Source organism: Hyposmocoma kahamanoa, unplaced genomic scaffold (assembly GCF_003589595.1).
Source record: "Hyposmocoma kahamanoa isolate Upper Pololo Valley unplaced genomic scaffold, ASM358959v1 94, whole genome shotgun sequence".
Taxonomy (NCBI): Eukaryota; Metazoa; Arthropoda; class Insecta; order Lepidoptera; family Cosmopterigidae; genus Hyposmocoma; species Hyposmocoma kahamanoa.
The window spans coordinates 1033302-1099449 of record NW_020654878.1 but is presented as its reverse complement, the minus strand read 5'-3'; the positions used below and the strand labels follow the sequence as shown (position 1 = coordinate 1099449).

General features: G+C 36.2%; 2 protein-coding genes across 2 annotated transcripts; one reads left to right on the top strand and one right to left on the bottom strand.

Annotated features, from left to right (window-relative positions):
• Window positions 1-6449: 6449 nt before the first annotated feature.
• LOC113237937 (peptidyl-prolyl cis-trans isomerase G) lies at window positions 6450-32809 on the bottom strand. Its single transcript, XM_026474654.1, has 17 exons — window positions 32522-32809; window positions 32186-32291; window positions 30148-30235; window positions 28347-28376; window positions 25952-26091; window positions 23040-23160; window positions 22250-22420; window positions 20981-21053; window positions 19983-20084; window positions 18324-18450; window positions 18173-18238; window positions 15409-15517; window positions 13531-13746; window positions 11945-12583; window positions 10403-10493; window positions 8765-8855; window positions 6450-6930 (listed from the first exon to the last, which is right to left on the bottom strand). Exons 1-17 carry the CDS (start codon window positions 32714-32716, stop codon window positions 6815-6817), a joined length of 2481 nt encoding a protein of 826 aa, XP_026330439.1. The 5' UTR covers window positions 32717-32809; the 3' UTR covers window positions 6450-6814.
• Window positions 32810-34250: 1441 nt separating this feature from the next.
• LOC113237902 (heterogeneous nuclear ribonucleoprotein H3-like) lies at window positions 34251-54113 on the top strand. Its single transcript, XM_026474616.1, has 8 exons — window positions 34251-34519; window positions 36450-36578; window positions 38049-38213; window positions 42829-42967; window positions 45667-45827; window positions 50056-50192; window positions 51207-51314; window positions 52807-54113. The coding sequence occupies exons 1-8, from the start codon at window positions 34402-34404 to the stop codon at window positions 52918-52920; spliced, it is 1071 nt and encodes a 356-aa protein (XP_026330401.1). The 5' UTR covers window positions 34251-34401; the 3' UTR covers window positions 52921-54113.
• The last annotated feature ends 12035 nt before the right edge of the window (window positions 54114-66148 follow it).

The following is a 66148-nucleotide window of genomic DNA, read 5'->3' as shown; positions in this document are numbered from 1 at the left end:
AGCAAAGCTTAAGTTAAACTGGTCGATTTTATTTTTACTACATACATACATAAAAGCTCACGCCCTTGTTCCACAGGAGGGGTAGGCGGAGACCACGGAACGCCACCTCACTCCTGACGCAACTTTCGAGCTTCACATACGTCAACTACCCTTTTCATGCAACTTCTTTTATTCTTGTCACTTCGGCTCCCAGCCTTTTTGAGGACTTCACTGATCTGGTCAATGTAACTCCTTCTGAGATGTAAAATCCTCAAATATCTCATCTCCACTACATTAATTCTACTTTAAGGCTTCTTCTGCCATACACAATTTATACTACTAAACGTCTTTTTTATATTTTTACTTTCATAATAATATTTAAATAGTTCGCTCTAAACGGTGAAAACTCTGTGCGGTACCAAAAGGAGAGGGTGGTCGTGCAGGACACTTGTACGTTTGAACTTACTACCAGATACAGACCTAAAAAGTGTCAGATAATACAACTAAAACCTTAAAGTTTATTTTTGGATTTATTATTATATTCTGTTAAAAGTCATGGAACAAAAGTTGTTGGTTTATTATGTTTATCTACACACATATCATAAACGCTCTACGATGTGTTCAAAAACCGCAAATTACGACCAGCACAAAGATAAACTGCTTTGTTAGAACAAATTTCTATCTGTGAAAATGTTATAATAACATCAAATTCCATTACATTATTACATTAAAATTTCGAACATAAACAAAAACAAAACAATTTGATTCGGCCTCAATTTTAATATCAGTCAAGAGTAAGTTTTATTCGAAATGAAATGTCAATAGCAAACAATTTTGACAAACGCACGTTACTTGATATCGAACGATATGATAGTTGAGGCCGACTCTAGTTTGTCTATGAATTAATAAAAACTACGGTTGTGACATGCGTGAGAAAAGATTCTATTTGCCGCCATTTTGCACATCACAGAGAGCTTATAATATGTGTATAGATAAAGCAGTGTATGTAACAGTACCATAATTTTAGGCATTAAAACAATCGTGTGACGTTTTTATCCCACACTCTTATTTTAATGCCTTCGTTATGTAACAGTCACATAAACTACTACAGTAACATGGTCCTAGGAGGTTGTTAGTATTTTACAAATAAATAACCCTATAAATATTTCGAGGAAGAAAGGGCGTAAATGTCAAATTTTTATCAAAAAAGAGTTGTTAATGTAATTGGGTTCTATTTTCATGCTCCTTCTGCCTGTTTACTCAAAGAACAATGCCCATTTTGGACAGTACCCGGTTGAAACTTTATGTCCATCTTAAAATAAGTTATAAAATAATATTAATTTCATTCACGAAACTTGAAATAAGTTGGAGAAAAAGAGATTGGACTTTTTTTAAATACGTAAATAAACGCTTTTCCTGCGAGTTATAATTACTTCCATCCAAAGGTTGTCTAGCAGAAATCGCTTAAAGCGATAAGACCGCCCATTGTACCACCGCTTACTTATTTTAATTTTAATTGTAGTATTGCATTTGTGTCCATTTTGGTGTACAAAAAGAATTTTTGTATTGTAAAAACGCATCTCGAGGATATATATTGTAAATATTTGTTATTGAACGCATTGGAACTCACACTTTGACATTTTAGTTTCGTTTACACTTGCGATAATTTCTCCGACGTTGTTGAGACTATTATGGATTAAAATTACAATAGTCTTCAACACATTTTTCTCATTGACTCAAAAAGTTCAAAAACAAACTTCAACAACTTGTCATTTAAAAAAAATCTTTTTTGCACCATTTATATCTCATTCGTATGTATGTCGTAGTGAATCTAAACGTTACTTATAATATGTAGGCACCCAACTATACCCCATAGTACGTCACAACAATATTTAACATGACCTAGACAAAAAATGTTGTTTAAATCAACTTTCCCTAGTAAAAAAATCTATATATCCAGTATTAATTAGATTTCCATATGGAAAAACAATCGAAGCTCTGTATCTGGAGATTGATAATCGTCAACATTTTTTAGCTGGTCCAGAACTATATAGAACTTGGGCATTGTTCTTTAGTTGCTTGCCATAAAATATTTTTTTAAGTAAAAAAGCTTTATACAAATAAAAATGATGTCAACGTTTATAAAATGTTTGTCACTCGTCTTCTAAACTTTCCATTTTAATATTTACGCCCTTTCTTCCCTAAAGTAACGGTATGTTTATGTCAATGTGGTTTTAGATTTGGGTGGTTTTGTACTGATCTTGTATATTGTATTATGTGTCAAATCATATAATGTGTGTAATGTGCTGTAAATTATTAACGCAATAAACAATTTTCTTTCTTACTGTGGATTTGTAAATTTTGTAAAAAAAGTCATTATAAAGTTACCGCATTGGTGAAATAACGAATAGACGTCTTTGTAATATGAAATAAGAACCAAGCAGTGGCTGAAGATCAGTTGGTAGCAGAAGTTGGTAATCCATAATATTTTAATCAAAATAGAAGGTGGTCGTCATTAGACGAGGTTTGTAGTTTTTGTTAACGTGGATAATAGTCATGAATATAGCAATCCTGGATGAAACTATACTTCGTTTTTTTAGAATTAGGAAAAACATAAACAAAGAAGCAGTGGTCGTAAACCTTTTTCTTCAAACTCAAATCATCCTTATTTCATAAGTAAGCTAATTACACTTGAAACCTTTATATTGATTAAACTCTACAGTTTGTTTGTAAGGCATATTTCCCTGAGAAGAATTAGCAAGAAAGACTAGGGGTTGCTATTTGTAAACATACCTTTGAATGCATTTATCATTTAAAATATTTATTTCAAATCTTTATTGATAATACCTGCAAGAATTAAATGGGTCACTACCACGGATTATTGTCATCTCGGTACGCAGAAGCTGAATAAATAATGACCAGGGATCGCAGAAGGTAGAGTTTTTTTACCTAAACTTTGAGGAGCATAGACAGAAAATGGAGACTGCCTTATGATAATATTTTTTAGGTCCTGGGCGTATTCGGGATTCGGGAAATCACTTAAGTACATTAAAAATTGACGTAATTGAGGACAGGCTGCTTTGCGACACAGTGGGTCGGATCAGCGATATTGCGGACAATGGATTTTTTTCACAATACCTCTCTAAAAAAATGCCAATCGAGATCCTATTGTCCTAATTAAATATTGTCTTTTCACATTTTGCCATAAATGTAATAATTTAGTAGGAAATAAAAATGTGTGTTTTTTGTATGGGACAATACCTTGAGTGCCCCATCATTACAAAGTCTTAGTCGATCCAGTCTTGGAATCACTACAGACGTATTATTAGACCTATCTTCTATGGATTTCCATACTAAACGCGCGCCAAAACCGGCCTATTCACTACTTATAATGCACATTTTCTGACGCGTGAGTGGTTTCCCGAATCGCGAAAAGGTGCAGGACCTAAAAAATATTGTCGTAAGGCAGTCTCCATTTTCTGTCTATGTTCCCCGAAGTTTAGGTAAAAAAACTGTAGCTATTGCGATCCCTGATAATGACTCCTTAGTATAAAGTTTTTGTATCACTATAGGTTTAAACTTTGTGAGTGGCAAATTTTTAATATCACCAAGAATTTTATTATAAAATGTCAACAAATTACAGTAAAAGATAACATCATGAGAATTAATGATAAATGATATTTACAAATAAAACAAATAATATTCATTATTTTATTTTAAAAAACCATTTAATGTGTGAAAGCTTTGTTTCTTTATTTTTTTTACAGAGGTAGTGTTTGGAATAGATTAAGTATGTTAAAATCGAATTTTTTCAATTCATTTACAATACTGAATACTGCGAGTTGAAAAACGTAATAATTGCTTAAAAATAGGAAACACGTTTGAGAATTTTGTTTCGAGGTGTTTATTAAAATGCATTACTCACAAAATAACTGAACGGAATGGCGCCCGGTAAAAGAACCAAAATTTCCTTCCGTCCAATGCTAAAAAAACGAAGTACAGAAGAGTGAAAATTGTGCATTCCGCCAACACGGCGCATAAACGAGCGAAGTATCGCTGGAGGGTGCCAAGTGAAAGTCGAGTCCCGCCTGCGCCTGCGCCTGCGCCTGCGCTAGCGCGACGAGGAGCGGCGCGGGCGGCGCGCGCGCGGGCCCGGCCCCGAGCCGCTGCGCGAGCGCCGGCGCCGCGAGCTGGAGCGCCGGCGGCTGCGGGCAAGACGCGGCGAACGCATTTAGTGCCGTTCTACTGCACGTTGCTCGCGACAAACACTCGCACGATACGGCTCCATTCGCCTAAAAGACTGCGCGCTGCTGCAGCAGCAGGATTGCAATCCGAATACGGCAAAGTTCATTCTGTTCGCTCGACGAGTCTTGTGACTGTTCAATAATAGTACTTCGTGCAATCGTTACATGACGAAGGTTTTTAAAGTCGAGTGCCGTGTTTACCGACTTAAAGAACATGTACGAGATTCTAAGACCTACTTATGTAACGATTGCATACTACACTTTTTTGTACGAGTAAATAAAACAATTAAACGCAACCAATATTTAATTATTTTGTTAACAATACACGATAACAAATTCAAGCAAAAGCCAAACCACTACACAAAAAAACACCAAAGAAACAGAATAAAATTAACCAAGTACCGCTTATATTTTAACTTTTTTTAATACAGGTACAATAGAGCGTTTTAGTAGGATCATATTTGATATTTTAGTTAGCAAAAATTAGATGTTATTTTTCTTGAAACTCAGTCCTGTGTACGAAACTATTATGAAATTTTTGAATTCAGGAGCAAATAGACAGACAATAGAATTTTAATTCACAACTCCTTTGTAACATGGTTTATGAAATTATTTAAACTACAGAAATAGATTTTTTTTATAATATCAAGTGGCGGGACGGACAAGTCATGCCTGATAGTAAGCTACACGCCTGTCCATAACAGTTGCAGTGCCACTCAGAGCTTTAAATCGCAAAGATCTGAGAGGCACTGCCACTGCGCCCGTCACCCTGAGACATAAGTTAATAAGTCTCATGTGCCTGTAATTTCACCAGAAAAATGTATTTATCGTTTTTTTTGCAGTACAAACTACGTGTTAAAGGTATTATACAATATAACGTATGTGCTACTGTTTATTCGATTCTTTAACTTGCAAAAAAAACGTGCAGTAAAATTCCATGTGACCGAAGCCCTTCGTTCCCTAGTTCTATCGAGTAGTTCAGCTTATATTCATAAATCCGTCACGTGTGCATATTAAGAGCAATTCCACACGGCAACATTTATACATATGCGCGACTTTAAGCAGCGATACAAACGCGAGACAAACGCGATGCAAACGCGATACACGTTTTAAATTAATTAACTTTTTTTATTATTATTAAAATTTTTGCAAAAAGAAAACTTATAAATTAAAACATAGCGGTACAACAAAACCCTGAGTAGGTTTATCCGTACACCGCGAACTACTTACTTTCTCAAGCTCGTATCTTATAAAGAGTAATTCTTCAGGAGATGGCAAAATTTTCTATTTATTTTAAATATCTTATCAAGGGTGATCATTTGGATGCACTGGTTTTTACCTTAAGAACAGGTAAAAGCCAGTGGGTGAATATGAAGGAAATATGTTGTGAAACCAGCGTGCAAAATTTGTATATACAATCCATTTTTTGCTTTTGAGTAACTTTGTTCTTTAAGATAGGAGTTTGAGAAATTAAGGCGACGATAAGCGACTTTGTACCGATGCAAATGTAGCGATGCAATCGCACGTTTGTATCGCCGCTAAAAGTGTAACCACTTTTATTAGTTAATGTCACTTGAGGGCATCAACGGTCTCTCTCATTGCATATAAAGCCGATTCTGTGCGTTAAGAAGTGTTACTACTGTTAACTAAGTGTTACTTTAAAGAATATCTCGATTTGAAAGATTCCCTTTTTGGCAGAACTAAAAAATAAGACGTTACACCGTGATCTAGAATATAGTTCACCTTTTTTTAAGACGGAGTAAATTGATAGTTCATTGCGTAAAAGCGTTGCCCGCTTGCGAGCAGCTAGTGATTGCAGTCGATAAATATTCTATCGACTATCGACTGAATATTGATCAGGCTTATGGAATAAATAGCCAAACTTGTTTCATTTGAATGATCTTCGACCCATTATTAATCAAATTACTGAGAACATGTTAATTTGAGTTTTCAAATAAGCTGTTCAAATTAGACTATGTTTATGAAAAATATAAAGGGGATATATTTCAAAAAAAATCCATTTTAATTCAATATAGATAAAAAAATCCGGCTATTCTTATTAAAATGTATATGAATAAAACTTTATCTCGATGCTTGTAGGGCAACTGCCAAAATAAGAATAAAGAAGGCAGCAACGCAATTAGTAATCATTAGAACGTCGTAACATTCAAAGTTCAATCATTTTTGGCAAAATTTTATCTTTCACAATCTATCGATAAAACTATCGACAACAACTACATATACATTTAAAATTTTATGAAAACTGGCAACCCTACAAATGTCATTGCTCTCTGTCTTCAAAAAAGACAGACTATAATTTGTTACAGTTGCTTACTTTGCCACGTTCCTTATAGATCAGTAAATTGGGTATTTAACATAAAATTAAAAGTTAAGTGTTTAAAATGTCAAAAGCGATTGTCTTAAGAAGTATTTCAGGTTTTTTAAATTATCGCGTATTAAGATTATAATTATGAATAAAAAAGCATACAAACTATGAAACGCATTATATGCTGGGTTTGAACACAGAAATAGATTGAGTTTTCAGTCTAAACTTAACCTGTCAAGTCAAGGTTTTAAAACCTTGATTTATCTCACCGTGGGCTGTCGCTGCGCTTCCTGCGGTCGCGGTCGCTAGAGCGGCGGCGTCTGCGCCGGTCGTCGTCAGACTCGGAGTTGCTGTCCGACGAATCCTGCTTCTTCTTAGCCTCTGCACAAACACAATCTTTTATATTATTGATCCAGGCGAAAAAATAGGGGAGTTATAAGGTTGATGTCGCTGTCTCTTTGCATAAGTAGGCGTATTTGTCTATGGCATAATAGCTAGCATTTTATTTGAAAGACACATTATTCCAGACCATTCATAACTGCGTTTGTATAGCATTGGTGGAACAGTTATCAACATTTTCAGCTCTATTTAAGCATTTTAGTTGGACAGAAACAGAATTAAAAAACGGCATTTACCACCGCAACAGTAACGAAGCCTGCCGAGAGCTGCCGAAGCACACGGAGTATTTTATACTAGCCGACGACGCGCACGCACAAATGCGGCGCTCAAACAGCAAATTGTTGCGTTTGAATTAACACAAACGCGAGTAAAACGCGATACAGACGCGCACGAGAAACTCTTTTAAAACTTGTCTGTATCGAATATCGCGTTGCAAGCAAGAAGCTTCTATAGTCCACTGGAGTTTACACTTAGAATATCATGTTGAAGGAAGCTTTTACTATTATGTTATCCTTTTCACACTTCGTGTTTAATACCATGCATGCAAAATAAACTCTTCCAAAACCGAATACAAATAATTTAGTACAGTTACTAAGTGATTTCTCTATTTTAGTATATGTTTATAAAGACACAGTGTGCGTGTTTTTATATTTTTTTTTAATTGGAGCATTTCCAAAACTAACTGAAATTAACAAGCAAAATTAAAATTAAAAGTATCTATGGAAAATGAAACTATTTTTCCAGACTTAATCGCGGATATTTGTTTTTTCAAACATACGACGTTTCGGACCCTTTACAGGTCCCATGGTCACGGTTGACTGAGGTGGTACGTGGTGGTGGCACGGTTGACTCATCAACCAGTTATATTTCACTATAATTTACGCTACATATGTTTTACAATTATTTTATTTTAACAATATGAATTTTTAAAACGCGCGACCACAACGTCTCTGCGGCGCGTATAGACGCTGGTGACGCGCGTTTAAGGCGCCACAGAATGGCTGTCTCAATCAGATCTAATTTAGATGGTCAATAGGGCGCGCTTATTTCAATTTCATCGCGCGTGCCGCGACTATCATGCATAGCCATGCTACGGGGGCAAAATACACTTTTGAGATAGCATTAGGTTAAGTTACGATATATCGGACACGATAACTAACTTTTAATACAGTTGCTCAAAACGTGGTATTTTTCGTGCTACAAATCGTGCCGAAACTTGGATTTTTCGCGCTAGTGCTTATGCTTTTCCATTTTTTTTTAATTCGCTGTTGTTTCAAGTCTTAAACATAGAACTGAAGAAGTTCGTCATTAAAACTTATATTTACTTAGAAACATCTTATTTGTTTAAATTGCATAGGTGTTTTATAAAACAACAATAATAAAGATGGCTGATTGAGTATTAACAATGACCGGAGGTGAGTATTACGCGAGACCGCTGCGCACCGCGCCATTAAAATATACTGTTTTATTTTACTTTCAATGTAGTTTTTTTTGCTAATGTATTAAAAAACGTGGTTTGATACACGTGCGGACTTGTCATTTTCGCTTATCTCGAAGAAGCCTCGAGACTCGTGAATAATGACTAACATTCCGCACTTGTAACAAAAATAACTATTAACCGTTTTTGAATAGAACTCATATCTCTGTATCATGCTATTTTAATGGATATTTAACCACTTGCCACTTACTGCGTTTTAGTGAGTGGACGGCAGAATTCGTCATTAAAAAATTCCCTGCCTCGCTTTGTATGTGAAATATAGCAGTATTGCTTTCCACGTACAGAACTCTACTACCAGAAAAGCAGTTTTGTAATCACCTGCAGCTTTGTTCTCGCGGTCGCGCTGCCTGGACTTGATGAGGCGTACGATCTCCATCAGTTCCTTGCGGGCATCGCTTTGGGCTTCTTCCTACGACCAAACATTCATAATTATAAAAAAAACCTTATTGTCCACTTTTAATATACTAACTTCATAACAGTGGGGTACCAAAGGGCATTGTTAATTTTTTTTCGAACTCTCTAATTAAAAATCCATTTCGAGCAATAAAAGTGCTGATTAATATGTGCTGTGTTTTTAAAAAATTGTAATGACCTCTATTTGACATTCAATGACGTGATCAGTGGCTTTATTATGGTTTTGTCCGTGCGTAATGCAAAAATGTAAAAAATTTTGTTTATATAGTTTTGATACATATCTAATAAATTATAATAAATTTGAAATAATTACAATAAATTGTAATGGATCACTGATCCGCCGAGGTCGTTTCATAATATCTAATATTTTGTTGTGTTAAATCGATGAAATTTTTTTTTATACTTTATAAACTATCGTTGTTCAACGAATGCAAATTACGATTCAAACTTCCTCATAAATAAAATCGATTGTTATAAGAAATCGAATCGGTAACGCATTAGGACACCACTAATTGATTAGTAGTCGAGCTGCCAAAAGCAAAACACAGTGCTTCTATTTTCTCAATGTCCCTCGACAAACTTCTTGTTTCGGCTGTCGTCGGGTTTTCTTCAGTTGCCCTTTGCCTTTGGTACAGACCGAACGCTTTTCAGTCGACTTGGAAGTATATATAGTTGTATGTATAGTTGTTACTATATTTTTTGTTCATTATACAATATTAGGAATGCCGCTAATGAACAATTTTATAATAAACACCATTCCATCGAAGATGAAGAAATGCGTCAGATACGGACTGAATTGAAATAACCGGAAAAATATTAATTTTTAGTTATATAAAAGAAGCACGCTTTATTTACCTTATATTTTTGTTAACTTGCTTATTGACATGGTGCAATGTTTTTAAAAATAGGGCGAAAAACAAAGCAACAATAAAGTACGTACGTTATAGATTTTAAATCTAATAATTAATGGGCACGGAAATTAATATTCGTGTGCATTCGAAAATCCGGTGATTCCCGAGGGACACTGAGAAAATAGAAGCGCTGTAAATGGTTCGACGGACTATAGTAATGCAATCCTGCAAGTTTATTAGTATTGTCATGATTCCCTTAATCGAATATTTGCATATTATTTTTGGCGCCATAAGCATTATTGTTATGTACTTGTGGCGCCACTGATGCTCGATTTTGATTGGTCGTTATACTGACCAATCAAAAGCGAGTATCCATTGGAGGGAAAAGAAGTAGGGGTAGAAGGGAGGAAAAAAGAAAAATGCAGTGGCGAACAGTCTTGTGTGCTGCTCGTCCGAAAGAAGTAGAATATAAAAGTAGATTATTAAATTAAGTAATTAGGAAAAATAATTAGTGAACAGAAATTGTAAATTTGATATTGTAGACTTTTCTACGAAGTGATTTTTTATTTTATTTATTTATTTATGTGATAACGAATAAATAAGTTTAAATTACTACATTGGAGTTTTTATTCTTAAAAGTATTTTGCAAATAAAACTGTATATGCAAATAAATAAGTACAACATTCGTTACCTTCTTTTTATCAGTATCATGCACCCCTTTGTCAGTGCTCTTCTGTGGACTTCCTGAACGTTTCCTCTCGCGAGGCTTCGGCGATCTCGACCTAAAATTCACACCGACACGTGAAAATTCATTGAATTATTTTTTGTGTAATTAGTTTGTTATACATAGGAAATGAAACTATTTTTCCCGATTTAAATCGCGTATATTTGTTTTTTCAAACAAACCGACGTTTCGGGCCCTTTACAGGTCCCATGGTCACGGTTGACTGAGGTGGTACAGTCTTCAACCAGTTATGTCTAATATTAATGCAAACCACCCTATTTTTTCACTATAGCTACAATAGTTATTAATTAAATACCTTATTTTTAATTTTACAAAGAAAACATTCCAATTTACTCTACATTAAGTTTTACAAATTATTTTATTGAATGAATTTTTATTAAGTTTAATTTATTATTAATTATTAATAGAAATTAGAATAAACTAAAACATATTAATAGTTTGTTATAATTAAAATTACAAAGATCGAACACTAAAAAATTCCTACGATCCAGCTGGATTCGAACCAACGTCTTCAAACAAGACCGAGTCACCTAACCTTACTAATTTATCTATGCGCTTGTGGCAGATCTCTGTTTTTGGTTTTTATCAACTTTTTTGCCGTAGCGGCATCTATGAGAAATCTATTAATCTATCTATTCTTTTCTTTACTTAGCGAGGTGGGTACCTTTATAGCTACCAGCAGTTGACTAGAGATGTCGTTTTAGTAATTGTAATTTTTGACTGAATGTCATGATGTTTTATGTATGTTTTGTAAGTAATGATTATTAATAATCGTAATACAATTTAAACTACGTATATATTTACTTTACTAACTTATCTGTAATGATAAAAAATGGAGCTAAAGCCTATATTAATATTAGGTCCTTACCAATGAAATTGCCGATTGTAAATACTGGCAAGTCTGAAGTTCGATGTTTTTCATTTTACTTAAAAGTTACAAATTAAAATTATAGTTATACTGTCTACTATCTCTTTAAAAATTACTTATTCATTTGTTTTTCTGCCGTTAGATTTTACTTTGATTTTAGCTGTGCTGTGACCATGAAAAAAAATTCTAACCCGATGAGACGGAGAAAAAGGCCTTTATAAATCAATTCAACAATTCCTGTTCCTAGGATTTTGATAGTAGAGGCATCAAAATGGCAAAACTGCATCGACAATAATATATAACGGTCAACACTTGGATTAATTAAATATATACTTTTCATTAAAAAAATCTATATAAAACGGCAATTTGATAGGACTTAATATAAAGTAATAATGTGCCAGACAACCATACCAGTTTTTAAGTCTCAAATAAACGCTGTATCCTGACACATTACGTTACGTTTTAATGTCGATCCAGAACTTGAGGTAGACTTATTAATATCTACCGGAAGATATAGTTACTAGGAACTCTAAATCGATATTGGCCATACTATTTTGTAGATTTTAAAAAGTCTCTGCAAAATAACTTCATTTTTTATTTAGACTCAAATATTAACTTACCTTGAATTAGACCTGGAACGCCTCCTTTTTCGATCCCTATCTTCGTCCCTGTTCACGCTTTTATCATCCCTACGTTTTTCATCCCTATCTCTAGAATTTTCACCCCTGTCATCGGACCTTTCACGCCTATCTCTAGATTTGTCACGTCTATCTCTGGATCTATCGCGTTTATCTCGTGACTTTTCACGATCCTTAGATCTATCCCTCCTCTCGCGCCTATCTCCGGACTTGTCACGTCTATCTCTCTTACCATATCTGTCTTCAGATTTATCACGCTTATCTTTATCAGTTTTACCTAAAGACTTTTCACGTCTATCTCGTGACTTATCGCCCTTATCTCCAGATTTTTCACGGCCTTCTCCGGACTTTTCACGGCGTTCCGGAGTTTTATCGAGTTTCCTATCGAATTTAGACTCGTCGCGACGGTCGGCCTTATCGTCAGGTTTTCCAAATCGTTCTTTCTCTCTCTCGTTGTCATCTTTTCTTTCAGACTTGGAATCTTTCTCGTCTCTTTTAGGGTCATGTTTGTCGTCCCGCCCGTCGTTTCTGTATCGATCACGCTTATCATCTCTTTCTTTATCGCGGTTTCTATTGTCTCTATTCCAGCGGCTTTCGACATGATCTGGACGCTCATCTTTCCTGTGGAAAAAAATATATATATCGTCTCTTTCCTACCGCAACTATTAAATAATTAGGCAATTTTTTACGGCAACATTTTTTCGGTTTATCATTTCCATCTGGAGTTGTAGCTCCATCACTTGTTTTATGCGTTATATTCATATACAAAACAGGTGGACATACATAGTGAAGAAAGTTCATTTTGAGCAAGGTCGTTCGTCTTGTCCAGAAAAATTTCAAATAGAGCCCTATTAGTTAGTAAGGAAATGGCCGATATCACTTACAATTACACTTAACTATGTAAAGCATATTATGCTACAAAAAAATATATTGTTGTCTTTACCTCGCTAAACCATTGAATTTGAATGTAGCCCAATGACATCTAAAAAGATTACTCCGACCCCGCGTAAGTTTCACGATTTTTGCAATAGGTATACAAGAAATAAAAACAGTTTTCCATATTTTTGCGAGCTTTCATGTTTCCCGTCTTCTTTTCTTGAGATTTATTTAATGTGGCCAGTGTGAGCCGTTCAGATATAGGTTTTAAGTTAAATATTCACGTATCATGATATCCAAATATATGCACCTGACGGTAAGCGACACGCCTGTCCATAACAGTTACAATAATTAATTAAGTTCCTATAGTATTTCTCAATGTATTCTATTGGTATCTACTTTAAATTATTTAAGTATGTTAATGTGTCAAAAATATTAATTTAATTTGTAATTGTTGTTGTCAAATACGATAAAAACGTGTTGCGAACATAATCTTAGCGTTGATAATAAATAAATAAATGAACAGTGATACTCAGAGCCTTAAATCGCAAAGATCTAAGGGACACTGCCACTGCGCCTGTGACCTTGAGACATAAGTTGACAAGCCTCGTGCGCCTGCAATTTCACCAGCACCCTTATTCTTCAAAATCGGAACGCAGCAGCGCTAGGAACGCTAGCTATGGTATACGTACTTGTAGTCCTTGTCCTTCCTGAACGTGCTGCGCAGCATCGTGAAGGGGTCGTACCCGTCGGGCTTGTCGTCGGGCGCGGGCCGCGGCGGCCGGGCGTTGCCGCCCAGCCCCTCGCCCGCCACGGCCGAGGCCAGCCGCGGCGCCGCGAACACGGCCGACTGCACGCCGTCGCGGCGCCGCGCCGCGGCCGCGCGCAGCTCGCGGGTGTCGCGGTCCCTGCGGAGGGCCACGGACCGGCCGTAAGTAGCGGGAGAAGGAATCGACGGGAGTGCCTTAAGCCCCGATTACTATCTGAACCCACACTATCATAATGTTAAACACTGTAGTCTGTCTTTTTGAGTAAAATGACAATTCATATATAAATAACACTGCCCGCTTTTTTTTTTCGGCGTCGAGAACCGAACATGCCTCACAGCCCGCCACCAATGAGGAGATATGATAGTGGACTCAGACAGTCCACGGCTTCGCTAATAGTTAATGATTATAGTCGATAATTCTGTTAAAATACAAATCAAAAATCCAACTTAACAAGGAGACGCGAAAAACAGTCAAAGCTTAATATGATAATAAGCGTCAAGTGCTTTTCGCGTTTCCTTGTAAAGTTGTCTCTTTTGACATAGACCCCCTTTCACGGGAGCCACAGAAATATTCTATCAACTATCGACTGAATGTTGGTTACGCTTATGCAATAAAAAGCCGATTTTGTATCATTTGAATCATTATCGAGCAATTATTCGTTTAACTGCTGGGCACAAGTTTATTTGAATTGTCCCTGTAAACTCGTACATGCACACACTACATTTAGAATTATGTCTATTAAAAATACAAAATGGAGACATATTAACTTTTTCATTTTAATCCAATATTTGTCTTTATTAAAATGCATGTGAATAAAAATTGTTTGTTTCGGGACTAGTAGGCCAAAGGTGAAAATAGGAATAAAGAAGGCAATAACGCAATACTAATTTTTAGATCGTAGTAGGTAACATTTTCAATTCAAACATTTTTGGCAAAATTAACCTTCTTTCACGATCTACCGATAAAACCGCCGAAAACAACTACACGACGATTTAAAATTTTATAAAAACTGGGAACCTTGCAAATGTCATTTTACTCCGTCTTCAAAACACCTTGATAATGATGGGTCAGTGTTTCGCCTCAGTGGCCGAACGGTTACCATGCCGGGCTCCCACGCAGAAGTCCCAGGTTCGATTCCCGGGTCGGGAGGAATATTTGTATGGCCTACATTTATTTATCTCGTGAGTTTGGGTGTAATTTGTGGTTGTCTATATGTGTGTTCATGGCACCCGCGACACAGGGTTTCCCTACTGCGGGACTATGTTGAGTGTGTGCGTGGTTACATTGTTGTTACATTAAAGTTTCAAATTTAAATAGATATAATAAATGATTTAAACATCACCTTGTTGGCACATCGTTACGACGTTTTAGTTTCACGTTGAAATTTCAATCAATGTGCTGCCACCTGGCGGTTAATAGCTAAATGACGATGAATTCACAATGTTTATTTAGCTCTCCAGAATAGTATCCAGTTCCCCGCGAAAACCAACTATTAAGGAAATTTCAGACAATTTCACCGGTAACCCGTCGTGTACGTGTAACGCGTGAGCCGCTGGCACCCTGGAATTGCCACCCCTATGTTGTGGATACTCCGAGGATTAGCACAAAGCGTTTTGTTCCCACATTTACATGGCAAAAGGCTATGAAGTGGAATTCCTCGCCTGCGAACTTACTCCCTGAACGGTACAACTTGGGCCTTTTCAAGACGAGAGTGAATAGGCATTATATAGGTGTGCATGCTCGCAGTTTCCATCAGGTGAGATGGCGGTGAAATGCGCAATTTTTGAAAAGTAAACTCACCGGTCGTTGGTCTTGGGCTCGACGCCCAGCGCGCGCGCCAGCAGCTGCGCGCGCGACTCGGGCTCGGGCCTGCGCGCGCGCCGCCGCGCTCCGGCCCCGCGCTCCTCGTCTGCGCGATAACGAGACGATCATTCCCACATTACACTAGATACTATGGCCCCGAGTCATTTCATTATTTACTGACTTTTTAGAAATATGTGGTGTCAATTTTTAAAATGCTAAACCCACTTTACTGTCCCAGTTATTTATTTTTCCTTAACTCTGAATGGACAGTACGCCACCGATACTGGCATCATCGAGTATATAACCAGACATAAGGCCCATCGATCCCTGGCAACTCATCAGGTAAATGGGCCTTATATATCACTAGTAAATATCAACTCTCGTTTGCGCTGAAATCACAAATTAGAAAACTGAAATAATATAGCGCCAACAACTGACCTGTGTGTACGTCTCCGTATAATCCAAAAATATTCTGTATTGATTGTAATAAAGATAATCTGTAACAATGGGGGCTGTTCCAGTCGGTGGTGTGGCAAAAACAGCAAAACGTCTTATTACAAACAAACACATTTCATTGGTAATTAAATATGTAATTTTGCAATTTTCGTCCATTGTAGCAAAGCTCAGGTTAAACTGGTCGATTTGAAATGAAACGACACCCGTCAATTGTTTCGAATTCGGGCTGGCCAATCGGAGCGCAGGTGTCACAGTAATGATTTGGCAGAACAGTTTTCAAATAAATTAAATAACATTTCATCTCTATTTTTGGTTATATACTCGAATAGTGGCATCCTTATCAGAACAAAGAGAGAGAGATATTGGTACCTACATTTTTTGCTAATAAAAACTGTTAGTTAATCGGTTTTGCTTAACAATACCACTGAAACTGAATGAGACAAAAGAGGATTAGAAAGGGTTAGATATCATTTCACTAATCCCAGATAAGTGAATAACTCAATTTCGCTATAGTCCTTTGTTCAGCTACTTAACTAAATGTAAACAATCTTGATACATCTCTTTATTGAAACATATGCTTTACAAATCAATAGGTATAAAAATAGGCATGCAATTTCGTATGAAGTAAATAAGTAAAAATCATTTTATAAATGTATATTTAATTAAATAGACATGCCAAGATTGTTTACATTTAGTTAAGTACCTAAACATACGGACTATAAACATGTCGATTACGTTAGTTGTGATAGTCAAAGTTAAATAATCATTTATTCCATACATTGACTTACAAATAAATGGACGACGGGTCTAATACAAAAACCACGAAAAAAATGTCCCAAGTCAACCTATTTAAACGTAGTGACATGTAAAGGAATATGAAAAAGCTAAAACGTTGAATTTAAATTGTAATGTCATCGCAGTACTGTCTAATTTTGCTTGCTTCGCTGTCAGTCGAACAAACGAAGACTAAAGCGTGAATGACGCTCTGTATACGATTTTAACGCCCTATAAGTTCGGACACTTTTTAGCGCGGACCCGACGTCCATATAATTGTAAGTCAATGATTCCATAGGTAAAATTGTTACACTTGAAAACGTCATTTTTTAAGCTACTGCTCGTTCACTACGCTGACATCCCGTAGAAGAACGAGCAGGAAACTCCCCTAGAATACACTTTGTATCATAATTGTGACTCTTGTTGTCTTTCCATATTTCTTTACCTAAAACCTACTCTTCAATTTTGTAATACGACGTTTCAATTAAAATACTTTTAATGTAAGTTTTAAACTTAGGATATGATGATAATCTTAATATATTCTCCGCTATCGTATTGTAAAAAATTATAAGGACAGCAGAATATGTTTGCATGTCTAATGTTTGACCAGGCATAAAATAGTATGTTGAATATTAGGGCTGCCTTTCCACCAGAGATGTGCGAGGTAGCGAGGCAGAAAAGAAACCTTAGGACGGTAAATAAGAAATTACTTACGAGGGTCTTTTAGAGCCTTAAAACTCAAGTTTTGTATTTTTGTACCGTCTGTGATACATACAATGTTTTTCGTCACATTTGCAATAAATATATGAATAAATATGTATGAATAAATATGTTTGACAACACAACAATTATAAATTTTGCAAATGGCGGGTTGTTTTTATTAACAGATGGCCAGCTAACTATCCTTCCACAGATAATACAACTCGAACTAAAATGTTGTAAAAAGCAAAGACGCATACGGCCTTGACGGATTGCAATAAAGAATTGAATTTTGCAAAATTTTTATACACAACATAATTAAAATCTTATAAGAAATTCTTATAATTGATTTTAATGGCTGTCGTGGCGAAGAATAGGTGGGCGTGAGCGGGGCACATTGCCAGAATGGACTTGAGTGGAGACTGGAGGTTGGGACTGGATGAATTGGGCACAAAATCGTCAAGAGTGGAAGAAGAGGGAAGAAGCCTACATCCAAGATTGGATAACAAAATGGCCGCCATGATGATGATGATGATGGTGATAAGAAATTTTTAATATTAAGTGTTTAAGTAGTATGTGGCTGAATTGCAATAAAATTTCTGTTTGGATAACATTTTAAGCGAAATTTTTAATACTGAACTTAAGTAACCTCCTTGCTTGGACATGCATCTGAACTATGTAAGGAAGTGCGTCGGGCTCCAAATTAAAAAAACTTTTTACCGACCATGGATGTGATGGGAAAACCTGACGCTGTGTTACAACATCTATAGAACTTGTGTTTCAGCAAATAAATGAATTAAGGACTATTTGTAATCAAGCAAAGTTCACTTACCCTCATGTTCGATATCTTCTTCGAAGTCCAAAGCGTTGTAATCAACTTTCTCGTGGCGGGAAGTCTCTATAAAAGTTTTGTCACATTAAAATTCACACTGTTATCGATTACAGTTTACATTTATAAAAGTATACACTATATTCGGACTCACCGAGAGTTGTATCACACTCGCCTTCCTCTTTCTCAATAGGCTCCGGAGTGCCACCCTCATCCTCCCGTGATACTTCAATATGTCTAGACCGACCGCGATCCTGCTGCACTCTCTCCGGCTCAGCACGCTAAAACACAAATCTTATTATTCTTAAGTTTCACCATGAATACGGAAGTCACACACACTAACACACACGGGCCATAACAGGCGTAATGTCCATGTAATAAAACCGAAAAAAACATAGCACCAGGTATTTTTGCTCTAATTATATGGACATATTATAGCTTTTTCCCCATAAATAAATGCAGTGGTACATACATACCATTACGCTTCAGACACGCACAGACACACACAAACACGCACACGCATTATAATACTTCCTCTGCATCAGGGTTTCTTAACTTCTGGTTCATGGACGCCTAAGGGGGTGTAATGAACGCTGGGCGTCCATGGCGAGCTACCTAACATAACAAATGCTTTATATAAAAATTGGTATAAAATATGTGGTTAAATAGATACTGTACGCGTGACTTTTTGAATTTTCGCACCCGAGAGAGCCTTTCTTCAACTTCATTTTAACTGACTTCAAAAAAGAAGGAGGTTCAAATTCACTGCATTTTTTTTTGTATGTATGTTACGTGACAAATTTGTGAACCGCCTCTGATTCTTTTTTTGTTGGAAAGAGGGTACCTCAAGAGTGGTCTCATTTAAATTTAAAGAAAATATTCCACCTCTAAGATGGCAAACAAGCGGACGAATGACTTTTGAGGTCGGTTTTTCTAGTACACTGTACTGAGATTATTTAGGAAAGCGTCTATGGGCTGTCTGAAACTTTTGACAAAGATCAATGACTAGAAAAACGTTAAGAAACCTTGCTCTACATAGACATCACGAATGTCTCCCACTGCAGTAGGCAGAGACTATGAACCTTCATCCCTCCAAATATACCTACTTTGTTTCGTCTACTCGCAGTCTTTTGGCCTGGCTATTAAACATATCCTCGATCTAATTGAGAAAAGTACTATAACGTCATCTTCTCGGCAAGCTTATTCCCTAGTAGACCCCATCTTTGCTTCAAAGTCAAATAATGGTCAATAGTCTATTTAATGTTTTTTTAAGAGTCTATACTAACTCACCTCGAATTAAAATTTTCCCGTACTAATACGGTTAATTTTGCTTAGGTCGAACAACTGGGACACTGGCTTTATATCAGAAAGTATTTTATTACAAACGAAAATAAAGCTATTCGAAAAATTTATAACGTATACGTATTCTATTTGGTTTAGTTGATATAAGAAAAAAATCATTGGTATATGCGAAGTACCTGTTGCAGCGGTTTTCTTCTAAAATTCGAGGTAAGTTTGTGTTTTTTTTTTCAATCGTAAAATTTTTACGAATCGGTTTTTCACACCGTACACTAATCAGTGTAAATCCTCAAATTTACTATAGTGATTGATTCAACATTTTCACTGTTATGGGGAACCAACCAAAGCCATTTGAGGTTGTATCTAATGTACGCCAAGGTCGAGCTTCCCCCCTTACAGTCTGAGTTCATTCTATAATGTCATTATTCTATCTCCATCCATCCTTTCTACTAAGCATGTTCCAACGAGAGTCGATGAACTGTTCATGAAGCTAAATGGAATGACGGGTACTGACCTCGAGCTCTGAGAGCTTGATAATGCGTCGTTGGGCCTGCCGCCAGTGGGGTGGTGTTACAGAGCGGGACCGCGACCGTGACCGCGACGGCGTGCGGTAACGCTGCCGAAGGAGATTGGAATTTCAATTCACAACATTAAATCCCACTGCATAAATTGAGCGACAACATCTTCGAAATAGTACATTATGTATTAAATAAGAAATTAACAACGAGGGTCTATTAGAAGCCCGAAGCCGAAGGCTGAGGGCTTTAAAACTGGAGTTTACTAAATTTTTTTACCGTCAGTGATACATACAATGTTTTTTGTCACATTTGCGTGGAAATAAATACAATGTTTGTTTCTTCTATGAATAAATTTTAATATCGTTCGCAACACAACAATTATGGATTTTGCAAATAGCGGGTTTTTTTTTTTTTAACTGGTGGTCAGCTAGCTATTCTTCCAGAGATAACAAATACCACTCGAACTAAAATGTTTTAAAAAGCAAAGACACATACAGCCTTGATGGATTGTAAAAAAAATTAATTAAAATATTAAATTTAAGTTTATTGTAACGGCGCTGGTGAATTTACAGGAACATGGGACTTGTCAACTTACATATCAGGGTGACGGGCCCTAAGATCTTTGGAAGTTAAAGCTGCACTGCACTGCACTACTAAGTGGCACTGCAACTGTTATGGAAAGGCGTGTCGCTTACCACCAGGCGCACGACTTTTTCGTCTTGACTTGGTACTTTAAATGAAAAAAAAATGGTTTTCAACAACAAATCGATAGTGTATGATTATATCGTTCGCGATTAATTTGAACGCCAAGAGAGTAGCGGATGATCGATACAATTATTATGACAATTGATCGAAACGAAGAATCGTCTGTATCATTTAGCATTAGGCAAGATTGTAAACAAGCGTGTGGCCTATTTTGTCAATATAAAATAAATATAATTCTTAGACGAAAATGAGACCAAATTCTTTCGTTCTAAATATGTTTGGTACTTACAAAAACGCCGCGTCCTTTGATGATTCTGCCGCTACGCGTGTAGGCATGACGGTCTCTCTCGCGATACCTCATCCTGTCAATGTCCACACTCAATACAATAAGTTAGAGAAACTTAATAACTTCTTAAAACTGTGTGTCAAAGAACAATGCCCAAGTCCTATACAGTCTAGGACCAGCTAAAAAAAGTTGAGGATCATCCATCGCAGATACAGGGCTTCATTTGTATTTCCATATAGTTTCTAATTAAATTTTTTTTTAGTTTTTTAGGTTGTGTTAAGAATGAATATTAATGTTAATTCGTAATACTGAGTTAAAAACTTAAATTCAGATACGATTTTGAAAAATATTTAAAAAAATTTTAATGCGTTTTTATGATTATTATTTTTGAATGAAGCATAACTTAAATTTTGACATTTAATTTGAAGAAATCATGGCAAGTGTGAACGAGGCTTACAATAAAATGTCAAAATTTAAATCGTGTTACGTTCAAAAACAAATATTCACAATGTGTTCCTATGTGCTTTCTAACGTATTTTTAAAAATTCATATCTTTTTTTCTCCAAGTTATTTCAAAGCTTATATTATTTTATAACGTATATTTAGATGGATATAAATTTTCAACCCGTGACGACTAAAATAATTGCGAGTCCAAAATGGGCATTGTTCTTTTTATTTAATATACTTGGGAATAGAGTAGAGGCGTAGTGAAGGAATTATGTTTTATTCGTCATTAACACATTATACATCCCACTCCTGGGTCTCCCATAAAGCGAAAGTTTAGGCCATAATCCGCCAAGCAGGTCCAATGTGGGTTGTAAATTTTCTTTGATTTCTCATGATATTTTCCTTCAGTGTTAGCAAGAAGTATCGCTACTGAAGATTCTCAAATGTACCAAAGTTAAAGTTAAAGGATTCAAATAGTCTACTTCTCGAATTCAGAAGCAACCAATGGGCTAACACCGCTCTTTACTCATCGCTTTCAATTAAATTACAACTTACATCAAGTATTGGGAGAAACTGTAAAATAAATAGCAGTGGTTTAGATACGAAGAAGGACAAAAAGCTACATTGTACAGGACACACAATACCTGAACAAATCCGCAAACTCTAAGGCCCTGATTTCACGACTCTACTCCAACCTAGATTTGATAAAACCTTGTCTTTTTAAAGTCGTTTGCTTGTTTAACCGAGAGGGAGCCAGGCTGAAACCGGCTTCGTGAAATCCGGGCCTAAAACTGCCTCAGGATAACAAGTCCATAGTCACATTACCTCTCTCTATCCCTCCTAGGATCCGCCCTATCCTTCTCAGGGTCCCGCCCGCCCCGCATGAGGAACCTGTTCGAGGGCACTTCAGGGATCTCACGAGGATCTATCTTGGATACCATCACTAAGGGGTGAGCAGCGGCTTCTTCATCGTCCTCGCCCGATGTGGATTGGTCACTGAGAGATTAAAAAATATAACAACGTGAAGAAGCTCATGACACGAAATTAAAAAAAAAGGCTAATGGCTATCTCTTCATTTGACATCTGATTCAAGAAGCAGTAATGTGAGCATTACTACGTTCCGGTTTTGAAGAGTAAAGGTCCTGGTAAAATTACAGACACATTGTCAACTTGTCTCAGGGTGATGGGCGCAGTGGCAGTGCCCCTCAGATATTTGCGATTTCAAGCTTTGAGAACCAACCACGCACACCACCCTTCGTCCCGTCATTTTGTATCATATAAAAAGTTAACTACGATGGAACACTTTTGATTCTTTCAATTTTATTGTAAATATTTTAATAAAAATATCATTTGATTTTATTGAATATCACATGTTTTCATACCATGATATTCATTTATTTTTGTGAAGTTACTTCACTAGTTTGTTATAATAATTATTAATATAAATGTCGAACACAAGGCAATGTATGCCAATCCAAGGCAACTGCTCCATCAACTGAACAACAGATCGAGTCGACAGACTTTTAGCTTCCCCTAACGCCGTGAGATTTTAGTACATGGGGAAAATTAATGTTTTTGGCGACAGTTATGTTTTAACGTAAACGTGCTAAATTACCGTTTCTTCTTCTTGTCTTTTTTGTCCTTCTTCCGTTTCTTTTCTTTCTTCTCCGAATGGTCGGATTCATCGCTGTCATCCTTCTCCGACTTGGATTTCTTGTCCTGCTTCCGTTTTTTACCTGCAACAAAAACAAGTTTAAAAAATAAATAAATAACGCACACACTCAACATAGCCCCGCACTAGGGAAACCCTGTGTCGCGGGTGCCATGGACACACATATAGACAACCACAAATTACACCCAAACTCACGAGAGAAATAAATGTAGGCCATACAAACATTTCTCCCGGCCCGGGAATCGAACCTGGGACCTCTGCGTGGCAGTCCAGCATGGTAACCGTTCGGCCACGGAGGCAGTGTTGCAGTGAGGCAAATTAGTTTTAATAACTAAACCACGTAATATAAAATTGATATAAAATCAAAATGCGTTTAAAAACTATGACCGTTTTCAACGCGTTGTGTAAATCAAAGGAGTTTTTACATTTCACAATAGACACTGGTTCACCTTCTCTCGGCCATTTTGAAAAAAAAAAAAAATTTAAATGACGAATCGATAACTGACATAACATAACAACATAATACAAACATAACAGACAAAAAAAATCTGAGAAAATCTCCTAAACGACCGGGTTACCAAAATAGTAGCTACTCAAGTGTACAGGTGGCGCCACGAACAAATGGGTTTATTTAAAAGTGAAACTAAATACTAAATATTTAATTTTCGTTTTTATATATACTTTTAAGGTCAACCATGTAAAGATAAAGCGTCAAGGCCCACACTCAACAAAAAAAAATGGCGGACAGTCGGCAAGTCGAAATCCTTAAAACCTTCCAATAAAAAAAGGAAAATCCTAATCGGGAATTCTGGAATAATAAATTTCATTCATCAAAAACGTTTGTGATCCTAATCGTAATCGTTAGGCTAACGACACCATCTAGTTGTTCCGACAACCTGAACGGTTCCAGGAAACAGTTCTTGCCAAGATCTTGTTCAGAAAGCACGACTGTTGTCCATGTGATGACAAACAGGAATCTTCAACAATTTGATATCGCTTGACACTGGCAGCAACAATTATTGATAGGGTATCTGAATTCTCGTCTTCGCAGCGTTGAGGAATGTCCCCTGGGTAGTGGAGAGGGGAACAGTCAGTAAGTTAGCCTAGATACGTTACTCGCTCCCAGACCAATAATTTTGTAAAAAAAAGAAAAAAGCCTGCTGAGTCAGTCTCTGGACGACGACAAGTCAAAATTTAAAAAAAATATATTATTGAGATATTTTATTGTGAAATAACTCCACTAGTTTCTATTATGATTATTCATGCAAAGATCGAACACAGAAAAAAGAAGAAAGTTCCAAAATCTCTCACTAGATGTCACTAGCGGTTCAAATGCCGAATGATCCAGTACAAAGATCTGTAATAAAAACACATAGGAGAATTTCGACAACTCAATAACTTGATCCGTAGCTCAGTTGGTAACAGCAATACTATTGTGCAGTACGGTCGTGGGTTCAAGGCCCATTGCATCGAAAAAGTTTTTCTATTTGTTCTGTCTTTATATTATAAACTGGTAATAAAAAAAAATTTAAAAGAATTCGGGCCCTAAGCCTGCTAATTTTAAATCAACTCAGTTGAGTGTCGGTTAGAGTGTCAATGACGGGATTTTGTACGTCACAGAGTGTCAATAGCGGGATTTCGTACGTCACAGGGACTAGCCATCGAACTGCTATTTAACTGCCATTGCAATTTTTGGTATTCAGCTCTTCAATGGCGAGTCGATGACGCGTGGACGGCGGTGTAGTCGACTAATTATTTGACATAGGTAAGTACAATTAATTTGTAATTAAAATGCTGTTTCAACGAGACAAAAATTAAGACCTGCAAAGCAATTTGCATGGTGTTTCAGTCAAAGTCAAAGAATCATTCATTCCATATTCACACATGAAACATTTAAGCTACTGCTCGTTCACTGCGCTGACCTCCCTGAGAAGAACAAGCAGGAAACTCCAGGGAATGCTCTTTTCAAATAAACTTAAATGCTTTGGAATTTGCACTTTGAGTCAAACTTGTGGGGAATCTAGACTCATGTCGTCTTTCCGTACATCGTTATCTAACACGTAGTCTTTCAATCAAAATATTTTTAATGTAGTTTTTAAACTTACAAAATGATCATCTTAATATATGGTCCGGAAAATTATTGTAAAAACGTATACAGTTCCCCATAAAACAGTTATTTACCATGGATAACCGACATCGTGGTACCATGAATTTGGACTTAGCTCTTAGCTTAAGTTACATTTTTTTTATAATATCGAACCCACCTACGTAAAGTGTCGTATGTCGAAATTGCCAAGTTTACAGAGGAGCGTTTTAAAGCTTTGAATTCACTAAAATGAGCATAACACGTGACTTTAGCAATTTATTCTATAATTTTACACTGTCTCTCACCGGACCCGACCTAATAAATTGTGGTTGTATCGTCTAACCGATATCTGGGATTTTAAAATACTTTATGTGAGTAACGAGCTTTGCCGAATAAAACTGAGAAATCCTAAAGTCACGTGTTATGCACATTTCAGAAAACGCTCCCCTGTAAACTGGGCAATTTTGACATACGATACTTTATGTAGGATGGGTCGATATATTGGTTTAAAAAAGGAAATTTATTATAAAAAAATTTTTTATCGAGTTCTTAGGTTTTCGCGATACAGTTCCCCATAAAAGTCTTTTATCTTGGTTAAACGAAATCGTGGTACTATCAGTAGGCAACATCGATTGTTAGTGATTGAATAAATGAATGCCATCACTGCCATTCCGCTGACACTCTATTAAGACTCAATTGCCATTGCAACTAGATTTTAGCAGATTAGCAAATATTATCACAAGTAGGGTATTCAATTGAAGTGACCTACCGGGTTTGAGCCGCACGAGCTGGCCGCAGTTGGCGACGGTGACGTCCTGCAGCGGGCGCGCGTTGCGGTCCACCGGCAGCGCCTCCAGCTGCCGCACCAGCGCCGCGCCGCTTACAACTTGACCGAATACTACGTGCACACTGAGGACAATGCAAAACATTTACGTAAAAATTTGCAAATTTCGTATAAGACGGTTTGTTTACATTTAGTAGCCTACTCCTTCATAGTATAGTATTTACGCTTGCGCTTTCTATTGTTACCGCACAGAATTATCTTCGTTTAGAGCGATCTATTTAAATATTTTTATTTTTTGCGAAATTAAAATCTTATAATGTTAGGAATATAGTACTCAGAGGTTAGTAAGTCAGGTTTTACAAATAACCCTTTATAAAAGATTGCTATACTTAAATTTTAAAAACAGATAAAAAACCTTTTTAATATAGAATATGTTCTATAAAGTTAAGGAGAGTTGCGATTGCGTTGTAAAAAAGGCTCGTTATTTTATGAATTATTTATTATTGAATTCACTAACAATACTATTATTAATGTTAATAAATATTTTCATTGTAAATCCATGAATCTGCAATAAAATTGTTTATAATGAATTATTAGGGCCAATAAGATATTATATTACATACAAATTTCGTACTAGGCTTGCTAATGATACGATCTTTGATGTGCACTCAAAAAATGTAATATCGTTGAATTTGAATGAGCTTTAAATCGATTGATATTATAATAAATAAATAATTGTGTGATTCAAACTTAACCGCCATTTACTACCACCTTAGCGCTCCAAATTAAATGTTTGTAGAAGCACTGCAGCGCCACAGTCACGCCATTTTTGCAGATTACATATTATATGAAAATAGTAAGTAATATTGGATGAAAATAGTAAGTACTATTGAATGTAGATAGTAAGTAATATTGTATGAAAATATTAGTGTCGCTGCGCTTCTGCAAGCGTCTTATTTGCAAACTTATCCAACAAGGCTTGAATATTAACTACCTCTGTGGCCGAACGGTTACCATGCCGGACTGCCACGCAGAGGTCCCAGGTTCGATTCCCGGGCCGGGAGAAATGTTTGTATCGCGTACATTTATTTCTCTCGTGAGTTTGGGTGTAGTTTGTGGTTGTCTATGTGTGTGTCCATGGCACCCGCGACACAGGGTTTCCCTAGTGCGAGGCTATGTTGAGTGTGTGCGTTATTATTATTATTTTATATTTATATTGAAAATATAAACAACTTCGTCATAACTAGAACAACACTCTTCACTGAACATTCTTAAAATTTGTAAACATTTTCATAACGAAGCGGCCAGCATCGCCTTGAACCGTTCGATGTTTGTAATAACATCGTAACACGTAACGTACCACTGGTTTAATATAGACCATACCGCCTACACAGGGTTATTTGTAAAACACTTAAGAACCTCGTACGACTGTTTTAGTAACACCATAAACCACTTAAACTTAATAACTTAATAAGTTTACCAAAAATTAACGTTTAAGTTCTTGTTTACTATCTGACACTTTTTAGATTTGGTAGTTAGTTCAAACATGCAAGCGTCTTCTCCGATTACCACCCCACCAGCGTTTTGCATCCGCCTGGCATTTACGCTTGCGCTTTCTATTGTTACCGATAATTTTGTGAAAAATCTAAAAAATGGGACAAATTTGTTTTTTATGATTTTAATAAATTTTTATTGAATTCATTAATATTATCATTATTAATATTAATAATTTTCATTGTAAATCCTTGAATGCGTTTATGGAATAAAATTTATTAGGGCTAGCTAATAAGATATTTTACATTTTTGACGTTACGGACATGGCCATGCCACAACGTGGCTACTGAAACTTTTTGAATCTTTTAAGCTTATAACTGTTAGTTAATTCATCTTTCATACTTATGATTTTGACAATTTCAAGTTAATTTTATTAACTATGAAGTAAGGAATATTTTCAATCATCTTGTGCTAAATAAGTACAATTTAGCTAAATGTTGATGTCTCTTAAACGGTACATAAATTACAGTGAACTATTTCTCTCGGCAATCTTCGTATTTCCGAATGCAAACGATTACTAATTTCTAGTAATTATTACATTTATTGTGGATAATAATTTGAATTCAGACCTACGTATTTTATTGTTGTTTGACTTCCATGTGAACTATACAGAGCTGGAAAACTATTTTCCTTTTTACAACATTTACTCAACAATATACCAACCAAGTTAACCAAAATATAAACTAGAGTAGTAATGTAGCCACTCTACTCACTAGTTATAAATGTAAAACAGGAATTTATTGTCACATTTACTGTCACGCAGTGTCAAAAATGCATCTGAAACGTTTACGGTGCGTACTGAGTTTTAAACATTGAGAATACTTACTTGTCGAGATGTGGCGCCGGCTGTGTTGTTCTACAACACACAGAACAGAACAAATGATAGCGGACTCAGCAGCGGGGACGTCAGCCGCGCCCGCCCGCGCCCCCTCTACACAACCATACAACGATGGGTTAAATGCATACAGGCTATCACAGTAAGTCAACAATATATAGGGACTTCTAGTTCAATGGTTCATATGGAACATTGGATATTGTCAAATGGGATATATTTTCCTTCATTTGGATTCCTTGAAAACATTGTAAGACTGCCTATGGTATCGTCGATATCACTTTGAAGACCTCCATTACAATCTTGCTTCCAATACGAAACAATTACATCTCGTACAGGACACGTAATCTGCCTCTGTTTGAACTCATTTTTTCTATCTAATGGATACAAAGAATCAATTGTTTAAACACCCTGACATGATTAACCATCGTTCCGTTCAGAAATTTACAAATAAAAAAATTAAATATAGTAAACCGTAATAACCATGTTTTAGAGTGGTTCAAATATTATAAACAAGAACACCATAAAGCTGAAATCTAAAATTTGTTATTATTAAACAATCATCATTAGTTACATGTTGCTGGAACTTTTCACTTTTTCGCTTCTATAGTTATTTCAGAGCGGTTACACATTCCATGTTCACGGGGCAAACTGTAGCAGCAGTAGAGCTCCTTGTGAAAGAGTTCGTCCAGGGTAGTACTGCCACTTTACCTATTTCTGGCGCCAAGCAGTAATGTCAGCATTACTGTGTTCGGGTTTTAAAGGGTAAGGGTGCCGGTGAAATTACACGCATATGGGACATGTCAACTTATGTCTCAGGGTGACGGGCGCAGTGGTAGTGCCCCTCAGATCTTTGCAATTTAAAGCTCTGAGTGGCACTGTAACTGTTAAGGACAGGCGTGTAGCTTACCATTAGGCGCACGACTTGTTCGTCCCGTCACTTGATGTTATAAAAAAATTAAAAACTGGCAAGCCTAAAACAGACATATCTGCCTACCCTCTTTCGTTGTCTACAAACTTGTCTCGACTTCTTGCAGCATTATTTTTGTTACTCATACAAATATCAAGAGAATAATTTAAAACCATTCCAAGAAGTTAATAACGATTTTTTATTTATAATGATTAACACTGATATTATTGAATAGTAGTGATAAATATAAATAGCATAGTGAATAAATTTTGGTGTTTTCTCTACGGTACGGTATTAGAAATTCTATTCTAAAATGCCAATGCCATGACACAAAAATACACAAAAAGAATGAATAAACAAGAGTAAAACAACGAGGCAAACATTTCAAATCATAAAGAGACAATTTGAAATACTGTCATATATGCTGTTGTGGCATAACGCAAAAGGGACAGGTAAAACCATTGGAGACTGGGCTGCGACACTGATTTTCAATGGCTTCTAAAGGTGAATCATGAAATAAATTAAACTACGTAAATACTTACGACTCGTATGATACATTGTGTTATTTAATAATAAAGCCATTTAAAAAAGAATCCATAAACCGACATATTATTAAAAAAGTACAGCAATCATTGATTTCATCATTGCAGCATCTTCCATTGTAATATTAAATATTCTCTACTAAAAAGCCAGTATAAAATGGTCAGGAACATCCAAAAATCACAAATAAAACATACTTTGTGCACAATTCCCTTCACATGAAGTAGTGAAGCTCTTTGCTGAACACCCCATAAGTAAAAAGCTTCAGAAATTGCTCTGGAAACTGACTTTTTTCTTTAAGAACCTTAATTCTTATTCTAATCTTACCCATGTCCTGGGACTTACATAAAGAACTGAGATCCGTTAGTGTCCTTGCCACGATTCGCCATTGATAGTAGGTATGGCATGTCATGCTGTAGCTCAAAAGTTTCATCTGTAATTTAAGTAAGAATAATATGTAACCAAACAGTTTGCTAAAAGTTACTTAGATGTTGATGTGATATGTAACAATAAAATTTATTTATCAAAAAATTAGAACAAATAGTAATAGGTATTGTTAACACAAAATACGTGTTGCTACGAGTTGTAGAAAACTGCATATTACACCACAATAGGTATTATTGGGTGTTTTATTCAGAACCTGCAAAGACATCATTGTTACCCGATGGTTAGCCAAATATTACAAAATTGTAGAAACTGACTTTAGGGAGTTTTTCACCCTTTTGCAGTCAAATCCAGGTAGGAGTTGTGATAAAAGTGATATTCAAAGAGATTTTTTTTTCTTAATTATTAAATAAATTTGTCAATTTAATTAGTTCTTGTTTCAGACACTAATTTTATTAAAAAAACGCTTTTTTGTTATAAATTTTCCACTACGGCACATAGCCACAGAGACAGTTACTCCAAATGAACTTAGGGAACGTTCTAGTCTAAAGCATCTTCAGAAATGCCCTAAATTCAGTTCTTGCACTACCTTGCTACTGACACAACTCACTAGCTCCATTTGCTAGGTTTGTATGGGCTCTGTTATCATTGTGCCTCTTTCAGTACGATCTGACAGATGTTAACATAGTTAGGGAAATACAATGTGTTGATTTTCATTCTCGCCATATTTACAGCGGGTCATTCTATGTATATCCGAAACTGAACCCAAATCACTAAAAAAATTAATCGAAAAAATCATTCCCTAAATTCTTAAAATACAATGTGTTAATTTTCATTCTCGCCATATTTACAGCGGTCATTCCATATCCAAAACTGAACCCAAATATAAAATTGTGTACGGCGGGAGTTTTGGAAGATGCACGAACTAGTTTCAGATGATGGCCACGTGACAGATTAAAGTTTTCTTTTCTCTTAAAGATGTTTTGTATTGCTAGTAGATTGTACCGACTAATCAGAATTTTATAAGTCGCGATGAGGTCACCATGAAGGCGTCTTTCTTCCAGAGTACTGAAGCGTAATATGTGTAGTCTCTCCTAATAGAATTTGCATCGAAGAGCCTGTGGCATTTTAGTTGCCTTCCACTGAATGTTTTCAAGAAGGTTTATTTCTGTTTGGAAATAAGGGCTCCACACTTGATATCCATATTCCAGCAGTGGCCGTATATGTATAGGTCTTATAGATTTTGAGGAACACATCTACTGCCATTGTTTGGAACGGTCTGCGTATGACATAGACATAGGAATTAGCTTTCTTGACTATTGTAGTCATATGCTCATATCACTTTCAACTGAATGCAATATTGACTCCAAGATCTTTTTGAATGTTGACTGTGGCCAAGGTATTTCCACGCAAGTTGTATGTGACTTTGGGGTTATTGTTACCAAACTGCAAAATGCTACATTTTGATGCATTGAATTTGATAATCCAATCTTTGGTCCAGTCTTGTATACGATTTGATCTTTTTGAGGTTGTCCAGAGTTTATAAGTGGATTTGCAAAAAACTTTCCATCATCAAGCAAAAAAGGCACAATTGGAATCTACGAGCTCAACTTGATTTTCGTCAACTTAATCATTATTAAAAAACTAGGTAAATAGCAATAGAGAAAGATTACGTATCCTTGGTGAAGCGGGTGATTTCCCTTACATGCTTGCTTGGTGCATACAATTTAGGGAAAATTCTGCAAAACTTTAATAAATACAATTAGCCAGAATGCTGAAAAGAATTTTTTTTTTGATGTTGAAGCATTATTTCTATTATTAATTTCTTAAATATGGCGAGAATGCAAATCAACTCTTCATACAAAAAACTAGTTTTGCTCTTGAATCATATAGAATACTCATAACACATGATATATTTATTATGAAACAGAAATACACAAGATTTACACTTTCTAAACAGCCTCAGCGTTGATAGTTTAATAACATCTTTAATAAGTACCTTCAAAAGTTCCACCATAAATAGACTCTCCACCGGTTCCATTGGCGTTGGTGAAGTCCCCACCTTGTATCATAAAGTCTTTAACCACCCGGTGAAACACCATGCCCTGAAAAACATTTTATTTGTAAAAAACATTCACGATATACCTACCAATTTGGTGAACATTCTAGTTCTGAACCAATTTGAGTATTAATGAACAAACGCCCTAATTTCCCAAACAGTTACATGTCAAAATAACAGGTAAAGATACATTATAGCCTCTCTAAAAAAGGAATACAAACGAGAAGAAATCAAAATACTTGATATTAAATTAGGGCCCAGGTACTACGAACTAACCTTGTAAGTTAAGGGTTTTCCAGTGTTTTTGCCGACCCCCTTTTCTCCAGTACATAATGCACGAAAATTTTCTGCCGTTTTCGGTGCTACATCGTTGAAAAGCTCGAATACGATGCGACCGGACGGCAAACCCCCTATGGAAATGTCCATGAACACACGGTCCCTAGGCGGCTTTTCATCGCCGTCTACAGTCATTTTTTACAACCTTCTAACAAAAACTATTATAGTAAATATTTCGCTCTAAGTCAAAGGAAGATTAATTAGAAGCAGGAAAATTAAGTAAATTTTCGGGCAAAGAAACAACCAAGCAAAAATAAATCTGCAACACAGATTTATAAACTCCATAGACAATGAGGTGAGATCACAAATTAGAAAGATAATACCGTTTTTTTTATCTACTTGTACTTTGGATTATTGGACACACGATAAACGCAGAAACGACTGATTCTGACAATGTCGTAAACAATGACGTAAAAAAAAATTATAGTTCCGTGAAGTTCCGTGGTTTCGAAGTTCCGTGACTTCTATGCACAGAATATTTTTCTGGTTCTAGAATGATTTTCTTTTCATTGTTTATGAAATTAGTAGAAGATAAAAAGTAAAACAGGTTCCAATATTTAAAGTACTCTATAAAGTAAAATACCTACGTTCTAGACCAAAAAACCACTAAACCAAGTTGTTGCCATTTATTGAAATAAATTATTTTTATAATATTATTGTGGAAATGTTACTGAGTTCGACTTTTAAAATTTTATAAAATAATCATTCACTGGAAGTCAATGAAAATAATATACTCCCGGGCACATAATTCGAGCCACCTTGCATTTCCAATATTGAATGCCATTAGCTTAATTAAACAATGCTTGATTGATCAAGAACTATTAAACAACTTTGAAAATGATATACTAAACGTCATTTCCTGTCTTTATTGAAAATTTGACATAGATACAGAATAAATATTCTTAGAAATTTGAATTTAAAAAACCAGAGACAACTTTTTCTTCAACAGTAAATAAATTTTTATATTCTAGCCCCATAGGGACAAAAATGCAAGGTGGCTCCAATTATGTGCCCGGGAGTCTAATAAAAAGTAGTTCATTGAGGGTCGTGTTCCAGAACTCTACTCAATGCTCAAGTCAGGACTTGAACAGACTTGAGTATGATTTCAAGCACTGGAAATACGACGCTAATGGCAAGGACTTGAGTATGATTTTCAGTGCTTTAAATCATACTCAAGTCCTGACTTGAGCATTGAGAAGAGTTCTGGAATATGATCCTTTATCATACAATCAAGAAGTTTCATCAATCACTTAATTTTTTATTAAGAGTTTTGGCTTGGATACAAGTCTTTTGAGCCATGTATATGTATATATGTCTGTGGGATCTTCAGACGTAATATTTTCCATTGTGGTTTCAATACACGTTTTCAATTTCTCTTAGATAACTTAATTCACTTGCTTCGCATTACCTGCAAAGATCATTTACAATAGCGGAGGTATTCACATTAATTTAATATGACAAAATGTTCCGATTTAAAAAACAATTCTGGCAGTTCTTTTCTTAGCATAGAACGCGCTATCTAGTCAACTTAATCAAAAATAGTCAAACTTCTGAAAAACGTTTAAACGTTCGCAATCTAATTTTAAGAAACTTGTCCGCTTGGAATTTTATGACTCTATGCATATTACATTTATCGATTTTTGTTTGTGACTTGCGCATAACACACCTCCCTACTCTATTTTAGAACAAGGCTGGCTGGCTGTTAATGGCGGATGACGCTAAAAGTTTATTGAAAAAAATTGATAATTTTTGTGATTGTTATTTGCTTGTTAATCTGAAGTATTCATCTTGTATTTGTTATTTTTAAGTGTTGAGTAAAAATGTTGGGATCTGGGGACAGCACCCATATCGTAAAGCTGAGGGGGTTACCTTTCTCCACTACTGTTGAGGATGTCCTCGATTTCTTGAACGGCGTGAACGTGATCAACGGCAAAGAAGGTGATAATCCGGTTTTAAATTTTATTCATAAATCTTGTTTTAAGTGGAGTTATTAAATCAGTATGATTTCAAATGTTAGATTTTAGCTTTTCACGCTTCTTTTTAGCAATATGGTTTGCCTATGAACTTTTCAACTCGAAGCCTTATAATGTGTACTAGTCACGTAACTTGAAAAAATGCTTGTTGTGTGTGGGTAGACTGTTAGGTTAAGCTAAATATGCCCAATGTTTTTTTTGTTATCCAAGTCTAACATCCCATATCGAATTGATTTTTCCGAAATCTATAATGTGCCAGAAAAGCACACCAATTCTCTGGTCTCAAACTAGGGAATTCCCTATACTACGAAGAGCAATGGAACTCAATCTGGGGCATCTCATAACACCCAGACTATAACCAATTTCGAAAAGTTCATTTCCTAAATTGGTCCTACCTATCCAGTGTCTACAGAGCAAACTGTTGGTTGGGCCATCAAGGTTGTCTAGTGAGTCATGACGGATATTAGCACTATTTATTCTTATTCTCACACACTCACACACACTCAACATAGCCCCGCACTAGGGAAACCCTGTGTCGCGGGTGCCATGGACACACACATAGACAACCACAAATTACACCCAAACTCACGAGAGAAATAATTGTAGGCCATACAACTATTTCTCCCGGCCCGGGAATCGAACCTGGGACCTCTGCGTGGCAGTCCGGCATGGTAACCGTTCGGCCACGGAGGCAGTTATATATATATACGCAGTTATATATTAAGTATTCTTATTCTCATAACAATACATAATATTACTTTATAAAAGTTAACCCGCCGGCACTGACTAAGTGTTTACAGACACAATTACTCGCTACTGGGTAAAAAATATTGTTTTAGCAGTTAACATCAGTAAATTTATTAAGTGCCTCATATAGGAAGAACTGTCGCCACTGGGTAATGTTTACCCGTACTCACTTTCATTATCTGTTGTTGCCAATGACCGCATACAAACTAGCTGTCTCGCAGTGTGCATTAACCATTGGCATAAAGGTACCTAGAGTCTCGTGTCACCAGAAAAGTAATAATCATCATACATAAATACTCTGTGGTATTTTGTACCCAGTAGTGAGCGCTGTCGGGTTAAGGTGCTAGCTAATGTAATTAAGTATTCATGTTTTATTATAATTTATTGTTAATGAACAAAATATGTTAACTAATCATTGTGCCGTAATCACCGATTTAGACACCTAATACAAGATTTGTAGATAGTTATGGAGCAATATAAAATACGATTGGCTTTATGATTCAATGTGAGTCAAATTTCAAAGACCTAAGAGGTACTGCCACACCACCCGTCACCCTAAGATATAAGTTGAAGTCCCAGGTGCCTATAATTTCACCAGCACCCTTACCCTTCTAAACTGGAATGCAGTGATGCTAACATTACTGCTTGGTGGTAGAAATAGGTAAGGTTACTTCCCTGGATGAACTCTTTCATAAGGAGCTCTACTGATGCTAAAAAGGGGGTTCAGAAAGAGACTGACTTATTTAAATTATGAATACAATTTAGATGATGATTGAATGGATTTATTTAAAAATCGCATTGAAATGAATTAATACAAAAAATTGCTGGATTGTGTACGCATGAATCAATCTTCATAAAAATCGAATTGTAATGTGCATCCATAGCATGTCATAAGGGTAATACTTACTGTTTATTCTGGAGTGATCACAATCTCTTTTGATTATAGTCTGCTGAATATTGCTAACTCCTATTTCACTGTTTTAAGATTAAGATAAGAAGTAAACCATAATTGTTATTTTTGTAGATTGGTTTGTTGCCTTATTTTGGAATATTCTTATATTTCTCATACTTGTTGGAGATAGTCTTGTTTGGGTATCGGGTGGATTTTTGTTCCCTTGCTTATCTTTTAATGTCTGTCTACTTCTTAGGTGTACATCTAACGGAGGTACGGCCGGGGCGTCCATCAGGAGAATGTTTTGTGGAGGTGCAATCTCAGGAAGATATAGAGGAAGCATTGAAGAAAGATAAGGAGAACATGGGGAAGAGATATATTGAGGGTAAGTTAATAATTTTGATGGCAAAATTTATTTCTTCTCGGTCGTGTAGGACTCCCTTTCGGTGGTTTAGGACCCTCCCTTTCGGTGGTTTAGGATCACAATTAGAAATGACAACATCTTCAAATAACCACTTCTTAAAATGGTCACTTCCTGAAATGGCTGCTTCTTGCATTGACCACTTTTAGAATTTAATATATTTTAGCTTCGGATTAGGATTACTCTATATAATATCTCATTCGGATTACCATAAGTTTGACGATTGGCCTTTAAGTATATTATACATTAGATATTGCATATTATCACCCTGGAAGGTAACATCTCTCCATCCATAGCAACTGGATTTCGCAACCATTTGTCAAAAATAGGCAAATAAAACATTTCATTTTCATTTTTAGTTTAGATAAATGTCTGGGCATTTTTCTAAATTGGCGAAAGTAAAATTTTAAAAAACAATTTATAATTAAAAATAAAATTGTAATTTCAAGAAATGGGGTCATTTCAAGAAGGGGTCAATTCAAGAAGAGGTCAATTCAACATATTTTTGTTCGAAAATCACCTCCATCGCAACGGAATAAGACACGTCAATGTGTAGCTTATATGCTGGCGTGTGTACAGTTATGATAAGGGACAATTCACTAAGTGTCACTTAACAAAGTAATAACTAAACAACCAAAACCAGTTTTTATAATCAACAAAGTTCAAAACAATTTTTGTAAAATAAACATTAGTACCCAAATAGTGGTACTTAGAAGAAAATGGTAAAATTAAATTTTCACTCACAAAAACACCTGACACGAGGATGAGATCATTGTACAACGAATCTCTTACCTTGAAACACTACTTGTACTATTAGTAAATAATACATAAGATTTTGAAGACCTTTGCTTTGCAATGGGACACTAATAACAGAAAGTCATAATAATAACGCACACACTCGACATAGCCCCGCACTAGGAAACCCTGTGTCGCGGGTGCCATGGACACACATAGACAACCACAAATTACACCCAAACTCACGAGAGAAATAAATGTAGGCCATACAAATATTTCTCCCGGCCCGGGAATCGAACCTGGGACCTCTGCGTGGCAGTCCGGCATGGTAACTGTTCGGCCACGGAGACAGTTAATATATATATATATAATTAATAATGTACAAACAACGAAGATTTCCCATTACATTTATGATTTAAATTTAACTGAAGCTATTTACAACTAGCAGTAGTAACCCAGTGGAAAGTTTGTTTCTCAATAGACAGGTTTGAATCCTTGTGAAACTGCGACTTAAACTGAGTTACATTTTGCTAAAGATAAAGGAAAGTATTGTGATGAAATGTGTTGAAGAAGGTTCCATGACCTTTGGAAAACATGTTGGAGTCCCTAAGTCACATGCATAATGCGTTGATGATGAAAAGATATTGCAAACTCCCTAATGTGTCTTTTTGATGACCTTATCTATATATTTCTTTCCAGTCTTCTCAACAGATCGCCAAGACATGGAATGGGCACTAAACGCAATGCGCCAAAACGAAAATGGTTTTGGAGGTATCCCAAACCTGTCTGACGATATGGGCATTGTCAAATTGAGAGGTTTGCCTTTTGGGTGCTCCAAAGAGGAAATCATTCAATTCTTCAACGGTATGTATATTTATTTTTGGAAATATTCTTGTTGTATTGAAAAGTCTGTTCTGTTTGCAATATTTAAAATTTTATTGTCTATTTTATGATAACATGTAATGATAGCCAGAGTGCAATGAAAAGTATTTATAAATTTTTGCTGTAAATACCACATTTCTAATGAGTGGTATGTCATAAAAACTTGAGTGATACCACCATTGCCCGTGAACATCCAGATGTGGTCTAATGTGACTAGCTTTACCTAATTGATTCTAATCAACATCTACAATGTAATGGTATTGTTGCTGTAAGGACAGCTTATTCGGGGCCGGTACAGCTCGACATCTCTATGACGAACAACAAATCTTTTGGTATCACCAAGTCTGGACTTGACAAACGGAATTAAAGAATGTAAAAGTTTCTGAACTTAATTTTTTATTACTGTTTTTGGTTTTTATCTGTCGCTGCATATATCTATCCAGGAGTGAGTTTTGTATGTACATCAGGTGACAACTGTGTTTCAGAAGACTCAGCATGTCTTTACTCTTATTTCATTTGAGGTTGGACATGTAATGCAAACCACTGTCCTATATTCAAAATTTGCCATTTGTGATGCTATAACTATCATGCAATAAAAACAGCTATACTTGGACGACATAAAACATGATAGTGATCTATTTAGCTCATTCAGATTCTATCTACGATATTTAAACCATTTATTTACCATATTTGAAACAAACCTTGAAGTGATAAATGTGAACTAATATTATGTTTTTACAAATCGCAACCCCTAAAGTTTCCTAATCATTCTCTTCGGGAAAATCTGCCTTATAAATAAGTACTTACTGATTGATCAATTTGATAATTTCAAGCGTACTTTGTAAACAAAACTGCAATAGATTGATAATTTATTTAATATATTTTCATGAGGCCCTGGTACTATTTTCAGTTAGTATTGAAATAAGTAATTTTACGAATTGATTATTGTTTCTTTGTATTTTATGTTTGGAATTGGAAACAGAACAGACTCTTACCAATGTAAGTCCAACAACGACTCTTCAAGATAATTTTGTTGAGATTACAAAACCTGAGAAACCCAAAATATTCATCCATAACCATTGGGGTTTAGTTAATAATGGCTACGCTGCAGTCAAGTCGTCACTACGTAATACTGTTATCATCAGTGATCAGAATTGTGGGAGTTAATTTACCTAAAGTTTGAACGTTTTCTTAGTATGGACATACCCATTTCGTGATATGACCAAATAAATCCCGGGATTCATATTGCGGTATCAATGTATATAAAATTTAGGCGAAGAATAAAATTAATATAGGTATTTTCGTATAATACAGTTTTATTTATACGTATGCATTCATTATAATAATGATAATGTTTATACATACTGACTTACTAAATTAATTGTTTTCTCAAAAGGAGAAATATATCTCAGATTGGTTTCCGGGTGATCTGGTGAATGTGCAATATCCTTAAAAAAATTGAAGACTTGTCTAGATCCTGGGAAGATAGGTGTTTGAAAATTAAACTAACATTGTTGAATAGTGTTAGCAACTGCTGTTGTGTTAAAAAACAAGATGTCGAACAATAGAAACCGCCAATATTTTGTAACGGCAATGGTTTCTATTGTGTTTCTTATCTTGTTTTCGTACCGTGTGAAAGATATAGCAGTGACTGCTTTCTGTGCTGTGTGAAAGAGACAGCAGTTACTTGTTTCTACAGCGAATATTCGTGCAAAACAAAAAACAAAAGCCTTTTGCTAAATAAGTCCCACCTATAATATTATTTTTTGAGAGAATAATTTGTGACAAACACTCAATAAAAAATATTAATTTATCGGCAATTTACACAAATATTTGTCTAATACGCATATGTTAATATAACAATCAGTTTTTAAAAGTTCCGGGACTTGTAAAAGGGAATGTCGATATTATTCTTTACGTTACTCGATTTTTAGGTTGTGTAACTCCATCCATTCCGATCATTGGTTATCATACAAAATATTGTACAAAAATATGAATTTCATATGCACAATTATTTATCCACATCTGCCAGTCTACAGACCAAATTAATATATCCATCTCAAGCGTAGAATTACTTGAGACTTAATTGTTTTTACTAATATTTATTAGTACACTAGAGTACACATTAACGACTACTCCTAGATGAAGTATCGTTTACCAATATTTAACTTATTAATATATATAATACATCCATTTGAGTCTTAGGGTCGTATTCTAGAACTCTACTCGATGCTCAAGTCATTGCAATGGAAACACAAGCACTGGAAATACGACCCTAATGGCAAGGACTTGAGTATGATTTCGAGTGCTTTAAACCATACTCAAATCCTGACTTGAGCATTGAGTAGAGTTCTAGAATACGACTCTTAGGGTCGTATTCCAGAACTCTACTGCTCTACTACTCTACTGAGTATTGCAGTGAGCACTGAAAATCATACACAAGTCCTTGCCATTAGGGTCGTATTTCCAGTGCTTGTGTTTCCAGTGCAATCCTGACTTGAGCATTGAGTAGAGTTCTAGAATACGACCCTCAATTAATCAAGTGCCATGACTCGAGATAAATGATTATACTAAAAATGATCTAGGATGGTCCCTGTCACAGTTCATAAAAATCAGTACAATATAACATTGTAACTGCACTAATTTACGTATTTCATAAACTATTTTTATGATCTTCACTTTTAAATGAATAGCCTTTATTTAAGTAAATGCATTAAAGTAAAAATAACACCAAATCAAAAAGGAAAAACTTTATTTTTCAAAAACATAAAGTTTTTACGACATCGTGGAAAGTTTACTTTTTTTTATTAATAATTTTGGCTTGGATACAAGTCCTTTGAGCCATGTCTTCGTTTAATTATGTTTCTGTAAATATGGCCGCCACAAAGAGGATAGGCAATTTGAGGCGGCGTGCTTGGATTGACTTGTGATTCCTTAGAACGGGCCGATACGGGTATTTTAGTTCGAGATTCGTATAATTTCGCGTTTTAATCTTCGATTAAGGCACAATAGCACTATCCTATTCCACTTTAAACTAGATTTCACAAAATAATTGAAAGTCAAAATAAAAACGACACTTTTCCCTCCAAAAGGCCCAGAGCGAATCGCAAAGTTTGTTTCATCACGCTGTATTTGCTAGAGATGAGATATATCGATAAAAAGTTTTCTATAATCTAATGAACAAATTTATGTTGCGTGTTTCATTCTTAAAGTATGAATTTTAATCGTAGGCAATGAATTAATATGTCAGTGTCATTACTTTTTTGAAACCTGTAAATTAATGATAATATGATAAATGTTTTTTTTTTCAATTACCTTGAATATAATACAAAACAGCTCGCACATCTATACATCGTTTAGAATATGTCAGAAAAATAAAACTATAAGAGGGAACTTTCGCTTCAAATATCAAATACACTAAAAATCTGTTGACTTTACCTCATCCCTTTTCAAACATCAAATGAAGTGTTACTCGTACAGGAATCGTCCTAGTTTGCGTTTAGTATAATATATGTGTGACCTGATTTCAGAACTGTTTATTAATACCGATTTCAGTGTCACAGCTACTTCTTCAATCTTGCACTACACATTCCACAAGCTTTGATTATAACAGTTTCTTTAATTGACAATGTAAATGTATCGATAAAGCAGTTCATACTCATAAATCCATTCTACATCCCACTGATGTGCAAGGTCAGGACTTGGGTAAGGAGAGGGTCGTGGCCATAGTCAGCCACTCTGACCAAACACCAGGGGGGTGTCGAAAAGTTCTTGTTCAAGTGCCTCTCCATTATTGAAGGTCGGCAGTCAGTTTTCTATATCTTTCTTTGTCCAGAGCTAGCCTGAACAGTTGTTCCACGGTGTTGATGCCGCTGTCCGCCGATGTCCACTACCTGATGTTACGAAGCCATGACATTTTCCTTCTTCCAACCTTCTCCTTCCCAGCTACTTTGCCCATTATTATAGTGTGCAATAGGTGATATCTGTCATGTCGCAGTACATGACCCAAATAGGCAACCTTCCGCTGCTTGACAGTGCTTATCAACTCCACCTTGTTCGCCATACGTTTAAGGACCTCAACATTCGTGACTTGGTCCGTGCAACTGTTACGGAGCATTCTACGATAGCACCACATTTCGAACGCTTCAAGTTTCTTCCTGAGGTCTCCTTTTATGGTCCATGATTCGCATCCATAAAGAACGACTGGCCAGATGTAGCACTGCAAGAGCCTAATGCGGAGTTTAATAGATAGCTGCCGGCTGCTTAAAACTTTCCTCATTGTTTCAAATGATGCCCGGGCAACTTCTATACGCACACAGATCTCGGTATCATTTTCCCAGGAGTCTATTAGCCACGATCCAGGGTATTTATATTATTGGACCCTCGCCAGACTGTTAATTCCGACCAGTATGGTCGACTGAGGCTTGGGTCCACATGTTGAAAAGTTAGGTTATTAAAATTTTTGTTATACCACATTACACTCTATTAATAATTCAATTACACTACAAACAATATACCAGGCCATTAACACACGACTGACTGCAGCCAGCAAATTCCTAGAACGCTAAGCATATAACCTGTTATATTACCGGGGCAGGGTTACCAGTAGCCCCGGACGGGGTGCACTTGCTATCGGACCACACGGGGCGGGCCTCGGGCGAGGCGTTCGTACACTTCACTGACAAGGCTAGCGCCCAGGAGGCCCTCAGCAGGGACAGGGAGAAAATAGGACACAGGTGGGGGGACATTCATTCACATGTGGTTTGGTATACCTGCGGTGACCGGCTTTGGCAATGTTGGAGACACATTCAGACTTGCCCGAAAGGCAATACTCTTATCGAGTTCTTAGGTTTTCGCGATTGTTACGAAACTATTTTTCCGGATTTAAATCGCGTATATTTGTTTTTTTCAAACATACCAACGTTTCTGGCCTTTTACAGGTCCCATGGTCACGGTTGAGCGAGGTGGTACGGTCATCAACCAGTTATGTCTAATATTAATGCAAACCACCCTATTTTTTCACTATAGTTACAAAAGTTATTAAATACCTTAATTTTTAATTTTGCAAAGAAATATTCCAATTTACGCTACATTATGTTTTACAAATTATTTTATTTTAACGACATTAATTCATAATGGAAATTAGAATAAATTAAACAAATGTACGCAATTTAAATTCGGAAATATAGTTTCATTTCCTGTAGCCAATACTCCTTTTTAAGAAACAATGGCCTTGGCAATTCGTTGAATTTATAATGAAAACTGATGCATATTTTTATAGCATGAAGAAGTTTGAATCATTTAGTGAATTAATATTTAAATGGGGCCTGAGACGAAATATTTGGGCTTGGATGTTGAATCCAAGATGTAACAGGAATAGGGTATTTATTAAGGATATTTTTGTACAGCAAATGGGACCATTAGACAAGGAGGAACTTAGGTATTACTCTAGGGATAGATCTGGGACCAACATTGCCTAAGATCTTCACCGCGGCGTTTGTAAAGAACAAACCACGACAACAATATTATATTGGTGTAGTGGGCTTTGGGACCTTCTGTGTTGCCGGTCTGAGGGTTTGTTGAAAGAACATTCTTGCATTCTCGAGAAATTTCCAGAATGTTCCAGAATCCTTTGGTGATATTTCATTGATATTGAATTTGGGTAATTTCCTTCGATAAACTAAATAGACCGTCAGCATTCGGGAGGGGTAAAATTAGTTACATTTTTGGGATGTATTTAACTTTATTGCAGAAATGAATTGGTTAAAACTGCATTGTTACATGCTGTTTCTTCTTTGGTATGTTATTGGTGTTAAAAATGATGGAAACTGCCAGTTCAAATGGACACTAAAATTTTAAAAATATTCAGATTTTTCTATCACACGTAGTTTCAATGTATTAGGTATGTAGATTTTTGATTAAGTGTTACGGCATTTAAAACTTTACAGTTACTTACTTCTTATAATTATGTGCAACTCAGATGTATACTTACTAATTAATAAGGACCTACTTAGTATTGATACACTTTGGTCCATGTTTATTGTAATTTTCTTAGCAACATTTAAAATTATTATGATCTTATAGTATGTAATTTCATAATTCCTTTTTATATAGTGGGTATGATTTTTCTTTATGTATTATAATAGCTTTTATGTCACTCTGTCATATTATTACGACGAAGTGACTACATAACTTAAAACAATTTTCTATTTCGTGATTTAAAAAATTAGTTTTCGTTATAATTTACATCTATTAGTTGTACTGATCGATAAATTATATAATTATGATAGTACTGTTTTTCCCGCTAGCACTCTGTCGATCGCTTCCATTGGTCTCTTCAAAGGACTATGAACTGGTGGTTTAGTCAAACCATTAACATGTCAAATTTGAGCAGCATGGGAGTGCAGAGATTTTTGAGTGCGAAGGTGGGCGCAGCGGAGTGGGCGCGGGCGGCGGGGCGGGTGCGGGACGAAGACCAAGACGGCGCGGGCGTTAATTTAGTGCCTTGTGGTATCCTATAGGATAACATTTCATTACAGATGTATAATTCCTGTTTCAAAACACATTCTAGGTTCAGTCCTCTTTCGCCCGGTTCCAATTTTGCCGAACTCCTAGAACAAAGCAATGGCGGAAGGTAAATACGACGGAAAAGGTGTTTGGCAAAGTTGCAAGACGGCGAATTAGGAATGGACCATTGCAAAGTTAGATTTTGTACTTCACTATTTGAACTACATTTCAATGCTGTCTGTTCCAATTTTAATATTGACACTGGACAAGCGTCCTTCATCAACTGTTGAAGTCTTCTGTTCGCGGTATTTAATTCATCGATTTAGCGAAACCTTTTTTAGCAACAACTGTTCAAATATAGAGTCATACATTCAAATAATACAATGTTATTGGAAATGAGATATTTTTTCGGATTTAAATCGCGTATATTTGTTTTTTTCAAACAAACCAACGTTTCGGGTTCTTTACAGTTCCGAAGAGCCTGAAACATTGGTTTGTTCGGAAAAAAATTGTGATATTCAAGTGACGGGACGAACAAGTCGTGTGCCTGGTGGTAGGCGACACGCCTGTCCATAACAGTTGCAGTGCCACACAGAAAAAAATGTTAAGGGCACTGCCACTGCGTCCGTCACCATGAGTCATAAGTTGACAAGTCCTATGTGCCTACAATTTCACCAGCACCCTTACCGTTCACAACCGGAATGCTCTCATTACCGCTTGGAAGCGGAAATAGGTAAGGTGGCAGCTCACAAGGAGCTCTGCTGCTGCTTTTGATTTAGATCCCAAAAAATGTTATTATTTCCAAAGTTTCGCGATCGCAAAAACTTAAGAAATCGATGCAATATGCGTTCACATATTTGGAAGAGACAGCATCACGAAACGCGCCAAACGTGCCAACCATACCAATTTATTTGTTTCTTCACCGCAGGTACATAGAGGTGTTCCTAAGCTCGGCTGACGAGGTCCGATCGTACAGCGCCAGGATGGAGGATGGCTTCCGATCATCTCGGGGCTACCGACCCACACCGTACGACCGCGGCGATCGGTTCCCGGGAGGACGTTTTGGTGCGAGAGGGCGCGGTGGATACGGTAAGTTTAAGAAGCACTTTTAGATTCAATACAATATAAACATTCTTTTATCTACACACATATCGATGCCTTATTTTCACAAACTCGTATCTTATAAGTGATTATTCAGGAGAGTGCAAAACTTTCTATTTGTTTTTAATTTCTTATCAATAGTGTTAGTTTAGATGCATTATTTTAAGAATAGGTTTAAATATGGAGGAAATATGATGTGAAAACAGCCTGCAACATTTGTATATACAGGCCATCTTTTGCATTTCAGTATCTTTGTGCTTTAAGATACGAGTTTGAGAAAGTAAGGCGACGATATCATAAACCCTCTGTGATGTGTTCAAAAACCGCAAATTACGACCAGCGTGAAGATAAACTGTTTTGTTAGAACAAATTTCTTATCTGTGAAAATGTTATTGCTTCATAAGGTGATTCGCTCTGGACCTTTTGGAGGGAAGTGTCGTTTTTATTTTGACTTTCAATTATTTTGTGAAATCTAGTTTAAAGTGGAATAGGATAGTGCTATTGTGCCTTAATCGAAGATTAAAACGCGAAATTATACGAATCTCGAAATAAAATACCCGTATCGGCCCGTTTTAAGGAATCCCGAGTCAATCCAAGCACGCCGCCTCAAATTGCCTATCCTCTTTGTGGCGGCCATATTTACAGAAACATATTTAAACTTCATGTTTAGGCTGATGGCTTTGCCAAAGCCTTAATAAATTAAAAAAAATTTGTTTCATAATAACATCGAATACATTCAAATTTCGAACATCTCTGAAAAACAAAACAATTTGATTCGACCTCAATTCTAATATCAGTCGAGATTAAGTTTTATTCGAAATGAAATTTCAATAGCAAACAATTTTGTAAATTTCACACGTTACTTGATATCGAACGTTAAGATAGTTGGGGCCGACTCTAGTTTGTATTAAATAAAAACTACGGTTGTGTGACATGTGTGCGAAAAGTTTTTATTTGCCGCCATTTCGTAACTTGCGGTTCCTAAACACATCACAGAGAGCTTAGATAAAGCAATGTATGTAACTGTACATAATTAGGCATTAAAACACTCGTATGATATTTTTATTAAAAAAAAACCTACACTCGAACTTTAACGCCTTTCATTATGTAACAGTCACATAAACTACTATATTGCATATGGACAAATATATAATAGTATTATTAAAATAAAAATGACATGCACCACTGACAGTCTCATTGCAATCTCTTCCAAGCAAACTTCGGTTCACAGGAGAAACTGTAAGATAAAATTGAGGGCGCAACAGAATACGCATACACAAATGAAGAAAAGATACTACTAAATATATAAATAAAATAATAAAAAAATACATAAATTGAACTATGAGAGCATTTTTTTATAAATAACTAAGTGACCGGAGGAAGAAGTCGCGCGCCTGATGGTTTATTTATAGCGGATAGATCTGGGAAGCTTATTGAATAACATTATTAAACAAGTTATAGGTGCTTTATTAAGTTGTTTCTTCGATGAATAATAATTAAGAAATATTTAATTTAAAACACTAGAAAAATATAAAAATAGTTATTTACGCGCACAAACAACAAAAAAATATTTTTTTCGTGTTTTTCCGTGTCTTTTGCAAACAGTTGCTAACATTTATTGTGGCTACAGTATTTTATAGATTTGCAGCTTCTTTATGACAAATCACAGACTGATGTCGTAGACGTTAGTGTCGTGTGACAAGAGCTATGAAATTTGTAACCTTGTTATTTTAAAACCACAAGTGATCATACGTGTAATATTAAGTGACGGGACTAACAGATCGTGCGGCTGATGGTAAGCTACACGCCTGTCAATAACAGTTGCAATACCACTCAGAGCTTTAAATCACAAAGATCTGAGGGGCCACAGCACCCGACACCTTGAGACATAAGTTGACAAGTCCCATATGCCTGTAATTTCACCAGCATTCTTACCCTTCGAAACCGGAACGCAGTAATGCTCACGTTACTTATTGGCGGCAGAAATAGGTAAGGTGGCAGCACTTCCCTGCACGAGCTCTTTCATCAAGACCTCTATTGCTACTTGAATTAGGTCCGTTACACTCGGACATGCGAATTCTTGAATTTACACTTTCGTAAAGAGTTCTAAATCTTCTTCAACATGCAGGCTTCATCGCCGTTATTCAGGGATATTGGCTACTAAATATTTACAAAAATATACATGACACGGCAGATATTCGAATCTTTGACATTTATTTTGAGAAGCAATCTTCCTCCGCGCTTTTACAAAAAAGCGACTATGAGGGCTCGGTGACAACGTGTTGATAGATTTCTTTATTAACGAGTGAGTCGCCAACATTCAAAGCAGCGAGAAGTCTTGTCTTTGAAAAGCCATTATGGTTGCGTTCATAGGAGATGCCTGAATAACCCATTTTTATTGGTTGTTTAAACAACCTCTCTTCAATATACTGGGGTAAATTCTTACTCTAGGTGTTTAGACTGGTTTTTAGCTCGATTTCGGTCTTCCCTCGTTTGCTGATCTTCAATTTAGAGTCGAGAGCGGTTTTCAAGAAAATTTCGTTTTAATGCGTTGCAATTAACATGCAATAGAGTACATATTGGCTGGTCATTGATATCGTTTCTGTTTTAGCTATCGATAATGTCGGTAAATGAACTTGATTAAAAATCAAACCACAGCAAATTGTATAATCGATTATACAAATGAGGAAATTATTGTACATCATTTTATCGATTGTAAAGTATTGTAAACTTCTTTACGGTATTTACACAAATTCGTTCCCGTCATGATGTCGTAGAAAAAGAAGAACTGAATTACAGGGCAGTAGCATTTTCCTTTGTGGGATTCATCATCATATGATATCAGCAAAAAAAATTGCGAATTCATTCATTATGCTGGCTGCCATCTTGCGGCAATAGCTATGAGGCTATTATTCTTGCATTCCAAAGTAGCATGCCATATTAAATGATACTATTTAATATGGTATGACAATGTATCATTTCGGATATTGTTCTTATGAATGGATGACACACATGTACACATTCACACATTACACACTTACAGACACATATACACATCGTAGAATTCACACACACTAACACTTTAATCTATTTTTAGTCTGAAAAGTTAAAAGTTAATGTAATTAGTGAAATTTGTATTGTAACACCAGTTATAGTAGTTATTAAGGTAGTCTGTTTAAACATCTAAAAATAATATAAGAGCAAGATTACTATTAATATTATAGAAGAGCGATGTTTCCTAGCACAGGCCCTAACAAGCCGAAAAGGAAACATCTGCCCCTGTACTACGCCCTTTAAAATGAACGAATAAAACATTTTTATAAAAAATAGATATTTTTCCACGATTTTCGTAGATAAGTATTATGCCATGAATAAACAATTTCTTAACTCAAGCCTGTAGTTTATTTATTATTGCTAAAATATGTAATTTGTACTAAAGTAATAATAACAATAACTGTAAAATTGTGTATTAACCCTGTTGGGGTATTGCAATGTGTAATATTCGAATTGCATGCAAATGAATATTGCAAGAAACGGGTCACAGTGTCGTGAAAACGTAAGAACTTGATATTAAATGAATTATTTAAAAATAAAATTATACGCCCGTACGTAGAGTATATCATTGAAAATGTATATACTTATTTTTAATAAATTCATTTAAAGGATCATTAAATCTTTTTCATTGTATTTACGTACAACTACAAAACAAAGCAAAATGACTCTCACCCCTTGGATTATGGGCCGGGCACTTTTGTGGGACGCCACGTGTGCCGACACACCTGCCCCATCTTATCTCCAGCACACCAGCAAGAGGGCTGGCTCCGCAGCTGAGCTGGCGGAAAGAATAAAGATGAATAAGTAGCAGGACCTTGGCCCTGATCACCTGTAAACAGCCTTTGAAGTCGAAGCCCTTGGCCCGTGCGGTCCCGGTGCCCTCCATCTGTACAAAATTTTATCGAAAAAATTAATAGACTGTCTGGGAAACCCAAGCGCCGGCAGCTACCTTGCCCAACGCATTAGCACAGTCATACAAAAGAGGAACACTGCTAGCATCTTGGGCACTTTGCCGCGGGGACCCAGTTTTATTTATATAATTTAATCCTAGTTTTCAACTTAACTAATAAAAAGCTTTCGATTAAGCAAAATGATCATTACTACGTCAGCTTAAGGCGATGATTCCCATGCACAATAATGAAATGTTAACGCGTGGTTGCAGGCAGCAGCGGATACGGCGGCGGCCGTGGTGGGTTCCGTTCTCGCGGCGGTGGCGGTGGCGGCGGTGGCGGCGGCTCATGCCATTCCGTGCACATGCGAGGGCTGCCCTTCAAGGCCTCGCCGCAGGACATCGCCTATGTAAGTAATCACGTTACACCAAGGCGAAAGATGGGCGTTTTTTGAAAATACTTTCGACTTTTATAGATAAAATCAGAAGAAGTAGCCAAGAGTCCGTCGTATTATCTTAAATTATCAAGGAAGTCGTACAGCACAAAAATTCCTCAACTCTGACATCGTACAAGACTTATGATCGTACGGCATTCTAACATTTTAGCGTCGAGCATTATGATATAAACAGGATGTCTCATGGGTATGCGATGGAAAGTAATTTAAATATTATAGAAAGTCTATTATGATTCATATCGACAATATTTTATTTTTAAAAGTAAGTAACATTGCTCTCATTCATTGATTTTTAAAAAGTTGCTTGCCTCACCTGGGAATCGTACCGAACAAATGTGCAAAAAATTATGATATGGATCGAAATGGTCAATTAATTATTTTGTTGTTGAACGACTATCGCGACTATAGCTGTTCTCACTAGATCGTGACGACAATTTATCGTTTCGCGGCAGCCACCTTGTCGTTTGCACGACAGAGTCGTTTGATGCACTGCAGTCGCTGTGTTCTTTTGGAAGGCAGTAGCGTGTGTTCGCCCCCGTGTGAAATGGATGAAGATGAAATTATAACAATGTATTGCTTTTTAAAAAGGCTGAATGGGATGCAAACGAAGAATAACAAAAAGAAAAATAATCGTCCAGGACACAGTCACGACAGATAGTCGTGATATGGGAACAGGCTAGACGCGATAGTTGTCCAACGATAAACAAAACGTTACGACATAATGAGAACGCGCCCTAACGTCAAAAAAAGTCGTCACCGACAGTTAATCGTGTTGTTCTGTGTGTGAACAACTTCATTTAAATATACAAGCTATGACACTTTAAACTAAACGGCTATTTGTCGTCACGGCATAATGGGAACGCGCCCTGTAAGGATTAATTAGTTTTAAGTAACATAGTATATGAAATTAATCGCTTTGGGTGAATGGATCGTATTAATTTCAATGAAACGACGGTGATTTTTTTGCAGTTCTTCAAGCCGATCCGGCCGGTGAACATCAACATCCTGTACGACAACAGCGGACGGCCGTCGGGCGAGGCCGATGTGGAGTTTGAGTGCCACGAGGACGCCATGAGAGTATGTATCCTTCTCTTATTATAGTCACTCACTTGTAGCACCTGTTTCTTGACGGATCTTAACAATCCTAGGGATTCGTACCTTAGGTTTGTCTTGCACCTCAAACAAATAATATCAACAAGATCTCGATACTAGTAGGCCAACTGTCAAAATAAGGATGAAGGCATTATCGCAATGACTCATAATTAGAACGTCTTTGTCGTAACATTCACTATTTAGACATTTTTGGCAAAATTTTATCTTTCACAATCTATCGATAAAACTATCGACAACGACTACATACCTATTTGAAATGTAATGAAAACTGGCAACCCTACAAATGTCATTTTACTCCGTCTTAAAAAAGAGACTGTACCTAACAAGCAACTGCGAGAGTTATTTGTTTCAAACTAAATGAAAAAACGGGTAACCTATCACAAACTCGAATTTTTTTTTTCCGAATTTCATTAGTTCGAAAACGGTTCGACTTTTTTTCATTAGGGTGATGACAGTTTTGATATAAATTTGCAACACAGAAATGTCTTACAGCAGAAGTATCGTTTGTCCGAAAACCTATTGTTAGAATAATTATTACACATGCGTATTCTTTGGGCAGAAGTTTATTTGGTCTAATTATGTTTGTTGTCTGTTTTCCATATAATCTAGGTTGCTGAAAATTCGTTTCGACATAATTACTAGATTTAGATAAAATTGCACCACCATACAATTTTACCATACAGCTCCAAAATTCTGGATTGTACCTTGCTGGTGCACAGCAAGTCCACTTACGTAATTTTCGTCATACCATTGTGCTATGTTTTTGCTGTCATTTGAACTGTAATTTAAAACAATGGTCTTGAGTATTCAATAAATAACTTATAACTGAATCGAGGAGAGTACCAGAGCCTGTTTTTTGTGTGTTTGCATTACCTAGACGGTACGACCCCCGCCAGTAGGTTTAGGTTAGGTTATTATATGAAAAAGCAGCACGATCCAAACGAGCGAAGCGAGTGACTACAACTCGATCAAATTAACTTGCATCGCGTTTTCCATATTTTCTAAAGATGCGAGGTGCTTTAATTTGACGAGTTGTATTGTGCGACACGTTCTAATACTTTTAGTACCTATAATAAGAAATAATATAACAAAAATGTGTCATGGATATCGTTTTTTTTACAAAATAAAAATATTCAATTAGATACGTTGGTCAAACGGTTTGTTGGGGAAATAAAAATCGTGAAAAGAATAACTTGTCAATATAGTGAAATGAAAAAAACCGTATCGTGTTTTCGGACAAATGAAACAAAATCTATTAAATAAAATCTAAAGGTTTTCGGAGAAACAAAATTCTGTAAATCATGTAACCGAAAAAACGTATTTAAAACTTCAGAAAAATATCGAGTCTCCTACTTGCATTGGGCCTCTGTGGTAGGCGGTAGGGCTGTTCTGTGTACGGAGGCCTGTGCCCAAGAGTGGGCTGTGTACTGTGAAAGCGTAAAATGCAATGTTGCAGGCGATGCGGCGCGACAAGAATAACATGGACCACCGCTACATCGAGCTGTTCCTGAACTCGTCGCCGGGCGGCTCCGCCGGCTTCAAGCCCAACCGCAGCTTCCGCAACTACTGAGCGGCGCCGGCGCCCGGCCGGGGTCACATCGCAGAACAGCGCGGCCTTCGCAGGAACCACTACTCAACATGCACTTCAGGCCCTTGCAACAGGATCGCACGATAATGGATTTAAACACACTTCGCGTTCGGAACGGTATATGCAGACATGGGCAGCGGGTTAGAACCCTATCAACCCAACAGGGTTTTTACCCAAAGCGACGGTTGTAACCCATTTCTGTCCAAAATTGTGGGCGAAAACGTATACGCTTAAAATAATAAGGAATATAGTATAATTTCGTACTTATTACAAATTTCGATTTAAAAAATCTTTTTTTAGACAAACGAGAGGCACTCCACACGCCTTGCAATCCTGTAAACTCTCGTTTCCTACTAAGGATACGCATTACGATTCGATTTTTATGATAATCTCAAAACAGAGTATTAAAAAACCGACCTCAAAGTTCGTAGAATTACGTCTATTTTCACACGCAAAATAGGCGCCTTGACGTCGAGTTGTGGCTACCAGCCCGTTACGCCAAGTACCAAGTGCGTCTATTTTCAAAATTTTATTGAAATCGGTTACCGGAAAGTGCGCGAAACCGTTGGAGGTGGAATATTTTTTTCAAATTTAAATGGAACCACTACCAAGGTAACTAACAAGAAATAATCGTCAGAATCCTTTCACAAATTATCGGAGTTATCGAGTAACATACAAAAGAAATACAGTTGAATTGACAACAATTGACTTCAAAAAGGAGGACTTTTTGAAGTCGGTTAAAAATCGGTTCAAATGTATACGATAACGAGGTTTTGTCGCTATCGAATAGTTTCAATACGATTTTCAAGCGAATCGACTCAATTGAAAAGCAAAATATATAAGCAAGCATTAAACATTTTGAAATAATAATATCATTACATTTGAACAAAATACTCGATTTACAAATATTTAGTTGTAAATAGTTTTTGCCCTCGATTTCGGGCATTAATGGTTCTTAACCCGTTAAACCTAGCGTTAACATAGCGCCGGGTTACAACCCAACCGCTTGCCCATCTCTGGTACTGTAATATCTTCATGCGAGGGCCATTTACTTGGAGAGAGTTTATCGCCCGCTATTTCTTTGTTATTAATAATTATAACAGACTAGTGGAGTAATAACATTAAAAAAAAAATAACATCATGATAGTAAAACATTGTGACTCACAATGTTTTACTATCATGATGTTTGGTTCACACGGAACAGTGTGATTCATTAAACTTGTATCTTACAAATCGGTTTGATCCGTTTTGGGTACGAGATTTGCCATTCGCGTTCGCCAATTACTATTATATTGTTCTATTTACAAAGATGTTCAATATTTAAGGCGATTGTCGCGCACGTGGAAGTTTGGTAACCGGGAATGGTTATATGAAAAAACTTTTTTATATTTCGATAATTTCTCTCTGTGCAAATGGGCCTTAACGCGGTCGTATGAATTCTCACTCCTGTGGCTGGGTCTGCATGTCTACAACATCAACACGGATGTCCTACTCTTCTACAACCCACTAAACAAATATTTGGCGTTGCGATGTCGCGTCCCTTTGATGTGTCTATTACCATGCAAACGTTGACTATTGTATAATGGTGCCTGTTGAAATATTAATGTCGCTGGGAATAACGAGAGCCTTTTTGATGCAACTTCGTATTATCATTTGGAAACAAAAGTACAACACATCGTATTGACTGTTCTCAGCAAATTGTAGCTGCTACTTGATGTATTTTTTGCGGCATTTCAGAACAAAATTGAATGATGATTGATTTTTTGCAATAGAAAAACAATTAATAAACATTGTACTCAAGTGTTAGTTTGTAACTAAATTATTTCGCCAAACAAGAAATTTATTGAATACTTCGAATGTTTTATAGATTATGCGCTGTGACTAGATGTCGAAAGTTTTAAAGAGCTACACCCACTGAGCGTGGCGCGGTTTTCATATAAGTTTTATAAAATTTTATAAAGCTATAGCTGACAAAGTTTGTACAGATCGCAACACGTAAGTTGAATAATGCGCGGAAGTCGATTTTACGGTCTCAACTGAAGTCTTAACTATAGCGACGTAGCGACGCCTGCGCCACAATCGGTCTGCGCTTCCCGTCTCCGCTGAAAACCTGTAGATCTGCGCGGACGGCCGCCATTTTGTTCAACTTGTCGCGATATGTACTAATTTTAAAATTTTCGGCATCCACATGAAAAAGGAGCATAATTTTTATTTTTAGTATTTTTCCTACTTAATAATAAATGGATTGTAGATATGTCTTGCTTTGTTGCATATTAAAAGTCAATTACAAATTATCTTAATACTTTAATAAAAATTTTGATTTGACTGAACATTTAACTTCCTTAAGATAGATTTTAACGTAGTTGTTATTACTTGTAGTACTATTTCAATTTCTATTTTTTCGGTTTTATTTAAAGCCTTTCATAGACGTGCTAGATTGTGGCGACGTCAACAATAAAGGTCAAACGCCACTCAACGTCAAATAGCACCACTGCAAATAGCAACAGCTTGCAAGAACCAAACTAGGAAAATAAATTTCGTTACCCATGAAATGTCCGTGTGATAGTGCACATTTTCTACGTGAAAACAATTGTTGTGTTGTCATTGTTTAAAAACTGTGTACTGCGATCGTGCTCGGATCTGGCAAATCTTAATGCTGTTTCCTGTTTACAAATGTTGTTTTCGCCGTCTGTGAAACGCTTTATTCCTATTAATAACTTTATCTGTATCAATGCAACGTACTCACTGCTGAGCAGGGGTCCCATAACTTTCGACTAAAGCACTTTCCACAATAATAGCAAGCTGTACTTGCATTAACACTTATTGGGGTTAAAGTACGTCACTTGACTGATATAAGCATTGTGGTGATGTTGTCAAATAAATAGGGTTTGTTGGCCCACAACGAAAACAGTTGTCGAAACCGAAATTCTGCTGCCTCTCTTAACAGTATATAAAACAACGTAAACAGTATAAAATAAATGGAATCTTGTGCAGTAAAGATACAGTTTGGGGTCCAAAATTTATTTTTATACCGTTATACAGCAGTTTGGTGTTGTAAATATCAGATTTTATGTAAATACGTAGTTTTTTCGCACAATTTAATTTGTGAAAAAGCGTTGGTACACTAATATTTTGTTCATCGCAAATTAAAAAAAATACTAGTTCATTGTTTACACTAAATTCACAGCCATGATTTTTATTGCATGCTATTTGTAATTTAATGAGTTGTAAATTGCATAAAGCTCATTTATACGTAGTGCCTTTTGTTCTCTTAAAAATTATTACTTTTGACTGCTATTAAATTAACTCTTTAATTAATAATAAGCACGCGCAACATTTATTTTGATTCCGTTGACTGTGTGATACTGCTGTAAGGCCGTGGTACTGGTGCGTCCTGAAAAGTGGGTTATTACCTTTATTATTTTGTTCTGTTTGGTAATATCTATTTATAAACATCGCCAAATAGTAAGAAATTACTTAAGAACATAGATTGTGTATCAACGCTTAAAGTGACTTAATTTCTATGAGTATTGTCCATTTACGATGTTGTTCGGCGTGGAATATCTTAGTGATAGGCAAGTTTTTACTTTAATAAATTAATATTACTGTAATCAGATTGTTTTATTTCTTTATTTTGGTAATATCGCACCGTGAAAACTAATGACCATTTCCCATAAGTTGTCTTCTTCGTTCAGTGACAGTATCGATTTCAATATGCGATATCGAGAATCTTGTAATTATTACGTTATTTTTGTCTCGTAGTATTCAGTACCTGTTTAAAACTTCGTGTCTTCACATAAACTAGTGCTGAAAAATGACAAAACAAGCAGTGATTCAAAACTTCAACCAGTTCTTTTTTGTAAAGAAAATGACATTTGTTTTGCCATATTTTCCTTGACTGTAATTTATTGTCTGAAGAAAAAAGGTCTTTTACTCGTAGAATAAGTTTTTCGAAAGTTCGAAAATTTTTCGAAGTTTTTTCAAAAGTGTTTTCCATTTCCATGGGATCCTCCTTGAAGGATGGATATAAATAAAGGAATCGTCTTAAGGGATCCTCTCATCGGATTCTGACTTTTGGCTTAGAGCATAGTTTCCCACAGTGGTCCCTACCGCCCCCGGGTGGGCGATGAAGAGTCCTAGGCCCTGGCTTTGGAAGCAACTGGGAGGCGTTGAAGGTGTCCAGTGAGTGCTACCGCATTTGAAAAAAAACTCTATACACTACATATATACATATATTTTTCTCCTTTTAATTTTTTGTGTTAAGTTAATATAAAAAATACGTATTCAATTATTTTTTGTGGTGGTGGGCGTTGACGTTTTTTTATCACAAATTACAAAATTAAATGTCTTCGAAAGCGCTTCTTACGAAATGATATAAAATTAGGTAACATTCTTGATTTTTCAGATCTGGTAAAGAAAGCGGGATGTTTTCAAGGGTTTTGTACAGTTCAAAAAGGTTATCGATGAGGATTATTCTAGCGATAGAAAAATGTGGGCGATCGAAAAATATGTGATGCAAGGATTGGTTGGAGCAGTTACAGTGAGTGCACGACGGGGAGGAGATCATGTGCATTCTTTGCAGGTGTTCATAGAAAAATCCATGACTAATACGTAATATACAAATAGTTGTATAGAACTTTCTAACTTCTTTTCACAAACCACGGCTGTTTAATTTTATATTTTTGACGGTGATTTGTTGATTACACGTATTGTGTCAAGTAAAAAGTCCACTTTTATTTGCGGAAAATAATTAGTAATTTGTTATAGTCGAAACGAACCCAGAACAGCCTCAGGGACCACCTTTCAAACAAAAGAATTTTGAAAATCGGTCTACAATTGATGGAGATATCTGAAAACATACATACAGCCGAACGTATAACTTCCTCCTTTTTTTGAAGTCGGTTAAAAGAAGGTTTACAATAACTGCTTTTTTGTTTACGTTTTGTCTAATTTAACCCGTTCGCCGTAAAATAAATATGATAGTACTATAAAATAATACTATAAATAAATATATAGTAGTAGTATGGGGTATCTCGTACGGAAAAGTTAATAATTATTTATACAGGGTTATTTTTAAAATATTAACCACCTCCCAAGATTATATTACTAATATCATAAACAACAACTTTTGTTACATGCTTCATCAGATTTTCTTTCATAGAAAAATAAATAGATTAGTACAGAGCGCTCTGAAGGGTAATGACTCTGTGTAGTCCGATTATTTGCACTAGTTCTGTTGACAGAACTACTGGTACGTTTCTTCCTATTTGTGGACGGGTGTGGGAGTCGTCGCGGAGGACACTTGCACGTTTGAACTTATTCAACAAAATACATATCTAAAAAGTCTGAAAGTACTACAAAAACTTTATTTTTGCTACGTTAAGTTGCTACTTTGTTGTTGTTAGCATTTTAAAAACAACCCCGTACATATCTGTGTGGCTGACTCTCAGCTGCATGGTTAGCCGTGACCATGGGACCTGTACAGGGCCCGAAACGTTGGTTGGTTTTGAAAAAACAAATATACGCGATTTAGTCCGGTTACACACGGCGACTTATCGTTCAAAACACACGTGCGACTTTATGCCGCGATGCAAACGCGCGATTACATCACTACACCTGTGATTTATAAGCAATTGCATCGATGCAATCGCGCGTTTGTACTCTTAGATCCGAAAAAATAGTTCAATACCCTAAATAAAAAATAAATAAAAGATCGATTTTATCAGTCCGCCATTTTAAAGTTAATAAAGCTTATTTTGGCGACTCTATTACTCAGTCTCGACAATCACATTACCTAATCTTATCTAGCTATACCTACTTGCCTAAGCTACAGCCCCAAGGCCCAATATGCGTCACCGCTTTAGGTGAGTACTTAATGAGACTAATATTCCGTTAAAAAAAAATTTGTCCCTTACTAGGTTTTGCTCTGGAGCAGGCGATTGATCTATTTGGTGCAAAAGTTTGATTGTTTTTTTGTACGTACAATTTAAAGCTAGAAATTAGAGCGACAAGCCCCGTATTAGTGAAACTCTGTATCGCGGGTGCCATGGACAACCACAAATTACAACCACAATTTTTTTAAATAATAATATCAAGTGACTACGAACCATGTACGAACAAGTCGTACGCCTGATGGTAAAGCTACACTCAGAGCTTTAAAGCGCAAAGATCTGAGAGGTACTGCCACTGCGCCCGTCGCCCTGAGACATAACTTGACAAGTCCCATGTGCCGGAGGTAAATGTGTTTAAGTATTTGTTCGGTTTCTCTGATAAAAAGAATAAATAAAATATATTCGTTTGATATTAAGTACTTTATTAAACAGCTTCAAAAAAGGGGAGGCTCTCAATTCGACTGTGTTTTATGTATGTATGTTTTTTTGTAACCGATTTTGATGATTCTTTTTTGTTGGAAAGAGGGAACCTCAGTAGTGGTCCTATTTAAATTTGAAGAAAAAATTCCATCTCTAAGGGTGGCAAACTAGTGGATGAATCCGGTAAGCGATTTCAATAAAACTTCGCAAATAGATGAATTCCACGAACTATTGAGGTTGTTTTTTTTAGTACTCCGTACTGAGATTGTTGTGTTGTTTTATTGTAATTGAACTACATAATAAGTGCATAGTACATTACTAAGTAAAATCCTTTGACATTAGTGTTTTTAATATAATAAACGTCAAATATGACTTTTTGTATCTTATTATTGACGTCAATTGTGCCCTTTGAGGTTGCAATATATTCAACAATTCTCTCTACTTCTCTTTAGATCTTTTTTCCAAATTCCGAATATGTGACTTAATTTTGATAAAACTGTCAGTTATGCTATTTATAAGTTTATTTACGTAAGGACCTTAATAAGAGACAATAAAGATTATTATTATTGGTTCTGAATTGAGTGGTCGACGATTCGAATCCCCGTCACAGTATTACCTACGACTTCAATTTCTAAGTTTAATTTGTCAATGTTCGCAATACCCCTCGCTAACAGTGAAGCAGCGATGCCATACCTACTGATTTATTCATAGTTCTACGGAATTTTGGCTTAGCCTACGGAAATATGGAAATTAATGGAAAATACAGATATTTATTCCATGCTTTCCTGTAAGTCTGCCGCACCCTGAGCAACAATCAGCAACCGTACGCCGATTGGCAAATTCATTCACTACTATGGCAAACATTGTATTATATGCCATCGTTATGATAAGAAGTGGCACGTATAACGAATTGATAACGATGGAACGTTACTTAAGCGTGAAATACACAGAGAGCGGGTGCGGATCGGGCACGAGTCGGGTCGCGACCGCGCCGGGTCTAATTCCGTGTATTTATATGGAAAATCGTTGTAGTAATTAGAAGTAGTAATTTTTAGTAGCAGTAGAGCTACTTGTGAAAAAGTTCGTCCAGGTAAGTACTGCCACCTTACCTATTTCTGCCACCAAGCAGTAATGTCAGCATTACCGTGTTCCGGTTTTGAAGGGTAAGCGTGCTGGTGATATTACAGGCACATGGGACTTATCAACTTATGTCTCAGCGTGACGGGCGCAGTGGCAGTGCCCCTTAGGTCTTTGCGAATTAAAGCTCTGAGTGGCACTGCAACTGTTATGGACTGGCGTGTAATTTACCATCAGATGCACGACTTGTTCGTCCCGTCACTTGATATTATATGTATATAAAAAATATTATATGTATACAATAAACTAGCTACCGTAAGACTGCCTTCTACCTTTCCTTAAGTCGTGCGCCCGTCTCGCGCCGGCACTCGGTGTGTTGTCGTTGTCCATATAAATACAGGGACTAAGACCCGCCGCGATCCCGACCCGACACGCGCCCGACCTGCACCCGCTAACTGTGTGTTTCACGCTTTATTGAAAAGATTTTACGTTATATAGTGGAGCCAAATGTAAATAGTAAATGAACTGGTTCATCCACAACTCGAAAAACAGAACGGATGCAAGCCAACGACTTGGAAAACAAACTATTATCTGTCCTCGTCTGGATGTCGCCTTGTCCAAGGTAATAAGTAGGCAATTGTTTAACAAGGTAATATGGATAAACAAACATTGGGCTACCTTTCGGCGCACATCGACTATAAAAATGAGCTCCCAAATAAATCATGAGCCATCATTAGTGGGGTTAGTGATGGGTGGTCTATGTAACAAGATAAAGGTGCCGACTGTACATTTCTATCATATACCTATCATTTAACAGCTTAAGCACAGTTTGTGAAAAGAACCAGGGTGGGAAGTGATAATTATCATTGATTATCATTGTCATTGATAGTTATTATGGGTACTTATCTCGATAAATGTACGTTTTTTCATAAAATTTATTGGAACAACAAAATGCTACCGTTAGCAATGTCCTGCTATGTGTTTGTATCCGAGTCGTATCCAAACACGTCAAATGCCTGTCTCAAAAAACATTCGCCAACCTAATCTTCAAACATTTGTCTTCGTTTAATAGTGTCTTAATTTTTAGTCAAACATTCAAGAGATAAAACAATGGAGATCAGATTGTTATCAGATAATTGTCCGGAAGGACTTTAGTAAACATGACGTCAGAGGGGGAAGGAAGGGGAGGGGGAAAATTATATATTTTCGCACCAAATGCACGGGAAAAAGAGTAAAAAAGTGGGAATGAGGGGTAGGCGAGCGGAACTCCCCCACGAAGGTTCAAACTAAGAATATTAATTAAGAAAAAAATTGTTAAAAATAACCTTAAAACATTGACTTACAAATAAATGGACGACGCGTCTAATACAAAAACCACGAAAAAAATGTCCCAAGTCAACCTATTCGAAATTTAAATTGTAATGTCATCGCAGTATCGCGCTGTCCGTAGAACAAATGAAGACTAAAGCGGAGTGTCGCGCTCTGTATACGATTTTAGCGCCTTACAAGTGCGGACACTTTTTAGCGCGGACCCGACGTCCATATAATTGTAAGTCAATGCCTTCAAATCATATATTTTGACGTTTAGTGCACACCGAAACTCCAATATCTACCTATATCGAACTAATTCGTTTTTGCCCAGAAAGACTTCCGCGTTTGTATAAAAAAACCTAACTTAACCTAAATAATCCAATTCGTTTCTGCCCAGAGGGAGTTCCGCGTTTGTATAAAAAGAACCTAACTTAACCTAAATAATCCAATTCGTTTCTGCCCAGAGGGACTTCCGCGTTTGTATAAAAAGAACCTAACTTAACCTAAATAATCCAATTCGTTTCTGTCCAGAGGGAATTCCGCGTTTGTATAAAAAAAACCTAACTTAACCTAAATAATCGAATTCGTTTCTGTCCAGAGGCAATTCCGCGTTTGTATAAAAAAAAACCTAACTTCACCTAAATAATCGAATTCGTTTCTGTCCAGAGGGACTTCCGCGTTTGTATAAAAAAAACCTAACTTAACCTAAAGAATCCAATTCGTTTCTGCCCAGAGGGACTTTTGCGATTGTAATTTAAAAAAACCTAACAATCTTTATACACAACGAACAACAACATAAATACGGGTAAAAACACTCGAATACGATAAATGACATTTTATTGTTGAAATTACGAAATTGTTATTGAATTGTCATTACTATTTCAAAGTAACCTTTTTAATGAAATAATATTTTAAATATAATGTAAGTGCTATTAAATAGTGTTTAAAAAACCAATAAAACATAATATACTTTCAAAATTTAAAAAACACATGATATAATTACAGTGGATTGTCGAAAAGCAAGACATTAAATTGCGTCCGCGTGCTTTTTTGACATAATTTTCGGATTAGATAGTTGTTAAATGCGTTTCTTTGCTTTAATTTTCACGATTTTCAAAAATTATTTTCTCGAAAATTTTGGCGTCCTAAAACTGTAAATTTTTGGAGGGGTTCCTTTTGACTTTTGTCTCTCTCCAAATTTTTTTTATTTGAACGCCCAACTCGACGTCACGTATACTAAAGTTGAACCAATTGTCATGATAATTATCAATGAAAATAAATTATCAAAGAAAAGAATCAAACTTTTAACGATTATGATAAGGATTTCTGATAACGACTGATAACTCATATAATTTTCTTAGTTTTATTTAATGGTACACCTACCGATAACAGACTACAAATATACTTAGAAATATTACATGTGTAATTTATACATCTGACATCCAATTATAATAGTACACAACGTTTGAATTAGGTAATTATACAATAAAAAGAAAAATATCAAAGAAAATTTTTTGGTTAAACTACGTATAGTGCTGTTTTGAAGTACAGCTATGAGATGTACATAATATTCATTCATAAAAAAATTCATGGAGGGAATATATGCCATTGTACGAAACGAAACTAGGTATATAATTGTTTAAACTTAACTGTAAACGGTAAGATGTTGATTAAGCTATGATGTGAGAAAACTTAACATCTTTGGTCTTTCACGAAAGAAAAATCTTAATTAAATGTTTTCACTATATATTTATAACTTCCCCAATGAGCTTAATTTATTATAAGTGCATCTCTATCCTGGCGGTTTCTCGTTCTCCGCCCGACATCCATCCACTACAATCAGATCGAAATGTCGAGTGTTACGTCAAATAAGTAACACTCGACAAATGTAAAAGATACATTAGAGTATTAGGTACATATGTGCAATTAATTGTTTCGGACAGAGAACGGGTAGCCTCCCTTATTTCGTTGACTCACCTTTTCGCACAACATCTGAGTTTTCCGACAGCTACAGGACTATTTTACATTTCAAAAAGCGTACAGCTCGTCTGTGACTTGAGGCCCCAGGGTAACTTTCGGTTGGACCGCGGGGCGCCGGCGGCGGCGGCGGGCCGGCGCGGCTCGCAGGCACCGAGCACACAAATAAGTAGGCGCCTCTTGTCTTCGTACGAGTACATCACAATTCGAACTAATATTGTTAACTATTATGTCAAGGTATCGTTTGTTGCCATAGACAAACTATTATTGTCCTAATAAATGCGTGTCGTTTGAGCCGACGCCATCTGTATTTTTTTCTCCGTCTTATTAGAGGGCGGTTTGATATTGATAATACGATATATATATATTATAAATAAAAACTTTTTTCGGAATTAATTTTCATTTCTTAATTTAGAACTCCTTAGGCTTAACTCACACTGGCGCAGAGTCGAAGCGTCGCGACGCGTCATGTTTTTCTATATTATATGCATCTCTATTTTCCCATTATTAAGGTACAAATTTGTGTTATGCAAATATGGAAACGGGCGTCACTTGAGCGCAGTGAGGCGTCAGACGCCGACCACACTGTGATCCGGGCGCACTAATGCGAGACGCCAAGCGTTGTAGTTGAAAAACAGAACGCGACGCGACGCTTCGACTCTGCGCCAGTGTGAGTTGAGTCTTTAGCAACTGCCGATACTTTTTTAAAAATTGGCGTGAAAATTAAAAAAGTCGAAATAAAAATTTAGGTGAGGCCATTGACTTACAATTATATGGACGTCGGGCACGCGCTAAAAAGTGTCCGTACTTATAGGGCGTTAAATTCGTATACAGGGCGTCATTCACGCTTTAGTCGTCGTTTGTTCGACTGACAGCGAAGCAAGCAATATTAGACAGTACTGCGATGACATTACAATTTAAATTCAACGTTTTAGCTTTTTCATATTCCTTTACATGTCACTACGTTTAAATAGGTTGACTTGGGACATTTTTTTCGTGGTTTTTGTATTAGAGCCGTCGTCCATTTATTTGTAAGTCAATGGGTGAGGCCTATTTAATTTTAGAAGACGTCTGATTTGTTTTACCAATTTGCATCACATGTAGAAACGATGACTAAAAAAGAAGCTTATTTTTCAGTTTGACAACCTATATTTTTTTATAGGTTGAAGATGTTGGAATTTAGACGGTCAAGGTGTGTATGTATGGAGTTAAAAGGAGATTATGTAGAAAACTAACCGCAGTTTTAAAACAAATGTTTTTCTTCTCAAACTCACGGACTTATCAAAACCAATATTATAAATAGAAAAGTAACTCTGTCTGTTATGTTTTCACGCCTAAATCGTTGAACCCAAATTGATGAATTTTGGTAGAGATAAATGGGACAACAATGCGGGCTACGTTATACCTTTTTTTGTTATTATTACTTTCACGATAACTAAGTAACTGAATGAACAGACGTCCCTGATGGTAAGCGACACGCCTGTCCAGTGCAGTACCACTCGGAGCTTTAAACCACAAAGATAGCGCTTGCGCTAGCGCAAATAGCTCTACTGCTATTAAAATTGTCACAAAAATAAGTCCTAAAGGGGGTGAAATAGAGGATGAAAGTTTGTATGGAAAACCAATAAGTTTAAGAAAATTAATATGGCACAGTATTCTGTTCAAAGTACTCATTCCACGTCGTGAACACCAGCGCCAGCTAGCTAGGCGCTAATATAGTAAAACATGCTCAAACAAGATGCCTAAAATTCATTCTCATTTACTTAGTAATTTTTATTATTAAACTGATGGAAACTGACGATAAGGTCGACGATGAAGCATGCACACCTAAATAATGCCTATTCACTCTCGCCTTGAACAGGCCCAAGTTATACCATTCATGGAACAAGTCTGCAGGCAGGGAATTCCACTCCATAGCCGTTCGCGATATAAATATGGAAGAGTGCGAATCTTTGGAATAACCACAACGTAGGGGTAGAACCCCAGCCTCTGAGTTGTATACATATAGCTTTATGAATTTAATATAAAATAATCATTAATTGATATAATATGGTTATTACCAATGTCACAACTTTAGGTGCTATTTATGATACAATATCAAGGGATAAAATGATCGTCACTAATACAAACAATAAATCAGTATAATTAAAAATATAAACAAATACAAAAAGTTGTTGAAATAAAAGGACGTCCAATAAAAATTTAAGTACAATTTCGTCGAAAGAAACTCGTCTACATTGTAAAGCTTATTATCCAATAAAAAAAGTTTCAGTCGGGTATAAAACATTTCGTCGTTTGTAACAAGTTTTAGGTTTTGTGGTGATCGCTACACTTTAGAGTTGTCTCAGTGCTAATGCGAAAATGTAATTGTACCTAGAAATATCAATCTCTTGTTGATGTAGTGACTCTGCCTCTTGTGAACCCAGACTATTCCTAAGTTCGCCTTGATGTCCCGTGACCGTCCGGTCGTGGGTCAACAGTTTCAAGCCGGCATTTAGCGCCGTTAAATTAAGACTGTCAGATAATTTTGGAGG

Coding starts and splice junctions, on each gene's coding strand:
- LOC113237937 (XM_026474654.1), bottom strand. CDS start 32,716: ATGACTGTAGACGGCGATGAAAAGCCGCCTAGGGACCGTGTGTTCATG. Junction 26,092..28,346: donor CCGGCGCCACATCTCGACAA/GTAAGTATTCTC, acceptor CATTGTCCTCAG/TGTGCACGTAGTATTCGGTC. Junction 10,494..11,944: donor CGTTCCAGGTCTAATTCAAG/GTAAGTTAATAT, acceptor TGTGAATTTTAG/GTCGAGATCGCCGAAGCCTC.
- LOC113237902 (XM_026474616.1), top strand. CDS start 34,402: ATGTTGGGATCTGGGGACAGCACCCATATCGTAAAGCTGAGGGGGTTA. Junction 42,968..45,666: donor AGGGAGAAAATAGGACACAG/GTGGGGGGACAT, acceptor TCTTCACCGCAG/GTACATAGAGGTGTTCCTAA. Junction 45,828..50,055: donor GAGAGGGCGCGGTGGATACG/GTAAGTTTAAGA, acceptor GCGTGGTTGCAG/GCAGCAGCGGATACGGCGGC.